The 72,089-nt window shown below is 49.7% G+C and overlaps 1 protein-coding gene across 1 annotated transcript; it reads right to left on the reverse strand.

Annotated features, from left to right (window-relative positions):
* Positions 1-32,438: 32,438 nt before the first annotated feature.
* On the reverse strand, positions 32,439-36,705 carry LOC123070885 (deoxycytidylate deaminase). Its single transcript, XM_044494267.1, has 9 exons — positions 36,372-36,705; positions 36,176-36,251; positions 35,399-35,438; positions 35,176-35,234; positions 34,930-34,967; positions 34,247-34,310; positions 34,117-34,170; positions 32,841-32,942; positions 32,439-32,765 (listed from the first exon to the last, which is right to left on the reverse strand). The coding sequence occupies exons 1-9, from the start codon at positions 36,584-36,586 to the stop codon at positions 32,703-32,705; spliced, it is 711 nt and encodes a 236-aa protein (XP_044350202.1). The 5' UTR covers positions 36,587-36,705; the 3' UTR covers positions 32,439-32,702.
* Positions 36,706-72,089: the final 35,384 nt, after the last annotated feature.

The raw sequence follows: 72,089 nt of genomic DNA on the forward strand, positions 1-72,089 counted from the left end.
GGAGCCCCAAGATGGAGATCAAAGGAGCTATGTGATATTGGCCATATCATGTCACGTTTATTATTTGATTGCATGTGATGTTTATCATGTTTTGCATCTTGTTTACTTAGAACGACGGTAGTAAATAAGGTGATCCCTCATACTAATTTCAAGAAGTGTTCCCCCTAACTGTGCACCGTTGCGACAGTTCGCTGTTTCAAAACACCACGTGATGATCGGGTGTTTTATTCAGACGTTCACATACAACGGGTGTAAGACAGATTTACACATGCAAACACTTAGGTTGACTTGACGAGCCTAGCATGTACAGACATGGCCTCGGAACACGGAAGACCGAAAGGTCGAGCATGAGTCGTATAGAAGATACGATCAACATGAAGATGTTCACCGATGTTGACTAGTCCGTCTCACGTGATGATCGGACACGGTCTAGTTTAACTCGGATCATGTAATACTTAGATGACTAGAGGGATGTCTAATCTAAGTGGGAGTTCATTAATAATTTGATTAGTTGAACTTAATTATCATGAACTTAGTCTAAATATTTTACAATATGTCTTGTAGATTAAATGGCCAACGTAGTCCTCAACTTCAACGCGTTCCTAGAGAAAACCAAGCTGAAAGACGATGGCAGCAACTATACGGACTGGGTCCGGAACCTGAGGATCATCCTCATAGCTGCCAAGAAAGATTATGTCCTACAAGCACCGCTTGGTGACGCACCCGTTCTCCCTGCAGAACAAGATGTTATGAACGCTTGGCAGGCACGTTTCGATGACTACTCCCTCGTTCAGTGCGGCATGCTTTACAGCCTAGAGCCGGGGCTCCAAAAGCGTTTTGAGAGACATGGAGCATATGAGATGTTCGAAGAGCTGAAAATGGTTTTCCAAGCTCATGCCCGGGTCGAGAGATATGAAGTCTCCGACAAATTCTTCAGCTGTAAGATGGAGGAAAACAGTTCTGTCAGTGAGCACATACTCACTATGTCTGGGTTGCATAACCGCTTGACTCAGCTGGGAGTTAATCTCCCGGATGATGCGGTCATTGACAGAATCCTCCAGTCGCTTCCACCAAGCTACAAGAGCTTTGTGATGAACTTCAATATGCAGGGGATGGAAAAGACCATTCCTGAAGTATTTGCTATGCTGAAATCAGCAGAGGTAGAAGTCAGGAAGGAACATCAAGTGTTGATGGTCAATAAAACCACTAAGTTCAAGAAAGGCAAGGGTAAAAAGAACTTCAAGAAGGACGGCAAGGAGGTTGCCGCGCCCGGCAAGCAAGCTGCCGGGAAGAAGCCAAAGAATGGACCCAAGCCCGAGACTGAGTGCTTTTATTGCAAGGGAAGCGGTCACTGGAAGCGGAACTGCCCTAAGTACTTAGCGGATAAGAAGGCCGGCAAAACAAAAGGTATATGTGATATACATGTAATTGATGTGTACCTTACTAGTGCCCGTAGTAGCTCCTGGGTATTTGATACCGGTGCAGTTGCTCACATTTGTAACTCAAAGCAGGGGCTGCGGAATAAGCGGAAACTGGCAAAGGACGAGGTGACGATGCGCGTCGGGAATGGTTCCAAGGTCAATGTGATCGCCGTCGGCACGCTACCTCTGCATCTCCCTTCGGGATTAGTTTTAAACCTTAATAATTGTTATTTAGTGCCAGCTTTGAGCATGAACATTGTATCAGGATCTCGTTTAATTCGAGATGGCTACTCTTTTAAATCTGAGAATAATGGTTGTTCCATTTTTATGAGAGATATGTTTTATGGTCATGCTCCTATGGTGAATGGTTTATTCTTTATGAATCTCGAACGTGATGCTACACATGTTCATAATGTGAGTGCCAAAAGAAGTAAGGTTGATAATGATAGTCCCACATACCTGTGGCACTGCCGCCTTGGTCACATAGGTGTCAAACGCATGAAGAAGCTCCATGCTGATGGACTTTTAGAGTCTCTTGATTATGAATCATTTGACACATGCGAACCATGCCTTATGGGTAAAATGACCAAGACTCCGTTCTCAGGAACAATGGAGCGAGCAACCGACTTATTGGAAATCATACATACTGATGTGTGCGGTCCAATGAGTGTTGAGGCTCGCGGTGGCTATCGTTATGTTCTCACCCTCACTGATGATTTAAGTAGGTATGGGTATATCTACTTAATGAAACACAAGTCTGAAACCTTTGAAAAGTTCAAGGAATTTCAGAGTGAGGTTGAAAATCAACGTGACAGGAAAATCAAGTTTCTACGATCAGATCGTGGAGGAGAATACTTGAGTCACGAGTTTGGGGCACACTTAAGAAAATGTGGAATAGTTTCACAACTCACGCCGCCTGGAACACCTCAGCGTAATGGTGTGTCCGAACGTCGTAATCGCACTCTGTTAGATATGGTGCGATCTATGATGTCTCTTACCGATTTACCGCTTTCTTTTTGGGGCTATGCTTTAGAGACTGCCGCATTCACTTTAAATAGGGCTCCGTCGAAATCCGTTGAGACGACACCGTATGAATTGTGGTTTGGGAAGAAACCTAAGCTGTCGTTTCTAAAAGTTTGGGGATGCGATGCTTATGTCAAGAAACTTCAACCTGAAAAGCTCGAACCCAAGTCGGAAAAATGCGTCTTCATAGGATACCCAAAAGAAACTATTGGGTACACCTTCTACCTCAGATCCGAAGGCAAGATCTTTGTTGCCAAGAATGGGTCCTTTCTGGAGAAAGAGTTTCTCTCGAAAGAAGTAAGTGGGAGGAAAGTAGAGCTTGATGAAGTATTACCTCTTGAACCGGAAAATGGCGCAACTCAAGAAAATGTTCCTGAGGTGCCTGCACCGACTAGAGAGGAAGTTAATGACAATGATCAAGATACTTCTGATCAAGCCCCTACTGAAATTCGAAGGTCCACAAGGACACGTTCCGCACCAGAGTGGTACGGCAACCCTGTCTTGGAAATCATGCTGTTAGACAACGGTGAACCTTCGAACTATGAAGAAGCGATGGCGGGCCCGGATTCCGACAAATGGCTAGAAGCCATGAAATCCGAGATAGGATCCATGTATGAAAACAAAGTATGGACTTTGACTGACTTGCCCGTTGAGCGGCGAGCCATAGAAAATAAATGGATCTTTAAGAAGAAGACAGACGCGGATGGTAATGTGACCATCTATAAAGCTCGGCTTGTCGCTAAGGGTTATCGACAAGTTCAAGGGGTTGACTACGATGAGACTTTCTCACCGGTAGCGAAGCTGAAGTCCGTCCGAATCATGTTAGCAATTGCCGCATTCTATGATTACGAAATATGGCAAATGGACGTCAAAACGGCATTCCTTAATGGTTTCCTTAAGGAAGAATTGTATATGATACAGCCGGAAGGTTTTGTCGATCCTAAGAATGCTGACAAAGTGTGCAAGCTCCAACGCTCGATTTATGGGCTGGTGCAAGCATCTCGGAGTTGGAACATTCGCTTTGATGAGATGATCAAAGCGTTTGGGTTTACACAGACTTATGGAGAAGCCTGCGTTTACAAGAAAGTGAGTGGGAGCTCTGTAGCATTTCTCATATTATATGTAGATGACATACTTTTGATGGGAAATGATATAGAACTCTTGGACAGCATCAAGGCCTACTTGAATAAAAGTTTTTCAATGAAGGACCTTGGAGAAGCTGCTTATATATTAGGCATCAAAATCTATAGAGATAGATCAAGACGCCTCATAGGTCTTTCACAAAGCACATACCTTGATAAGATATTGAAGAAGTTCAATATGGATCAATCCAAGAAGGGGTTCTTGCCTGTGTTACAAGGTGTGAAATTGAGCTCAGCTCAATGTCCGACCACGGCAGAAGATATAGAAGAGATGAGCGTCATCCCCTATGCCTCAGCCATAGGTTCTATTATGTATGCCATGCTGTGTACCAGACCTGATGTTAACCTTGCCGTCAGTTTGGTAGGAAGGTACCAAAGTAATCCCGGCAAGGAACACTGGACAGCGGTCAAGAATATCCTGAAGTACCTGAAAAGGACTAAGGAAATGTTTCTCGTTTATGGAGGTGACGAAGAGCTCGTCGTAAAGGGTTACGTCGACGCTAGCTTCGACACAGATCTGGATGACTCTAAGTCACAAACCGGATACGTGTATATTTTGAATGGTGGGGCAGTAAGCTGGTGCAGTTGCAAGCAAAGCGTCGTGGCGGGATCTACATGTGAAGCGGAGTACATGGCAGCCTCGGAGGCAGCACATGAAGCAATATGGGTGAAGGAGTTCATCACCGACCTAGGAGTCATACCCAATGCGTCGGGGCCGATCAAGCTCTTCTGTGACAACACTGGAGCTATTGCACTTGCCAAGGAGCCCAGGTTTCACAAGAAGACAAGGCACATCAAGCGTCGCTTCAACTCCATTCGTGAAAATGTTCAAGATGGAGACATAGAGATTTGTAAAGTACATACGGACCTGAATATAGCAGATCCGTTGACTAAACCTCTCCCTAGAGCAAAACATGATCAACACCAGAATTCTATGGGTGTTCGATTCATCACAATGTAACTAGATTATTGACTCTAGTGCAAGTGGGAGACTGTTGGAAATATGCCCTAGAGGCAATAATAAAAGCATTATTATTATATTTCCTTGTTCATGATAATTGTCTTTATTCATGCTATAATTGTGTTATCCGGAAATCGTAATACATGTGTGAATAACAGACACCGACATGTCCCTAGTGAGCCTCTAGTTGACTAGCTCGTTGATCAACAGATAGTCATGGTTTCCTGACTATGGACACTGGATGTCATTGATAACGAGATCACATCATTGGGAGAATGATGTGATGGACAAGACCCAATCCTAAACATAGCACAAGATCGTATAGTTCGTTTGCTAGAGTTTTCCAATGTCAAGTATCTTTTCCTTAGACCATGAGATCGTGTAACTCCCGGATACCGTAGGAGTGCTTTGGGTATGCCAAACGTCACAACGTAACTGGGTGACTATAAAGGTAGACTACGGGTATCTCCGAAAGTGTCTGTTGGGTGACATGGATCAAGACTGGGATTTGTCACTCCGTATGACGGAGAGGTATCACTGGGCCCACTCGGTAATGCATCATCATAATGAGCTCAGAGTGACCAAGTGTCTGGTCACGGGATCATGCATTACGGTACGAGTAAAGTGACTTGCCGGTAACGAGATTGAACGAGGTATTGGGATACCGACGATCGAATCTCGGGCAAGTAACATATCGATAGACAAAGGGAATAGCGTACGGGATTGATTAAATCCTCGACATCGTGGTTCATCCGATGAGATCATCGTGGAGCATGTGGGAGCCAACATGGGTATCCAGATCCCGCTGTTGGTTATTGACCGGAGAGTCGTCTCGGTCATGTCTGCTTGTCTCCCGAACCCGTAGGGTCTACACACTTAAGGTTCGGTGACGCTAGGGTTATGAAGATATGTATATGCAGAAACCCGAATGTTGTTCGGAGTCCCGGATGAGATCCCGGACGTCACGAGGAGTTCCGGAATGGTCCGGAGGTAAAGAATTATATATAGGAAGTGCTATTTCGGGCATCGGGACAAGTTTCGGGGTTATCGGTATTGTACCGGGACCACCGGAAGGGTCCCGGGGGTCCACCGGGTGGGGCCACCTGTCCCGGGGGGCCACATGGGCTGTAGGGGGTGCGCCTTGGCCTAGATGGGCCAAGGGCACCAGCCCCTATAGGCCCATGCGCCTAGGGTTTCCACCATGGAAGAGTCCATGTGGTGGAAGGCACCCCTAGGTGCCTTGGGGGGAGGGAAACCTCCCCTTGGCCGCCGCCCCCCCTAGTAGATGCCATCTACTAGGGCCGGCGCCCCCCCTTGGCATCCCTATATATAGTGGGGGGAGAGGAGGGATTTTAGACCAGCCCCTGGCGCCTCCACCTCCCCCCGTTACGTCTCTCCCTCGTAGTCTCGGCGAAGCCCTGCTGCTGTGACGCCCTGCATCCACCACCACGCCGTCGTGCTGCTGGATCTTCATCAACCTCTCCTTCCCCCTTGCTGGATCAAGAAGGAGGAGACGTCTCCCGTCCCGTACGTGTGTTGAACGCGGAGGTGCCGTCCGTTCGGCGCTGGTCATCGGTGATTTGGATCACGTCGAGTACGACTACATCATCACCGTTCTTTTGAACGCTTCCGTGCGCGATCTACAAAGGTATGTAGATGCATCTAATCACTCGTTGCTAGATGAACTCCTAGATGATCTTGGTGAAATGAGTAGGAAAATTTTTGTTTTCTGTAACGTTCCCCAACAATAAAGCCAAAGTTGATGCTATTGAAAAGATGCCATGTCCCAAGGACATAAAAGGTATAAGAAGTTTCCTTGGTCATGCCGGTTTTTATAGGAAGTTCATTAAGGACTTTTCTAAAATCTCTAGGCCTCTGACTAACTTATTGCAAAAAGATATTCCTTTTGTCTTTGATGATGATTGTGTAGAAGCATTTGAAACACTTAAGAAAGCTTTGATCACTGCACCTATTGTTCAGCCACCTGATTGGAATTTACCTTTTGAAATTATGTGCGATGCTAGTGATTATGCTGTAGGGGCTGTTTTAGGGCAAAGAGTCGATAAGAAATTGAATGTTATCCATTATGCTAGCAAGACTCTTGATACTGCCCAGAGAAATTATGCTACCACTGAAAAAGAATTCTTAGCAGTTGTGTTTGCATGTGATAAGTTTAGACCTTATATTGTTGATTCCAAAGTTATTATTCACACTGATCATGCTGCTATTAAATATCTTATGGAAAAGAAAGATGCTAAGCCTAGACTCATTAGATGGGTTCTCTTGCTCCAAGAATTTGACTTGCATATTGTTGATAGAAAAGGAGCTGAGAACCCCATTGCAGACAACTTGTCTAGGCTAGAAAATGTTCTTGATGACCCACTGCCTATTAATGATAGCTTTCCTGATGAACAATTAGCGGTCGTTAATGCTTCTCGTACTGCTCCTTGGTATGCTGACTATGCTAATTACATTGTTGCTAAATATATACCGCCTAGTTTCACATACCAGCAAAAGAAAAGGTTCTTTTATGATTTAATACATTACTTCTGGGATGATCCACATCTTTATAAAGAAGGAGTAGATGGTATTATTAGACGTTGTGTGCCTGAGCATGAACAGGAACAAATCCTATGCAAGTGTCACTCTGAATCCTATGGAGGACACCACGCTGGAGATAGAACTGCACACAAGGTACTCCAATCTGGTTTTTATTAGCCTACTCTTTTCAAAGATGCTCATAAGTTTGTCGTATCTTGTGATGAATGTCAAAGAATAGGTAACATCAGTAGACGTCAAGAAATGCCTATGAATTATTCTCTTGTTATTGAACCGTTTGATGTTTGGGGCTTTGATTATATGGGACCTTTTCCTGCCTCCAATGGTTATACACATATTTTAGTTGATGTTGATTACGTTACTAAGTGGGTAGAAGCTATTCCAACTAGTAGTACTGATCATAACACTTCTATTAAAATGCTTAAAGAAGTTATTTTTCCGAGGTTTGGAGTCCCTAGATATCTTATGACTGATGGTGGTTCACACTTTATTCATGGTGCTTTCCATAAGATGCTTGCTAAGTATGATGTCAATCATAGAATCGCATCTCCTTATCACCCGCAGTCTAGTTGTCAAGTAGAGTTGAGCAATAGAGAGCTCAAATTAATTTTGCAAAAGACTGTGAATAGATCTAGAAAGAATTGGTCCAAAAAACTTGATGATGCATTATGGGCCTATAGAACTGCATACAAAAATCCTATGGGTATGTCTCCATATAAGATGGTTTATGGAAAAGCATGTCATTTACCTCTTGAACTTGAACATAAAGCATATTGGGCTATTAAAGAGCTTAATTATGACTTCAAACTTGCCGGTGAGAAAAGGTTATTTGATATTAGCTCACTTGATGAATGGAGAACCCAAGCATATGAGAATGCTAAGCTTTTCAAAGAAAAAGTCAAACGCTGGCATGATACAAGAATACAAAAGCGTGAGTTTAACGTAGGAGATTGTGTGTTATTATTTAACTCTCATTTAAGATTTTTTGCAGAAAAACTTCTCTCAAAATGGGAAGGTCCCTACGTTATCTGGTGCTATAAAAATCAACAACTTTGAAGGCACAAATCCGAGGGTGGTAAACGGTCAAAGAATTAAACATTATATTTCAGGTAATCCTATCAATGTTGAAACTAATATTATTGAAACCATAACCCCTGAGGAATACATAAGAGACACTTTCCAGAACGTTCCAGACTCCGAAAAGGCATAGGTACGTGGTACGGTAAGTAAACCGACTCCAAAACAACTCTAATGTCAATTTTCATCGGTTTTGGATTATTTAAGGATTTTAGGAAGAAAGAAGTAGTCCGAAAGGGACACAAGGCTCCCACGAGAGAGGAGGGCGCCCCCCCTGTAGGGCGCGCCCCCTGTCTCGTGGGCACCTCGTGTGCCTCCCGGACTCCGTTTTCTTGTATGTTATATATTTTGGTCGGTAAAAATTCATTATATATACTCCCGAAGGTTTTGACCACCGTATCACACAAATATCCTTTGTTTTCGTTTCGAGCTGTTCTTGCTACAGATTTGAACAAGATGTCGTCCCAAGATTCGAAGGGAGAGAGCTACATAGCTGATTATATTGCAAATCCAAAAGTATATGGGGATGTGGAACACTATGGCTGGACCACAGAGGAAGAAGAAGACTATGATCCAAAGAGGAAGGAGGAGACAAGCTCTGATGAAGAGGACAATCCACTGCCTCAACCTGGTGATATGCATGTGGAGTTCAAGAAGTCAAGCCTCCCTAAGGTCCAATCTATCCCACCACGTTTTTTGCAGGACAGCAAGGCAACACTATGCAAAAAGATAATGAAACTTGAGCTCGAGAATGAGGATCTGAGGGAGGAAAATTTTAGCCTCAGGCGTAAGCTAGAGAAGAAAAGTGCAACAACTCCTACTTCACCACCTCCGAAGAAATAATCACATGGGTATGGTCACTCCCCTTGGCAACTACCAAGCTTGGGGGAGGTGCCCTGGTATCGTATCACCATCACACTCCTATCTTTACCGCTTTATTTAGTTCGATCCTTTTAGGCTTTTAGTAGTATCTTGATCTATTAGTTCGAGTTTTGATTTCAAGTAGTTTTGAGTTTTTCGTTGTGATCTCTTTATGTAAGCGTGTCCGTGTGCTATCTATAATAAATATTAGTGTTGAGTTAAGGGCTTTGCTTTGTTGCTATGATCTTGATAAAGTAGAAAGAACAAAAGAGTTCATATTGATCTTATGGATAGTGATAACTTCACACATAGAAAGTATGAGGCATAAAAATTGTTGAGAGTTGATGAACGTAGCCTTGGTCATCTTTGCAATTAATAGGAAGTAATAAGGAAAGCGGGGTTCACATATAAATATATTATCTTGGACATCTTTTATGATTGTGAAGCACTCATTAAGTATGACATGCTAAAAGAGTTGATGTTGGACAAGGAAGACAACGTAATGGTTTATGTTTTCCGACATCTCAGTTAAAGTATATTGTCATTGACCTTCCAAACATGTTGAGCTTGCCTTTCCCCCTCATGCTAGCCAAATTCCTTGCACTAAGTAGAGATACTACTTGTGCTTCCAAATATCCTCAAACCCAGTTTTGCCATGAGAGTCCATCATACCTACCTATGGATTGAGTAAGATCCTTCAAGTAAGTTGTCATCGGTGCAAGCAATAAAAAATGCTCTCTAAATATGCATGACTTATTAGTACAGAGAAAATAAGCTTTGTACGAACTTGTTGTGGAAGTAATAAAAGCGACGGATTGCATAATAAAGGTCCACATACAAGGGGCAATATAAAGTGACGTTCTTTTGCATTAAGATTTTGTGTATCCAACCCTAAAAGCGCATGACAGCCTCTGCTTCCCTCTGCGAAGGGCCTATCTTTTACTTTATGTTTTTACTTTATGTTTGAGTCAAGGTGATCTTCACCTTTCCCTTTTTCATTTTATCCTTTGGCAAACTCTTCTTGTTTGAAAGATCAAGATATATATATCCAATTGGATGTAAGTTGGCATAGGCTATTATTGTTGACATCACCTAAAGGTGAATAAGTTGGGAGGCAATACAAGAAGCCCCTATCTTTCTCAGTGTCCGGCTGAAACTTTATAACCACAAGTATTGCATGAGTGTTAACAATTATAGGGGACTACGAGATGGTTGAGTATGTGAGTTTTCTGAAAAGCTCTATTACTGACTCTTTCTGATGTTACGATAAATTGCAATTGCTTCAATGACTGAGATTATAGTTTGTTAGTTCCCAATGAAGTTTCTGAACCATACTTGACATTGTGAATTGCTTATTACTTGAACATAGGAAATCATATGACAAAATCCATATATGTTGCTGTTATTAGAATGATCATGATGCCCTCATGTCCGTATTTTATTTTTATTGACACCTCTATCTCTAAACATGTGGACATATTTTTCGATTTCGGCTTCCGCTTGAGGACAAGCGAGGTCTAAGCTTGGGGGAGTTGATACGTCCATTTTGCATCATTGATACGGGACGCCTCGGAAACGATCTTTCACGGTGCCAAAGAACTCACAAGGAGCAGCAACAAACTCACTCGAAACTTGTTTCAAGAAACTTTGTTACTCTCAAGTGGCAAGAACAAGAGGAAACACTATCAGATAAATTGCAGCGGATAACTAGCTTGGTTTACAAGGATGCAACCCAAACCATGAAGCTTGTGAACCTATGAAGAATCACAAGAGGGAACCACAAGGATCCTATATGAATTGAGGACAGGCCCTCCAATCCATACACACGAGCTAACACTCAACGATACTAGTGCTCACAGCACAACACAACCTCACCGGCTGTCTACAAACATAAACTCAGAAATCTCATCCCCCCTTCACATGGAACAGCTGGGGAGTATTTATACTAGAAGCACCCACTAGTTAGGTGTGAAAACAACTCAAAAAGAAGGGTAAATTTGTGAGCCCCAAGCTGTAGCAGGAGCAAACTTGTTGAGCCTCGCGCTGTAATAAATTCCTGGATAGCTTGCATGGAAACTTGCACAACTTTTGACTCAAGACCTCAAATGATGCACCATTTTTTGAATGAAAGCTGACTTCTAAGACCATCTTTTCTAGCCTCTATAAGGTGCTAGAGACTTCCAGAATTAATTAGGTTTAGGTGGGAAGTTGCAGCTGGAAATCTGATGTGTCATTTCTCCCAAAATAGGCATCGGAAGCTTCCCAACTAAGATAATGGTCTACTTCTCGCTGAGCTGAACCTCTCCAAGTGCTTGATGCATAGGTTTGGCTGCGATTTTGGCGACGCTTCAGCTGCTGCTCTACACGAATAGCTTGATGCACAAGTTCTTGCAAATCTTGATATGTAACCATCTCTATCCTTTCTTGCACATCTTCATTCAGTCCATGAAAGAATCTTGACATTGTGGCCTCCTCTGGCTCATTCACCACTGTCCTAATCATCAAAATCTCCATCTCTTTATAGTACTCATCAACACTAGAATTACCTTGGCACAACCGTTGGAGTCGATTGTACAAGGTTCTTGTGAAATGTTCAGGAACAAACCGTCTCCGCAATAGATTTTTCATTTGCACCCATGTTTCCGGACGACCTCCAGCACGACACAATTGGTTCCACCAAATCAAAACATATCCAGTAAACTCAATGGATGCATATCATACCTTCTCCTCCGTATAGCGGTGGCTATCAAAAATCTGATCCACACGCATCTCCCACTCTAAATAATCATCGGGCTCGGTTTTTCCATTGAACGATGGTATGGTAAGTTTGAATTTACCAATCCCATCATCTTCATGGTCACGATGAGCACGCCCATGACCTCTTCCTCCCATGGTAAAGCCTTCTTGGCCTTCTCCGCGATGATCATGATGAACACGTCATGGTCGAGGCTCGTAGTAGTTTCGAGCATCATCAGAGTGGTCGCTCCAATGCTCTCCATGGTGGTCCTGCTGTATGGGGAGTTGTCGATGTTGACCCCGTGCCGCAAGCCCATCTCGTGGTGGCGACGGTGGCGCCCAAGTAGCACCTCGCTGGTCGTAGCGAGCACGCCGAGGTGGTGCAGCGTAGTAGATATGAGCATCACCCGAGTAGACGTGGTTGTGCTCTCCATGCTCCACCTCAGGGTGGCGTTGGCCCTGATGTTCGGGGATTTGTCGATGTCGACCCTGTGCAGCAAGCCTATCTCGACGGAGTTCCTCGGTGAGGGAGTCGATTCTCCGGCCAAGGTTGGTCTCCACAGCCGATATGCGCCTCTCCACCTTGTTCAACACATACTCTCGTGTATCCTCCAATGCCAACACATAGGCGGGCTGCAAGCTTGGATCATACACGGGAAGTGGCAGCTCCTCCTCCATGAGGTGCCTACCTCCATGCACACCATCAACACTGCTGGATCTCCTCGAACCCATGGAAGCTTCTCAAGAACAATATCAGCAAGAGAGAAAATAGCACCGTGAACAACCTAAAGCTCTGATGCCAAGATGATACGGGACGCCTCGGAAACGATCTTTCACGGTGCCAAAGAACTCACAAGGAGCAGCAACAAACTCACTCGAAACTTGTTTCAAGAAACTTTGTTACTCTCAAGTGGCAAGAACAAGAGGAAACACTCTCAGATAAATTGCAGCGGATAACTAGCTTGGTTTACAGGATGCAACCCAAACCATGAAGCTTGTGAACCTATGAAGAATCACAAGAGGGAACCACAAGGATCCTATATGAATTGAGGACAGGCCCTCCAATGCACACACACGAGCTAACACTCAACGATACTAGTGCTCACAGCACAACACAACCTCACCGGCTGTCTACAAACATAAACTCAGAAATCTCATCCCCCCTTCACGTGGAACAGCTCGGGAGTATTTATACTAGAAGCACCCACTAGTTAGGTGTGAAAGCAACTCAAAAAGAAGGGTAAATTCGTGAGCCCCAAGCTGTAGCAGGAGCACACTTGTTGAGCCTCGCGCTATAATAAATTCCTGGGCAGCTTGCATGGAAACTTGCACAACTTTTGACTCAAGACCTCAAATGATGCACCATTTTTTTGAATGAAAGCTGACTTCTAAGACCATCTTTTCCAGCCTTTATAAGGTGCTAGAGACTTCCAGAATTAATTAGGTTTGTGTGGGAAGTTGCAGCTGGAAATCTGATGTGTCATTTCTCCCAAAATAGGCACCGGAAGCTTCCCAACTAAGATAATGGTTTTGCCCTTGTCTTTCTTTGGATGCTCTAATGGTTCAGCATTTGTGCTAGCATTAACCTCACTCTTGGATGCCTTGGTCATGATCTGGTCCACATCAATCATGCTTTTATATCAATATTTATTGCATTATGGGCTATTATTACACATTATATCTCAATACTTATGGTTATTCTCTCTTAATTTACAAGGTTTACCATGAAGAGGGGGAATGCCGGCAGCTGGAATTCTGGCTGGAAAAGGAACAAACGTTGGAAACCTATTCTGCACAAATCCAAAAGACCTGAGGCTCCACGAAACAACTTTTTGAATTTATTAAGAAATTATGAGCAAAAGAAATAGGCCAGGGGGCCCACACCCTGTCCAGGAGACAGGGGGCGCCCCCCCTAGGGCGCACCCCCCTATCTCCTGGGCCCCTTGGTGGGCTTCCGGCGGCCATCTTCTGCTATATGAAGGGTTTTGTCCTGGAAAAAATCGTGGGCAAGCTTACGGGACGAAACTCCACCGCCACGAGGCGGAACCTTGGCGGAATCAATCTAGGGCTCTGGCGGAGCTATTCTGCCGGGGACACTTCCCTCCGGGAGGGGGAAATCATCATCAACATCATCACCAACGATCCTCTCATCGGGAGGGGGTCAATCTCCATCAACATCTTCACCAGCACCATCTCATCTCAAAACCCTAGTTCATCTCTTGTATCCAATCTTGTATCAAAACCACAAATTGGTACCTGTGGGTTGCTAGTAGTGTTGATTACTCCTTGTAGTTGATACTAATTGGTTTACTTGGTGGAAAATCATATGTTCAGATCCTTCATGCATATTATTAGACCTCTGATTATGAACATGAATATGCTTTGTGAGTAGTTACGTTTGTTCCTGAGGACATGGGTGAAGTCTTGCTATTAGTAGTCATGTGAATTTGGTATTCGTTCGATATTTTGATGAGATGTATGTTGTCTCTCCTCTAGTGGTGTTATGTGAACGTCGACTACATGACACTTCACCATTATTTGGGCCTAGAGGAAGGCATAGGGAAGTAATAAGTAGATGGTGGGTTGCTAGAGTGACAGAAGCTTAAACCCTAGTTTATGCGTTGCTTCGTTAGGGGTTGATATGGACCCATATGTTTAATGTTGTGGTTAGGTTTACCTTAATACTCCTTTTTATAGTTGCGAATGCTTGCAATAGGGGTTAATCATAAGTGGGATGCTTGTCCATGTTAGGGCAGTACCCAAGTGTCGGTCCACCCACATATCAAATTATCAAAGTACCGAACGAGAATCATATGAACGTGATGAAAACTAGCTTGGCGATAATTCCCAATGTGTCCTCGGGAGCTTCTTCCTCATTATTAGAATTTGTCCAGGCTTATCCTTTGCTACATAAAGGATTGGGCCACCTTGCTTCACTTTATTTAGTTTATTTACTTTTTGCTTGTTACTATTGTTGGGGAACGTAGCAGAAATTCAAAAAATTTCCTACGAGTCACCAAGATCTATCTATGGAGAGACTAGCAACGAGGGTAAGGAGAGTGCATCTACATACCCTTGTAGATCGCTAAGCAGAAGCGTTCAAGAGAACGGGGTTGAAGGAGTCGTACTCGTCGTGATCCAAATCACCAGAGATCCTAGTGCCGAACGGACGGCACCTCCGCGTTCAACACACGTACAGCCCGGTGACGTCTCCCATGCCTTGATCCAGCAAGGAGAGAGGGAGAGGTTGAGGAAGACCCCATCCAGCAGTAGCACAACGGCGTGGTGGTGATGGAGGAGCGTGGCAATCCTGCAGGGCTTCGCCAAGCACCGCGGGAGAGGAGGAGAAAGAGAGGTAGGGCTGCGCCAACAGGAGAAGAACTTCGTGTGTTGGGCTGCCCCTTTGCCTCCACTATATATAGGGGGAGAGGGAGGGCTGCGCCCCCACCTAGGGTTCCCTCCCTAGGGGTGGCGGCAGCCCCAATTCCCATCTGGGTGGTGGCCAAGGGGGGGGAGAGGGGAAACTTGCCCCCCAAGTAAGGTGGGTGCGCCCCCTCCCCAAACCCTAGGCGCCTTGGGCCCTTGTGGGGGGTGCACCAGCCCACCTGGGGCTGGTCCCCTCCCACACTTGGCCCATGCTGCCCTTTGGGGCCAGTGGCCCCACTTGGTGGACCCCCGGGACCCTCCCGGTGGTCCCGGTACATTACCGATAACACCCGAAACTTTTCCGGTGACCAAAACAGGACTTCCCATATACAAATCTTTACCTCCGGACCATTCCAGAACTCCTCGTGACGTCCGGGATCTCATCCGGGACTCCGAACAACATTCGGTAACCACGTATATCTATTCCCTATAACCCTAGCGTCATCAAACCTTAAGTGTGTAGACACTACGGGTTCGGGAACCATGCAGACATGACCGAGACGTTCTCCGGTCAATAACCAACAGCGGGATCTGGATACCCATGTTGGCTCCCACATGTTCCACGATGATCTCATCAGATGAACCACGATGTCAAGGACTCAATCGATCCCGTATACAATTCCCTTTGTCTAGCGGTATTATACTTGCCCGAGATTCGATCGTCGGTATGCCGATACCTTGTTCAATCTCGTTACCGGCAAGTCTCTTTACTCGTTCCGTAACACATCATCCCGTGATCAACCCCTTGGTCACATTGTGCACATAATGATGATGTCCTATCGAGTGGGCCCAGAGATACCTCTCCGTCACACGGAGTGACAAATCCCAGTCTCGATTCATGCCAACCCAACAGACACTTTCAGAGATACCCGTAGTGCACCTTTATAGCCACCCAGTTACATTGTGATGTTTGGTACACCCAAAGCATTCCTATGGTATCCGGGGGTTGCACAATCTCATGGTCTAAGGAAATGATACTTGACATTAAAAAAGCTTTAGCATATGAACTACACGATCTTTGTGCTAGGCTTAGGATTGGGTCTTGTCCATCACATCATTCTCCTAATGATGTGATACCGTTATCAACGACATCCAATGTCCATGGTCAGGGAACTATAACCATCTATTAATTAACGAGCTAGTCAACTAGAGGCTTACTAGGGACATGGTGATGTCTATGTACCCACACATGTATCTGAGTTTCCTATCAATACAATTATAGCATGGATAATAAACGATTTATCATGAACAAGGAAATATAATAATAATAACTAATTTATTATTGCCTCTAGGGCATATTTCCAACAGTCTCCCACTTGCACTAGAGTCAATAATCTAGTCCACATCGCCATGTGATTAACATTGACAGGTCACATCGCCATGTGACCAACATCCAAAGAGTTTACTAGTGTCACTAAACTAGTTCACATCACCATGTGATTAAGACTCAATGAGTTCTGGGGTTTGATCATGTTTTGCTTGTGAGAGAGGTTTTAGTCAACGGATCTGTAACATTCAGATCCGTATGTACTTCGCAAATATCTAGGTCATATTGTAAATGCTGCTTCCACGCTCCACTTGGAGCTATTCCAAATGGTTGCTCCACTATACATATCCGGTTTGCTACTCAGAGTCACTCGGATAGGTGTTAAAGCTTGCATCGACGTAACCCTTTACGCCGAACTCTTTATCACCTCCATAATCGAGAAACATGTCCTTATTTACTCCAAGGACAATTTTGACCGATGTCCAATGATCCATTCCTGGATCATTCTTGTACCCCTTGACTGACTCATGGCAAGGCACACTTCCGGTGCGGTACACAGCATAGCATACTATAGAGCCTATGTCTGAAGCATAGGGGACGACATTCGTCCTTTCTCTCTCTTCTGCCGTGGTCGAGCTTTAACTCTTAACTTCATACCTTACAACTCAGGCAAGAACTCCTTCTTTGACTGATCCATCTTGAACACCTTCAAGATCATGTCAAGGTATGTGCTCATTTGAAAGTACCATTTAGCATTTTTTGATCTATCCTCAATTCCTCATAGATCTTGATGCTCAATGTTCAAGTAGCTTAATCCAGGTTTTCCATTGAAAACACTTTTCAAATAACCCTATATGCTTTCCAGAAATTCTACATCATTTCTGATCAACAATATGTCAACAACATATACTCATCAGAAATTCTATAGTGCTCCCACTCACTTCTTTGGAAATACAAGTTTCTCATAAACTTTGTATAAACCCAAAATCTTTGATCATCTTATCAAAGTGCATATTCCAACTCCGAGATGCTTACTCCAGTCCATGGAAGGATCGCTGGAGCTAGCATACCTTTTAGCATCCTTAGGATCGACAAAACCTTTCTGATTGTATCACATACAACCTTTCCTTACGAAAACTGGTAAGGAAACTCGTTTTGACATCCATCTGCCAGATTTCATAAATGCAGCTAATGCTAACATGATTCCGACGGACTTAAGCATCGCTACGGATGAGAAAATCTCATCGTAGTCAACTCCTTGAACTTGTGAAAAACTCTTCGCCACAAGTCGAGCTTCATAGACGGTGACATTACCGTCCACGTCCGTCTTCTTCTTAAAGATCCATTTATCTCAATGGCTTGCCGATCATCGGGCAAGTCCACCAAAGTCCATGCTTTGTTCTGATACATGGATCCTATCTCGGATTTCATGGCTTCTAACCATTTGTCGAATTTGGGCCCACCATCGCTTCTCCATAGCTCGTAGGTTCATTGTTGTCTAGCAACATGACCTTCAAGACAGGATTACTGTACCACTCTGAAGTAGTACGCATCCTTGTCACCCTACGAGGTACGGTAGTGACTTGATCCAAAACTTCATGATCACTATCATAAGCTTCTACTTCAATTGGTGTAGGCGCCACAGGAACAACTTCCTGTGCCCTGCTACACACTTGTTGAAGTGACGGTTCAATAACCTCATCAAGTCTCCACCATCCTCCCACTCAATTCTCGAGACAAACCTTTCCTCGAGAAAGGACCCGATTCAAGAAACAATCCCTATTGCTTTCGGATCTGAATTAGGAGGTATACCCAACTGTTTTGGGTGTCCTATGAAGATGCATTTTATCCGCTTTGGGTTCGAGCTTATCAACCTGAAACTTTTTCACATAAGCGTCGCAGCCCCAAACTTTTAAGAAACGACAACTTAGGTTTCTCCAAACCATAGTTCAAACGGTGTCGTCTCAACGGAATTACGTGGTGCCCTATAAAGTGAGTGCGGTTGTCTCTAATGCCTAACCCATGAATGATAGTGGTAATTCGATAAGAGACATCATGGTACGCACCATATCCAATAGGGTGCAACTATGATGTTCGGACACACCATCACACTATGGTGTTCCAGGCGGTATTAATTGTGAAACAATTTCCACAATGTCTTAATTGCGTGCCAAAGCTCGTAACTCAGATACTCATCTCTATGATCATATCATAGACATTTTATCCTCTTGTCACGATGATCTTCAACTTCACTCTGAAATTACTTGAACCATTCAATAATTCAGACTTGTGTTTCATCAAGTAAATATACTCAGTATCTACTCAAATCATCCGTGAAGTAAGAACATAACGATATCCACTGCGTGCCTCAGCACTCATTGGACTGCACACATCAAAATGTATTACTTCCAACAAGTTGCTTTCTTGTTCCATTTTACTGAAAACGAGGCTTTCAGTCATCTTGCCCATGTGGTATGGTTGGCATGTCTCAAGTGATTCAAAATCAAGTGAGTCCAAACGGTCCATTTGCATGGAGTTTCTTCATGCATATACACCAATAGACATGGTTCGCATGTCTCAAACTTTTCAAAAATGAGTGAGTCCAAAGATCCATCAACATGGAGCTTCTTCATGCGTTTTATACCAATATGACTTACATGGCAGTGCCACAAGTAGGTGGTACTATCATTACTATCTTATATCTTTTGGCATGAACATGTGTATCACTACGATCGAGATTCAATAAACCATTCATTTTGGGTGCAAGACCATTGAAGGTATTATTCGAATAAACAGAGTAACCATTATTCTCCTTAAATGAATAACCGTATTGCGATAGACATAATCCAATCATGTCTATGCTCAACACAAACACCAAACTCGATGGTAGAGGGAGCGTGCGATGCTTGATCACATCAAGATTGGAAAACACTTCCAACACATATCGTCAGCTCACCTTTAGATAGTCTCCGTTTACTCCGTAGCCTTTTATTTCGAGTTACTAACACTTAGCAACCGAACCGGTATCTAATACCCTGGTGCTACTAGGAGTACTAGTAAAGTACACATTAACATAATATATATCCAATATACTTCTATTGACCTTGTCAGCCTTCTCATCTACCAAGTATCTAGGGTGATTCTGCTCCAGTGGTTGTTCCCCTTATTACAGAAGCACTTAGTCTCGGTTTTGGGTTCAACCTTGGGTTTCTTCACTAGAGCAGCAGCTGATTTGCCGTTTCATGAAGTATCCCTTCTTGCCCTTGCCCTTTTTGAAACTAGTGGTTTTACTAACCATCAACAATTGATGCTCCTACTTGACTTCTACTTTCGCGGTGTCAAACATCGCGAATACTTCAAGGATCATCATATCTATCCCTGATATGTTATAGTTCATCACGAAGCTCTAGCAGCTTGGTGGCAATGACTTTGGAGAAACATCACTACATCTGGAAGATCAACTCCCACTCGATTAAAGTGATTGTTGTACTCAGACAATCTGAGCACAAGCTCAACGATTGAGCTTTTCTCCCTTAGTTTGCAGGCTAAGAAAATCGTCGGAGGTCTCATACCTCTTGACGTGGGCACGAGCCTGAAATCCCAATTTCAGCCCTCGAAACATCTCATATGTTCCGCGACGTTTCGAAAACGTCTTTGGTGCCTCTACTCTAAACCATTTAATTGAACTATCACGTAGTTATCAAAACGTGTATGTCAGATGTTCGCAACATCCACAGACTACGTTCGAGGTCCAGCACACCGAGCGGTGCATTAAGGACATAAGCCTTCTACGAAGCAACGAGGACAATCCTCAGTTCACGGACCCAGTCCGCATAATTGCTACTATCAACTTTCAACTAAATTTTCTCTAGGAACATATCTAAAACAGTAGAACTAAAGCGCGAGCTACGACATAATTTGCAAGAATCTTTTGACTATGTTCAGGATAATTAAGTTCATATTATGAACTCCCACTCAGACAGACATCCCTCTAGTCATCTAAGTGGTTACATGATCCGAGTCAACTAGGCTGTGTCCGATCATCACGTGAGATGGACTAGTCATCATCGGTGAACATCTTCATGTTGATCGTATCTACTATACGACTCATGCTCGACCTTTCGGTCTCTTGTGTTCCGAGGCCATGTCTGTACATGCTAGGCTCGTCAAGTCAACCTAAGTGTTTCGCGTGTGTAAATCTGGCTTACACCCGTTGTATGTGAACGTTAGAATCTATCACACCCGATCATCACGTGGTGCTTCGAAACGACGAACTTTCGCAACGGTGCATAGTTAGGGGGAACACTTTCTTGAAATTTAAATGAGGGATCATCTTATTTACTACCGTCGTTCTAAGCAAATAAGATGTATAAACATGATAAACATCACATGCAATCAAATAGTGACATGATATGGCCAATATCATTTTGCTCCTTTTGATCTCCATCTTCGGGGCTCCATGATCATCATCGTCACCGGCATGACACCATGATCTCCATCATCGTGTCTCCATGAAGTTGTCTCGCCAACTTATTACTTCTACTACTATGTCTACTGGTTAGAAATAAAGTAAAGTAATTACATGGCGTTGTTCAATGACACGCAGGTCATACAATAAATAAAGACAACTCCTATGGCTCCTGCCGGTTGTCATACTCATCGACATGCAAGTCGTGATTCCTATTACAAGAACATGATCAATCTCATACATCACATATCATTCATCACATTCTTCTTGGCCATATCACATCACATAGCATACCCTGCAAAAACAAGTTAGACGTCCTCTAATTGTTGTTTGCATGTTTTACGTGGCTGCTATGGGTTTCTAGCAAGAACGTTTCTTACCTACGCAAAAACCACAACGTGATATGTCAATTGCTATTTACCCTTCATAAGGACCCTTTTCATCGAATCCGATCCGACTAAAGTGGGAGAGTCTGGCACCCGCTAGCCACCTTATGCAACACATGCATGTCAGTCGGTGGAACCTGTCTCACGTAAGAGTACGTGTAAGGTCGGTCCGGGCCGCTTCATCCCACAATACCGTCGAAACAAGATTGGACTAGTAACGGTAAGCATATTGAACAAAATCAACGCCCACAACTACTTTGTGGTCTACTCGTGCATAGAATCTACGCAATAGACCTAGCTCATAATGCCACTGTTGGGGAACGTAGCAGAAATTCAAAAAAATTCCTACGAGTCACCAAGATCTATCTATGGAGAGACTAGCAACGAGGGGAAGGAGAGTGCATCTACATACCCTTGTAGATTGCTAAGCGGAAGCGTTCAAGAGAATGAGGTTGAAGGAGTCGTACTCGTCGTGATCCAAATCACCGGAGATCCTAGTGCCGAACGGACGACACCTCCGCGTTCAACACACGTACAGCCCGGTGACGTCTCTCATGCCTTGATCCAGCAAGGAGAGAGGGAGAGGTTGAGGAAGACCCCATCCAGCAGCAGCACAACAGCGTGGTGGTGATGGAGGAGCGTGGCAATCCTGCAGGGCTTCGCCAAGCACCGCGGGAGAGGAGGAGACAGAGAGGTAGGGCTGCGCCAACAGGAGAAGAACTTCGTGTGTTGGGCTGCCCCTTTGCCTCCACTATATATAGGGGAAGAGGGAGGGCTGCACCCCCACCTAGGGTTCCCTCCCTAGGGTTGGCGGCATCCCCAATTCCCATCTGGGTGGTGGCCAAGGGGGGGATAGGGGAAACTTGCCCCCCAAGTAAGGTGGGTGCGCCCCCTCCCCAAACCCTAGGCGCCTTGGGCCCTTGTGGGGGGGTGCACCAACCCACCTGGGGCTGGTCCCCTCCCACACTTGGCCCATGCTGCCCTTTGGGGCTGGTGGCCCCACTTGGTGGACCCCCGGGACCCTCCCGGTGGTCCCGATATGTTACCGATAACACCCGAAACTTTTATGGTGACCAAAACAGGACTTCCCATATACAAATCTTTACCTCCGGACCATTCCGGAACTCCTCATGACGTCTGGGATCTCATCCGGGACTCCGAACAACATTCGGTAACCACGTCTATCTATTCCCTATAACCCTAGCGTCATCGAACCTTAAGTGTGTAGACCCTACGGGTTTGGGAACCATGCAGACATGACCGAGACGTTCTCCGGTCAATAACCAACAGCGGGATATGGATACCCATGTTGACTCCCACATGTTCCACGATGATCTCATCGGATGAACCACGATGTCAAGGACTCAATCGATCCCGTATACAATTCCCTTTGTCTAGCGGTATTATACTTGCCCGAGATTCGATCGTCGGTATGCCGATACCTTGTTCAATCTCGTTACCGGCAAGTCTCTTTACTCGTTCCGTAACACATCATCCCGTGATCAACCCCTTGGTCACATTGTGCACATAATGATGATGTCCTACCGAGTGGGCCCAGAGATACCTCTCCGTCACACGGAGTGACAAATCCCAGTCTCGATTCGTGCCAACCCAACAGACACTTTCGGAGATACCCGTAGTGCACCTTTATAGCCACCCAGTTACGTTGTGACGTTTGGTACACCCAAAGCATTCCTACGGTATCCGGGAGTTGCACAATCTCATGGTCTAAGGAAATGCTACTTGACATTAAAAAAGCTTTAGCATATGAACTGCACGATCTTTGTGCTAGGCTTAGGATTGGGTCTTGCCCATCACATCATTCTCCTAATGATGTGATCCCGTTATCAACGACATCCAATGTCCATGGTCAGGAAACTGTAACCATCTATTGATTAACGAGCTAGTCAACTAGAGGCTTACTAGGGACATGGTGATGTCTATGTACCCACACATGTATCTTAGTTTTCTATCAATACAATTATAGCATGGATAATAAACGATTTATCATGAACAAGGAAATATAATAATAATAATTAATTTACTATTGCCTCTAGGGCATATTTCCAACAACTATTTATCTTACCACAAAACTATCTATCACCTACTATTTTAGTGCTTGCAGAGAAAACCTTACTGAAAACCGCTTATCATTTCCTTCTGCTCCTCGTTGGGTTTGACAGTCTTACTTTTCGAAAGGACTACGATAGATCCCCTAAACTTGTGGGTCATCAGGGGCTCCCCCCCGGAGTCGTCGCGCCGGCGGCTGGGGTGTCGCTGGCCGAGCCGACCGCGGCCCCGTGCGCTCATCCTGGAAGGCCGCTACTCCGGCATCGTCCTCCTCCGTCCCGGCTAGCCCGTCGCCGGCGTCCTCGTCGAAGCTCTCGGCCGTGCTCTCCAGGCGCTCACCCTTCCGGCCATTCATCTCCTCATTCGGCGCCTCCTCTTCCCTGTCTCCTGGTGCCCAACGTGCCCCGTCCTGGCCTCGCCGCCCCCGCCGTGCCCCGTTGGCGGCCATCACGGCGGCGCTCGGGGAAACCCTTGCCCCCCGCATGGTTGCCCCAGGTCGGTCGTACCGGGCCGCGTTGGTACTGGGCCGCCCCATGGCCGACACCGTTGGGCCCACCCCGGGGTCTTCGGCCGCCGGGGCGCCGAGTGGGGTGCGGGTCGTTGGCCGTGTTGTGGGCCGGTCCCCTGGGCTGGTTTCGCCCCCCGCGGCCCAGCCTCGCCCCTTGATGGGCGTTGCCCCAGTTCGGCGCACCATTTGGCCCCCGGTAGGGTTTCCTCGCCAACCCTCCTCCAGCTCTGCGCCTCCCGCTCCCCTCCCTAACCCGCCCCTCTCCGCCCCTCTCTGCCCTCCTCTCGACGGCGCCCCCGGCCCCCTCGCGCCCCCTCCTCCCCCGCCGACCATTCCCCGGGAATGGGGTGATGATGTGGGCTGCCCGAAACGCCGCGCGGACGACTGCCGCGACCCGCCTCGGTCCTCCCCTAATGGCCTCCAGCGGGAGGCTGGCCTTAGGCAGCAGCTCTCCTCCCGTCCGGCCGGGCACTCCCCAGCCCGTGATTCCCGCCGCTCCTCCCCTGCCAGTCCCAACGGTCTCCGGCCCGCGACGACCGCCGCTCCCGCTCCCCGGCGCGTCGTGCATCCCCTCGGGCAGATTCGCGGGACTGCGGCCGATCGCTGGCTGGAGAGGCCCGGCTGCCCTCCCGGCGGCGCTCCCCCTCCCCACCGCGTGGCAGGATCGGTCTCCCTCCCCTCCCGTCAACAGCCCCTCACCGCCGACTCCAACGCCACGGCTGCCCGTCGCTACCAGCCCCTGCACACCCAAGCTGCGTTCCTGCCGTCCAACGGTGGCAATGGGAACCAAGGGCACCAGGGCGCAAAGAAGAAGAAGAAGGGCCCTCCTCGCCCCCGGTCGCCGCCACCTCCGCCGCCACGGCGCCCTCCCCCCCCTCGGGCTCCACCCCCGCCCCCGACGGTCCGCTGTGCTTCAACTGCGGCTTAACCGGGCACTTCCAGGTGGCTTTCCCCAACCCACCGATGTGCTACCTCTGCAAGGAAGCCGGTCACCCCGTGATTCTCTGTCCGGAACGCCCGGTGACGGAGGAGATCATGATGTACGGCCACGGCATCGAGGACATGGGCTTCTTTCACATCGAGGTGCCAGAGCTCCCACCTCCCTCCCCCTCCCTCCTGGCTCTTGTGACTGTCGTGGGCGAGGGCGTCGCCACCCCGGAGCTGATCGAGGCCGAGCTCAACCACTTGTGCAGGTGCAAGTGGGATTGGCAGGTGACCTCCACCGCTTCCAACGCCTTCACAGTGATCTTCCCCGACGCCTTGAGCATGGCATTCTGCACCCGCAGTGACAAGATCACCTTGGCCCTCAACGGGATTGTGGTGAACATCTCCAAGCCGAGGTGGGATCCCAAGGTCGTGCGGTTCTGGACACTGCCTGGCTCCTCATCGCCGGCCTGCCAAATGTGGCCCGGTCTGAGCGTGTCATTCGCAGTATGTCCAAGATCCTGGGCAAGGTGGTCGTGGTCGACGAGCTTTCTTTGTGCAAGGAGGAGGAGGTCCGGGTCAAGGTGAAATGCCTGGACTCCTCCAAGCTCGGCACCACGCTTCAGGTCTTCTTCAATGACGACGGCTACGACCTCACGATCTGCCCCGAGCCTCCGAACCACATCGGCCGCCCCTGCCTCTCCGTCGACAGCCACCAGGGGGCGGTCCTGCTGATGCCGACGACTCCCACCACAGGCGATCCCGCCACTCCCGCCTCGACGACCATGAGGAGGACGAGGACCTCTCGGAGCGCTCCCGCTCCCCGTCCCGCGAGCCCGTCGACCCACCTTCGGGTCGTGGCGGCTCCGGGGTGGGGCACACCAGGGTGTCTGCCGCTGACCTCGTGGTGGCGCTCCGTCTGGCAGCCCCCCGGTTGCGCCCTCTCCTCCTCCTTCAGAGTTGGCCAGTGACATCTCCAGTGTAGGGCTGCTCATCGTGCCGCCTTCGTTGCCTTGCTCCCCGTCCGCCGACTCCGCCCTTCACCCCTCTTCGTCGGGTCCGGACCCCCCGTCCCCCCTGGTTCGACCTCCCCGGTCTCCATGGGTGGCGACGGTGGTGCCTCCCTCGGCGTGCCTTCTCCGGTCCTTCCACCCGCGGGGGACGCGTCTGGCAACATCCTGGAGCTCGTCGCCCCGCTTCCCCTGCCAGTGGCCCTCGACGCCCACCTCGCTTCTCCTGCTTCTCCGGCCTCTATGGTGGTCGTGGTCGTGACCACCCCGGTCTTCGCGCACCCTCCCAGACGGTGGCGTACGCCAGGTGGCCCCACTCCTCCTCGACGCCGGTGACTGCGTCTCGCCGCAGCGCCCGCCTCGATGCGGCCCGCCCGACGGACTCCTCGGTTCCATCCATCGCCGAGCGTGCGGAGATCCGGGCGGCGGCCCGGAACCTCGAGTCAGGTGTGGATCCCACCCTCCCCAGCTCTTCCAGTTGTTCCTTTTCTGCGCTTGAGGCCATACCTCTCGGCCACCTCGCCAAGGTGGCCACTAACTCGGCCATCATATTCAGGGGGGAAGTTGGTCCCCCCTTAGAACAGATTGCGGCCATTAGGGCTCGCGAGATCCTAGATGGAAAGCTGGCTGAAACTCGGGCTCGCCTGCTTCGACCTCCTGAGGAATCGATCGCCACTCCCGCGGTCCGGGCTCCTCCTGTGGTCGACGGGGTGATCTGTGGGCGCACTCGTTCCCGCACAGCTGTGCTTCGTGCACAAAGCGCATCTCACATCCTGGGGTCAAGCAGCCCCCCGATGGGGGCTTAGATGCGGGCCCTTTTTTGGAACATCCGCGGCTTCGGCCATGATGGCCGGCGCCGCCAACTCATCGAGTACATGCGAGATGAACACATTGACATCATTGCCATCCAGGAAACCATGCGCACTGAATTCTCCCTCCATGAGCTAGACTGCCTTAGTTCCCACCTCTTCGCCTGGCATTGGCTCCCTTCTAGTGGGACCACGGGCCATTCTGACGGCATCCTTTTAGGGGTAAAGGATGCCACCTTTGAGGTGGGTGGCATGGACCGGGGTGAATTCTTCGTTAGTATGGAGATCTTTGAGCGTGCTCTTAACTTCAAATGGGAAGTTGTGATTGTTTATGGACCGGCGGACCACCGCCGCTCCCCGACCTTCCTTGCGGAGCTGCATCAAAAGATCTCCAACTCCCTCCTCCCAGTAGTCATGGGCGGTGACTTCAACCTCATCCGCTCCCTGGATGAGAAGAATAATGATCGAATTAACCTCCCCCGGATGCAGTTGCTTAACGAATGGATCACGGAGCTCGGTCTCCTTGAATTAGAACGGACAGGCGCCCGGTTCACCTGGACAAACCGCCAAGCTGACCCGACGCAATTCGTATTGGATCGCGTCCTAGTTTCCCCGGAATGGGAATTATGCTGCCCCCTGGCGTCGCTTCGGGCGATTACTCGGATTGGATCTAACCACGTCCCTCTCCTCCTCTCCACCGCGGACGAGCGCCCCCCCACCCCACCACGATTTCGATTTGGGCTCTTCTCGCTTAAACAGGCTGGCTTCCGGGACGCGGTTATTGCTCGATGGATATCTGCTCGCGCTTCCCCTCATTGCTCCATGTCCGCTGTTGACTCTTGGCACTTCTGTGCCAAGCTCGACCGCCAATTCATGAAGGGTCGGGGTGCTAACCTTGGCCGGGACCTCCGCGAGCGCAAAAGGGCCCTCCTGCTGGCTATTCAAGCCCTGGACGCCCGTGCCGACACCTCCTGAATCTCCCGGATGAGTGGATGCTGAGATATGATCTTGAGGATCAACTCTCAACCATTTACACGGATGAGGAGGCCTATTGGAGGTTGCGCGGTACCCAAAGATGGGTGCTTCGTGGCGATGCGAACACCGCATATTTCTAGGCGATCGCAAACGGCCGGCGTCGTCGGAACTCCATACACTGCCTGTGGGATGGAGATTCGGCTCTCGTTCGCCCCTCGGCCATTCGTGCCCATGTTGACGGCTTTTACAAAGCCCTATTTACCCCCACCCCTCAGGGTGGGGCTAGTCTCGCCCCCGACATTTGGTCGGGTGTGCAGGTGGTCTCGGCTGAGGCCAATGCGGCATTAGTTGCCCCCTTCGCCGAGGACGAGGTCCTCGCGGCTATTAAGGGGATGAACCCCTCCTCGGCCCCGGGGCCGGATGGCCTGCCCGTAACGTTCTTCAAAATGTTCTGGCAGACCATCAAGCCGGAGGTCATGGCCATGTTTGAGGAATTCTACTCGGGCTCCATGGATCTTGGGCGCCTTAACTATGGGATCGTTACCCTCATCCCCAAGGTTTCGGGCGCCTCCGATATCCGCCAGTTCTGTCCCATCACAGTGATTAATGTGATATTCCGGATCCTGGCCAAAGGGTACGCCAATAGGGTGACCCTGCTCGCTGACACGATTAGCCACCCGAACCAATCTGCCTTCATACAAGGCCGATTTATTCTGGATGGGATGTTGGTATTCCACGTAGTCCTCCACGAAGTCCGGGTGAAACAACATCAAGCAGTTTTCTTGAAGCTAGACTTCCACAAAGCGTACAACACTGTCCACTGGCCCTTCTTGCGGGAAGTGCTGCTCCGAAAGGGCTTTGATGACCGTTGGGTGACTCGCGTCATGCAGCTGGTCTCCTGCGGCCGAACCGCGGTGAACATTAACGGTGACATTGGGCCCTACTTCCCCACCCTCTGTGGGGTCCGTCAGGGTGACCCGTTCTTGCCGTTCCTGTTCAACATGGTGGTGGATGCCCTGGCCTCCATCCTCGACAAGGCCAAGGATGCCGGCCATATCTGGGACATCGTGCCCCATCTAGTCGGAGGGGGAGGGGTCTCCCTCCTTCAGTATGCGGATGATACCATAATAATGGTTGAGAGGTCTGTTCAGGACATAGCTAACCTGAAGTTCCTCCTCCCGTGCTTCCAACAGATTCGGGACTAACCATAAACTTCGATAAGAGTGAAGTGATGGTTCTTGGGTACCCCCCCCCCCCCCCCGGAGGAAGCACAAGCTATCGTGGACCGACTAAATTTTTGGTTGGGCTCTTTCCCCACGACCTCCCTGGGGATCCCCATTAGTGATTCGCGCCTCACCGTGGCGGATCTTCGCCCCACGGTGACCCGTATGCAACACCGCGTTGAGCCCTGGAAAGGGTGCTGGTTGTCGAAGGCTGCGCGCGTGATCCTCATCAACTCCTCGCTCGCCAGCCTTCTATGGTTCCTCATGAGCTTCTATAGCCTCCATGAGACGCTTCATAAGGAAATTGCCAAGTACCAGTCCAGATTCTTCTGGGCTGGCGAGGATGATAAGCAAAAGTACCATATGGTGAGCTGGCCGGATATCGGCAAACCCAAGGACCAAGGCGGTCTTGGGGTTTTGTCCTCCCGGCGCATGAACATTGCCCTCCTGACCCGTTGGCTCTGGCACATTGCTAATGGCGACGGAGGCCTTTGGCTCACCATCATCCGGAACAAGTACCTTCGTGGACAACCACTCGCATTCTGTCAGCGCTCGGGCGGCTCCCAGTTTTGGCAGGCCGTCATCCAGCTGCTACCTGTGCTTCGCATTGGCACATCCATCTCGGTTGGTACTGGGTCGTCGACCCTGTTCTGGTTTGATCGGTGGATTGGCGACATCCCCCTGACCACGCGATTTCCGAAGCTATTCGCCATTGTTGTTGACCCTCAGGTCTCTGTCGAGTCGGCCCTTATTGACTTAGGGCGCCTCGCTTTTCGCCGCCCCTTTGGCCCGCCTGAAGTGGCCGCTTGGGATGCCCTCCTCCAAGACATCGCCCTTCTCCCGATGAACGTCACCGACGCCCCGGACGCCATTTCATGGCATCTGGAATCATCCGGCTGCTTCTCCACCAAATCCCTCTACGCGGCCATCGCCCCCTCGACGGCCCCCGAGCCCTTCAGTCTGATTTGGGACATCCGCTTGCCCCTGAAAACCAGGATCTTCCTATGGCAATGGATCCGCGGCCGCCTCCCGTCCGGCGTGGAGGTCCTCAAGCGTAATGGACCTGGAGATGGGATTTGTCCCCTGTGCGACACGGTGGAGGATGCTAACCACATCTTCTTCTCGTGCTCCACAACCCAGTTTCTTTGGTCCAGTTTCCGCGAGACGGTTGGGGGCCAGTGGTGCAACTCCAACTTCCCTGACCTGCTTGCGGAAATCCATGCCTCCCCCCTCGCCACCGCCATATTAGATGGCTTTGCGTTGGGGTTCTTGCCTGGACGCTTTGGACCGTACGCAATAAGCTTGTTATCCAGAAGGTGCCTCTCCGACGCGCTACTGACGCCATCTTTAAAATGTGTGGGTACTTGCAGCTTTGGCGGCCGCTTAGCCGCCCTCATGAACGGGACGTCATCAACACCCTCCTCGCCGACCTTCGATCGCTGGCCTTCCGCTTGGCGCCCTCGCTCCCACCGCCGCCCCCGGAGCCCGACTAGATGCTCCGTTGCACCCCCGCGTGTGTGTGCTTTTTTTTGTTTTTCAGGGCTTGTTGAGCTGTGCCCTCAGCATTAGCCCTCTTGACTACCATTTGTACTGGACCTTTGTGTGTGTGTGTGTGAACCTGTGTTGGATGTTGGCTTGGGCAGTTGCTTTATAATATAAAGCGGGGCGAAAGCCTTTTTCGGTAAGACCTAGAAAGAACTCGAAGTGTTTTCCTTTTGTTGTAGGAGATTGTGGATATCCTGGACAGATCAAGAGTTTACTCTTGTGACCTACTCTACCTTTTTTTTGTTAGAGACATTAACCTCTTACGTTGTGCAATCTGCTCATGTGCTTGTTTCCGTATTCTTTCAACAGTTCTAAGATTTCTGTGCAAAAGGTTAGCAACAAACACTGTCCTTTTTCTCAATTTCTCTATCTTTGCCTCTTTGGTCAGTGCTTTCAAAGCAATATAAGCAGCAAATATGTCCTCATTTGGCAGATTTCTTCTTGTTTGATGCACAACACCCGCAAAGGAGCAAAAAGAAGCAAAATGAGTACGTTTCTTTACTGTAAACTTTTTACTCCAACAATATTGTTGCAATAATGAAAATAATGCAAAAGTGCAAATGATGCAAATAATTGAAAGTATTGAAAATTGTTGGAGTAAATGCAATTTCCATGTTCTAAATATTGAAAATTTGTTTGTTTCCTGATTTTTACCGAATTTACAGTTTACAGTTTGTTTACACTGTCAAGTTTAAAATTTACATTGTCAAGTTTCAGTTTCAGCTAGCAGTAAACTGTCAAGCTTCAGTTTCAGCATAAGGAGTACAACAATTTTATTCAGTTTCAGTTTGTTTCTGGTCAAGTTTAAGCAGGTTTAAGCATGTGAACTGAAAGTTTGTTTAATCATGTTTAAACACTGACTAAATTTGTCATGATTCGTACACTGACTAAACACTCAGTAAATTTGTCATGATTCATACACTGACTAAATTTGTTTCAGGAAGTTTTGCATGATTCATACTTGCAGGTTTCAGTATACAGCAAGCTTCACAACCTGAATTTCAAGTTCAGCAAGTTTCAAAACTCAGTTTTTTTATTAATAATAAATATTAATTCTGTAATTACGGAACTGACGACGGTCCGGTGGAAATTATAAATATAGGAAGGACGCCATAAAGAGCAGCGTCCAAGCCTAGATGCCGTTGCTAAGTGCGTCCCACCATGGACGATTTTACGCGCGACGTCCAGCTATGTGGTTTGATTTGTTAGGCTCGATCGAGTCGTCTTTTCTTTTCTATGGTATACTTAATTGTTTCTGATCTGCAAACCCTAATACTTAATTTTAAAAACTGGAGTACTCCTTTTGTCTCAATATTGTTTCAGTTTCAAGTACTCCAAGTATACAGCAAGTTTGTCTCAATATTGTTTCAGTTTCAAGTACTCCAAGTACACAGCAATATTGTTGTATACAGCAAGTTTAAAACCTGGAGTAACACATGATCCAAGTATACAGCAAGTTTCAGTTCCAATTTCTAAACTGAGTTTTGTCTCAATATTGTTTCAGTTTCAGTTTGTAATGGAGTAAAGTCGCATTGGACATTCTACCTGCTTCCTCTTGTGGATCATCCTCCTCTACTCGATCATTAACTTCCTCTTGTGGATCATCCTTGTCTACTGGATCTTCAGGTACATCATCCTTCTCTTGTGGAGGACTAAAGTTCAAATCGGGCATCATCATCATCCTCTTGCCGGCAAACTGAATGTGCAACAATCTGACTTGTGGTGGAGGACGCTGGAACTGCAGGTGCCCGCTGATGTGGCGAAGGAGCACGCCTAGGTGGAGGAGCACGGCATGGGCCTGGAGGGCAAGCGCTCAGGCGGTGGATGGGGCACAGGCTCAGGCGCTGGATTGCCAGCACAGCCTCAAGTGCCTGGAGTGCGAGTGTGGGCTGAGAAGATGGAGCGCGCTGGAGGCGGAGCTGCAGGCAAGAAAGACCCGTGCACGTCTAATTTGAATGGTAGGGGGTGTAACTGCAAAATTGACTTTTTTACAAAAGTTTGTGTCCTTGCGTCAATTATTTCGCGGAGGGAGTATCACACAGCTACATATAGGACTTATCACGATTTACTACAGTGAGAATCCACCGTAGTGAGAGTTAAATCATGGTGCAACCACAGTTTACAGAAGAATGGTTCATGATGCTGAGCACATACAAATTTCTCTCCACCTAGTAATTCGACTGATTACAATATTACAACAGCTAGGCCCCTGGGGGAGTATATAACCCAGCATGACAACCTTTGAATGATTGACATAATTGTTAAGGCATTGGTTCACATTTGCATTACCTAAGGGCGCACAGTTCATTCATTAGACCCTTGGCTCCTGAAAGTTGATTGGTATTTGTGCCATTTGCGGCTGATGCTTCCTGACCTGTGAGAGATGATGCATAAGAATGTAACTCATGCCAAAACAGTGCTTATATGAGAAACGATCAAATGTCAGTACCTTCACACCAGCCATTGATAATAAGTTGTGAGAAGCAACATAAACATGATCTGAGTTGTCGATCCTTTTCTCTACAAAATAGATGACTTCAGATACACCTGACTGCAACAAAGAGCAGCACAATGGTTAGAACTGAGTAAATTATTTTCGTTTTACGTGAGCACAGGTAGAAGTTACTTCCACATAAAAATAGTGTGAGTACTTATTTTTGTTGATTTAAGGGGGGATAATTACCAAGTGAAAGGCACAAACAGTAATTTCATATTTCAGAATTTACATGGTAACTGTTTTCTGTATATTTAAGGGAAATAGTGTAACATGAGAACTGCTGACTGAAACGCCAGACCAGTAAATTGTTGTCAAATGTAGAGTCTTTGCACAATAGAGTTATAGATTTTAAATGGCAACGTTTGTAGTGAACCAGGATGGTTTGATTAAAAAGGGCAGCCCGGTGCATGTAGCTCCCGCTCGCGCAGGGTCCAGGGAAGGGTCCGACCAGAATGGTCAGATTAAACGTGAAAATATTATGTAGTACTCCCTCCGATCCATAATAAGGGCGTGTTCGGTAGCCCTCCACGGCCAGAAAATCCTCAACTCCGTCGCCCAACTCCAGCAGCCAGCTTCTCTCGTGAACTCTGGGAGTCAACGATCTGTTCGGCGCGCTAGCTTCCAGCCGCTAGCGATTGGCGAGGTCAAAAGCCCACAGAAAGCATATTCGGCCCGCTTGGGCTGGCCTCATTTGCCTAGTGGCCCGAGGATATATGGGCTCCTGTCGAATATGGAGGGGAACGGAGACGAGGGATGGATGTGACGCGAGTATCGAACCGGTATGAATCACTTCGCGGTGGCATGAGGATGTAATTTCTCTCAACTCTCGCTTCTCAGTTTTCGGGGAGCTGGGGTTTTCCAACTCCACGACTCCTTCAATTTTGCACTACGCTAATAGCCAGCTTCTCTCTCCCATATCCCAGATTTAAAGCGTTCGTCTGGGCTCCCAATCTGGAGTTGAGGAGTTGAGAAGTGGGAGTGCTACCGAACACGCAGTAAGTGTCGCAGTTTTGAACTAAGGTTGAACTAACCTTTATTCAAAACTGCAACACTTATTTTGGATCGGAGGGAGTATAAACTTAGGTGCACATTCATAGAATACGTGTTTAGAAATATAGAGAAACTTGTAACGAAGAAAATGTGAGGTTGGAATGCATTTCATCAATGCTTGGGTGAATTCTAACTCCAAAATGACAAAAATCCATGTTCATTTACTTTAGGTACTAACCTGGATGATAATCTTAGCACACTCATTACAGGGGAACATGGTGACGTATAACTTCTGCAGTAGAAGGGGAACAATAAGGTATTTGTTGATGACTAATCAAAGAATGGAGAAGGAGAACGAAATAACAAACCTGTCCAGCCGCTGAAGCATGGTTTGTATTTAAAATAGCATTAACTTCAGCATGAACAACATAGCTGCCAAGAAGTAAAAGAGGGTTAGATTTGAACATCTAGCTGCTATAAGAAACTATTTTGTGGAGGACAATGCATCATACCATAGCATTTAGCAAATGCATAGAGATCATAATTTCATAACAATGTTAGAATTGCTACAATATCTCGCAGAAATATCAGACAACAGAACTCTTTTCTGTTTATAACAATGTAAATCAGGCAATAAAACTTACATTCTCCACACAAAAAAATGGATGACAACATAGTGAAGTGGTAAGATATGAAGGGTTGACAGTTTTGCAAGTGGCGAGCCAGACAATTGCTAACCAGCAGTGCAGCTATATTGCTTGTAATCAGAGTTTCTTACACAAAACATGTTTGCTTGTAAGATCAACTATTGCTTACACAAAACTAAGGTAATCAGAGTTTCTTTAACAATAGCACAAAACAGAAAGGGTTATCTGGTGGGTTTTCTGAAAAACACCCACTTGATCAGTAAATTCGAATTTTATTAAAGTTCCAATTCTTTTCTGCTAATTAGATGTGCTTACATGAGCTTTTTTGCGACGAATGAGCTTACATGCGTTATTTCCCAAAACAGAAAGCAACAACCATTTTACTGAAGAAATTCATAACTTACGGATATTTTGTCTCCAATGGATCCCCTCTTGCAGATTTCTGTAGTAGAAAAGTAATACAAAGAAATTAATATCTGAAATAATTGAATTCCAGCAAACATGTCAAATATATTTAATTGGATAAAAAAATGAACACCACATGAGAAACTTAAATTTACACTAGCATCAATAGAGCTAATTCACTAGTTCTTATTAGTGAATGGACCTCAACTTACAGCCCTTCTAATTAAAGCTTCAAAGATAATTACCTTTGCCCAAGGAAGCTTATCATCCGAACAGCCTCTTGGGAATCCATTGTAGCCAATACCTGTTGGTAAAAACAATTGAATTATATTATCAAAAGATGACAAACTATGGCACTTGGCCTATCACAGCAATCCTTGTACTTTGCTTATCATTACTGCAGCCATCAATTAAAGTTTTGGATAAATCAAGTTACATATCATAAACCAGCTTAGCCTCCATCCTTACCTAGGATAATGCCCTCTTGGCTAACCAAGCAAGCGCCAACCTGCATAAAATGGATTTTAGGTAGAAAAATCATAATGTTTGACAAATAAAAGTGAAAAAAATGGAAAATCTTACATGAGTTGCTACTTGCTACCTTATGTTAAGATTTATTTTTATGTCACATTTACTGAATAAATGATGTCAAACAAACTTTCAATACAATCAACAGGACTGTCAGTGATCCCTGATATTGCTGCTTTGTGTGAAAAGCTCGAAATCACTATAATAGTTTTAATTTCGAAAGGCTGATCAACTTTTCATTGAGCCCACCTAGAATGCAGTCAGCCAAAGTTGCACAGATATTGATCAAGCCAACCCCCCCCCCCCACACACACACACACACCAACACATGCGCGCTTGCAAGCACACAACCTAAGCAGCAGACCCAGTTCTAACTCCAAAGTCCCGTGGTGGCTCCACCTCACGACCCTAAGCACTCCAGTTATGTCTCCTCTTTCAGCTCCACTACCACATCACCGTCGCTTCCAGCTTGCAGTTCACCGGCATGAGTTTGGCGTCAACTCTGGTTTGGAAGGGAAAACAGAGCCAATTGCCTAATGGCAAATGAATTATTCATTGCAATGGCTAAAGAAGGCTGGCCTGCCACGTTCGGACATGGATTTCCATTATCTCACGCAGTAGCAGACTACCAGTTTCATTGAGGAATTTCTACGAACAGATTAAGCGCAAACACAAATTTAGGATATTTTAACGGGCATAAACAGACATCCACTTCACCTGCCGGTTAGGATCCTTGGAACGCTCGGCTGAAAGGAAAGCAATCGCCATGAAGTAGTCGTCCCATGAGATGAACCTGCAACAAACAAGAACCCAAAAAAAGGGGCACAAATCCTCCCAAGCTTAGCAAGAGCGGCAACCAAGATACACGAGGCGGCGAGGGGTGGTGAAAGAGGGCCCGGCAAATGTGACTAACCCTTCCCTCTTCGTGGTTTTGAAGGGGTCCTGCGCTGGCGGATGCCTGGCGGCGCAGCCGTTGACGGGGAGTGGCTCGGTGAACGGCGGGGGCGGGGCCGGCTTCTGGGGCTTGGCGTTGGTTGCCGTGTAAGAGTATAGAACCGCGGCCGCGGCAGCTACGGCGCCTGCGGCGGCGGAGATGGACGCTATGGCGAGATCCCTCGTCGAGGCCATCGCTCGACGGCTAGATCCGGGGCGGAGCTCGCTACCTACGGAACGCGGGAAATTTTTTGGGGACGCGCTTCCCTTCCTTCCCTCTTCTGTTGACTTTTCCCGCGTCGAGATTTGGAATCGCCTGCCGGTCCATTTTATGGGCTAATATTTTTGGTCTTGTCGGCCTGGAATTTATGGTGATTTTGTTGTATCCAAGATGGTGGGCCCTGAGGGGCATCTCGACAAATTTCCGGGCCGGCCCACTGGTGTTTCAATAGTAGAACTGATTCCTGGTTTCGGGAAGGTTCTTTTTACGGTTTTAGGAAGGTTCTAGAAGGTCTTCTCAAGAAAGGAAGGTTCTAGAAGTTTTTTTTTACTCTTTGGTTTTTCTTTCTTCTCAGATGTTTTTTTATTTTTGGTTTTTATTTTCTAAATTTATTTCCTGTTCGTTTTTTATTTTTTGTTTTTCTTTTATCTTTTCTTTCAAGAATCATGTTTTCAAAACAAATATTCATTTTTATTAAAAAAAATGAAAATTTGTGCAAATTTTTTTGAAAAAAAATCATATTTTAAAAATAATTCATATATTTACAAATGATCATAATATTAAGATTTTTTCTCCTTAAAAAATGATTGGGGTTTTTAAAAATTTGAACTATGTTCTTTTAATATGTTCAAACCACCGCAAACCAAAAGAAACCCACGTAGAAAATCAGTAACACTCCCTGGTGAGCGAGACAACTGAGATGGGTCGCCCCACTACGTGTTGCATGTGCGATTGGTTTGTGTCGTGGTTTTGTCACGGCAGATGTCCTAGTGTGAGGACTTAGTCATGAGGCCATCGCAACTAGGTAGTAGTTTGAACGGGGTTGGTCGGAATCGAGAGACGCGAGTTTTACCCAGGTTCGGCCCCTCACGATGGAGGTAAAAGCCTACATCCTGCTTGATTGATATTGATATTGATGATGATGATGATCTCGATTACAAGGGCGGTGTTTCGCTACCTTTATCTCAAGAGCATCTACTTTGATATTGTCTAAGACTTTTCTCTCTGTCTAAACTTATTCCTTTTGGGGTGCCTTGCCCCTCCTTATATAAGTTGAAGGGTTGGCTTACATGTAGAGTTCTAGTAGAATTAGGACTAGTCTATCTTCTATTACAAGTCGGATACAAGTACAGGTCTTGTTTCCCTTGCCAGGTCTTGCTCCTCTTGGACCTTCTCCATGAGCCGATCATTGAGGGCTCTCCTTGAGTCGGCCCTTTCACGAACCGCCTTCTGGGCCTTGCCGCTTGTTCACCCACTAACTGGATCACCAATGAGCCGCCAAGTCTGGGCGGGTTATCGATGAGGTGTCAAGTCCCGATTGGGTCATACTTCAGACCAGGTTATACCGCGGGGTATATCCCCAACATTAGCCCCCAGTTTTATTTTGATTTATCCATGTTAAACTTATCCTACAAAATAAAAACAAGAAAAAAATTGACAGGTTGTGCGCCGGGTCAAGGGTTCTTCCAAGTCAGCATCTTTTCATCCTTAAGTCCTTGTCATTTCCTTCTGTGAAAACACTTGACCGAGTCAATCTTTGCCGGGTCTTGCAATTCTTGAGTTATTCCATATCGTGTCTCTTCATTATATTCAAGGGAATCCCTCATGTAAAGTCCAGGTCTCTTTGTTATAGCAGTAGGTCAGCTTCAAGATCAATTTGCTGATATTGGTTTCTGATGTTTATCTGGCTTGAGGATGTAGAGCTTGTCGAGTTGTGATTGTCGAAATTGTCGGGTTATAGAGATTGATGGTACCGGGTCCTAATTGTTACAGACGTCGGGTCACATAATTGGTCTTCCTGAGTTCTTCAGGCCAAATCCTTATACCTTGTGACGACTTGGTGCTTGTTTTTGTAAATATAGCTTCCCATCGTCGAGCCGGCTACTGGGCCTTTCTATGAATAGCTTCGAGATAAACTTTGCAAATTTCTCCGCTAAGAATGTGATACCTGATTTGCTCAAAACTGAGAACTTGAAGGTGTACCTCTCTTATATCCATATTACCTGTAGCACCCAAGTCTTAAGAGGGGAACGTAGTGATAGCTTAAGGCCCGCTTCAATATAAATGTTGCAACTTTGGAGAAATTCGGGTTGTTCATCTGAGTCACCAGTTGTAAACTGAATATTTTGTATTTCACATGTGTAGCCCCAAGAGCCGGCTCATCAATATTTGATGGGTCGGGTCTTCAATTTGGACCTTATGATCTGTTGAAACAACTGAACACTGTAGCCCCCAAGTGTCGGGTTGTCTTGCCTGCAGCAACCTGAGACTTTATATTTGTCTTATACTCATAAAATTTTAGACGGTATAGCTGATACGTCTTCGTCGTATTTATAATTTTTGATTGTTTCATGTCAATATTATTCAACTTTTACATATTTTTGGCAACTTTTTATATGATTTATTTGGACTAACTTATCCAGTGTCCAGTGCCAGTTCATGTTTGTTGCCTGTTTTTGTATCGTAGAAAATCCATATCAAACAAAGTCCAGACGTGATACAGCTCCACGGAGAATTATTTTGGAATATTTGTGATTTTTCGGAGTTGGAATCACCGCAAACGGAGGCCCACACAAACCACGATACACCAGGGTGCGTCCCAGGCCCCTGGCGCGTGGTGGTGGGTGCTGCCCTCCTCGAACGTCGGTTGGATCTCTACTTCGGCCGCAAGGAAGCTTATATCAGGAAAAAATCGTGTAAAAGATCAGCGCAATCGGTGTTACGGATCTAGGATGCATGCTCCACATCTTCCCTTTTCATGCAAATTTAATGCTAATGAAACCTTAGCTTCTTATGCTAATGGTATATATGATTAGTATGACGTGGAACGAATAGAAGAATTTGTTGCTTTTAAGGGTGCTTATGAAATTGAATCTGTTTATAAAGTTTAAAGATTTTGATGATTCGGTTTATAGACCTGAAAATTTTGCTATCCTTAAATATTGCTATGATAATTATAAATACAATTCTGATATTGTTCCGTTTATTGAGAAAGTCTCCGCTGTCCAAGAAGAGACTACTATTTTGCAGGAGTCTATGGAAGAAGGAATTGATGAAACTGTGAGCTCATTGGATGAAAAAGATGATGAGGAGAGTGAAGAACAAAAGGAGGAAGAGCGGATTAGCTACCCGTGCCCACCTTCTAATGAGAGTAACTCTTCAACTCATACATTATTTAATGTCCCTTCGTTCTTACCGAAGGGTGAATGCTATGATAATTGCTATGATCCCGTTGATTCGTTTGAAATATCCCTTTTTGATGATGCTTACTATGCTTGTGGCCAAGATGCCAATATGAATTATGCTATTGGAGATGAACTTGCTATTGTTCCTTATGTTAAACATGAAATTGTTGCTATTGCACCCACACATGATAGTCCTATTATTTTTTTTGAATTCTCCAAACTACACTATATCGGAGAAGTTTGCACTTGTTAAGGATTATATTGATGGGTTGCCTTTTACCGTGCACATGATGATTTTGATGAATATAATATGCATGTGCTTGCTGCTCCTACTTGCAATTATTATGAGAGAGGAACTACATCTCCGCCTCTCTATGTTTCCAACACGAAAAAATTGCAAGAAACTACTTATGCTATGTATTGGCCTATACTTGATGTGCATGAATTGTTCTTCTATGGCATGCCGATGCATAGGAAGAGAGTTAGACTTCGTAATTGCTTGATATATGTTGCTTTGTTCTCTCTACTAAATGCCAAATCATTGTTAATTAAAATTGACTTTGATATACCTTGGGATCCGGGTGGATCCATTACTTGAGCACTTTATGCCTAGCTTAATGGCTTTAAAGAAAGCACTGCCAGGGAGACAACCCAGAAGTTTCAGAGAGTCATTTATTTATGTTGAGTGCTTTTATAAAGTTTAAAAACAAAAAAAATATAGAGGGGAACACAAAACTTTTCAAAAGGAAAGTGAAAGTGAGAGAGACAAGCATTGTTGAAGTGGGGGAGCTCCTTGAACTTTGTTCATGCTCACGGAAACTTTGTGAATCTTAATTTGTCGATGGGAAACGACACCTATGGGATCACTGGAATCCCTACTACGGTTGCGGGGCGCGAGATCGTGAGAAGACGGGACTAGTAGACAGCACAAAGGGGATTTACCCAGGTTCGGGCCGCAAAGATGCGTAAAACCCTACGATCCTGCTTTGGTGGATGTATTTAGTGTTCTTGAGCCTAGCTCTGGGTGCTGCCAGGTTCGAAAGAGCCGAATCCTTCTCCAGTGCGCCATGGGCCTCCTTTTATAGGCGAAAGGGGCTGCCACAGTGGCACACAGGGGGTGGAAAGTGCTACAGTGTTGTGAGCTTATCGCTGGTATTACAGGACAAAGCACATTTAATGCGAGGCTTAGGTGTCCCTTAACTTTATCGGGGATGGGAGCGAGGCCCGTCCCGTCCGTCGCTGCTCCTCCTTGCTTTGACACGCGCCCTGGCCAGCGATGCATGTGGTGCCATGTAGGCAGGCAGGCAGCTGAGGTGGCGCGGTGGTGGAGCCTCCACAAAGGGCTGCATGTTGCCATGCAAGTGCCTTCCCGGCTGGTTGGGTCGGTAGCCGCATGCGAACAACGGCGGAGACTTGGCTGGCGTGGGCCTGGTAGTGGCCCTGCTGGCGCGCTTGGCGAGGGCCTTGCTGGGTGGCCCGACAAGGGTCTTGTCGCGGCACGCCGTCATCCCCGGCAAGGACCTTGCCGGGGGTCTCGTGGGCTTCCTTGGAAAGAACCCTGTCGAGGATTATTGCCTACCTATCCTCATTTGATCTTGACTATTCTTTGTCTTCACAAAGATCTGCATGCCACCACGGAGGTGCCTCCCGAGCCCTGTCCCAATGCGTTTGTCTAGCGTTGGTGGGCTCAAAGGTGGCTCGCTCAGCTGGTGTGGGCGAGCTGCCCCGGCACGAGTCTTGTCGGGGCTGCTGAGGCTGCCCCGACAAGGGTTCTTGCCAGGAAAACCTGCTTCGTCCATCAGATCTTTGTGGCCTTGGTCCTTGTCGTTGCTTTGTTTTTCTTGTGCCTTCGGCTTCTCTCCGGCTTCCCTTTCCTGCCCTGTTATGCGTGGCCGCGACGGGTGGCTCTGACTGCCCGTGCACAAGTAAAGGGGTCAAAAGCAGAGCCCCTACTTTTGTACACCGACAGGAGCCCCCGGGCATGGGACATACATAAGTGCAACACGTTGTTGGGCCAGGCCCAGAACGGTGCACGGGCAGTTGGGGCGGATTTCACCGTGGTAACTGCTCCGTCTGCTGCGCTTCCCCATGACCTGTGTTGAACGCCCGACGTAAGGGTCGTGCGCGCGCATGACAGAAGCATGCTGGCGTCATCCAGTGGTGGACAGTAAAGAGGCGGCTTGCGTGTCTCTTTGAGACTGCAGGGCCGCTACTCATTTACTGTCCTCGCTTGGGAACCGTCGCTCCACGCGTCCCTCTGCGCCTATCCCTTGTGCCACGTTCGCTGCATGCACAATGCAGGGTGAATGACAGGCGCGCGGGATGTGGGAAGTCGTGCACGTGCGTGGGTCGATTCCCACGCGCCTTCAATGGAGCGGGAGGTCGGTCGACGGCCCCGCTTACTGTCACTTCATCGGGCCGGATTGGCCGAGAGGGGGCGGCCGAGCCTCGCCCCCGCCCCTTTATAAGGAGGGGAGCGGGAGGAACGGTGCCTCTCAACCCTTCGCCATCTGCCTCTCCCATTCCTGCTTCCTCCTTTCTTCTGCCATGGCGAGGGGGCGTGGCGACGCTTCATCAGTGGCGGCGAGGGTCTCGAATCGACAACGCATCGCTCCTCCCCAAGAGCTCGTGGCAGCAGAGCCGCCTGTTAGAGGGAGGGGGAGGGGGCGAGATCGAGGCTGCCATGGCGCTTGAGGGAGAGGAGGACAGGGCGGCAGATCGGTTCGCCTCCGGCAGCGGCCCCTCCTCCAGTGGAGGGCCACATCGGCGACAACCCTTGCGAGTTCTTCATCAGGCTGCGTCAGCCGCCGCGCCGTCGTCTTCGCCTACCGACTACGTTTGCGCGGGAGATGGAGCTGGATCCACCGCAGGCATTGCGGCTGCATATGAGGGGTTGTGGGAACAACGACATATGGGTCGATGTCGAGTTCCCCGCCCCTCACATCATGTACCTCCGTCGAGGGTGGAAGACCTTCGCCCGCGTCCGTAGCTTGACGGAGGGGCTCACTCTCCATTTCAAATTAATGGAGAGTGGCCTCCTCTCCGTCAAGCTCTTCGGGCACTTCGGGACTCATGTAAGGTGCTGCGTGGAGAGCTCCTCCGACGATGAAGATTCCTCCTCGAGCGAGGGTGACGAGGAGGACAGCGGCAGCAACGACGAGGGTAGCGGGCGGCAGGATGATGGGTCCTACTAGGTGTCGTGCGCCGCTCCGGGCGGCACCGGCGACCCCATCATCCGTGTCGCCGGCTCCTTGAACTTCTCGGGGTCGCCTCCTTGGGCGCCTGGCGTTGGGAGGCTGTGGAAGAGGAAGAGGGCGGGCGGCAAGGCCATCAAGTCGGAGTACGTGGGCACCGACGCCTTCGTAGCGTATTGGCAGTCCTGCCGCCTCGTCTTCCATCTCTTCTACCGTCATCATCATCACCAGCCTCCCTTTGGGGTGTCCACCGGGATGTTCTCCTGGTGCCTTCTGCTGCTCGCACTTCGCCTAGGTGCCCCTTTTGCCCTTTTTCCTTCTTGTTCCATTTCCTGAGGAGAGGGACAAGAAAAGGATTACGGGCACCTTATCTCTTTTTAGTCCTGTAAGCCTTCAGGCCTTTGTTAGATTTAGAACTTGTAATCCCCTTGCTCATGTTTTTCATTCCGTATGAACTGTACCTGTACGGGATGTTTTTAATGAAAAAGGGATGTTTGTTGGGTTGTTCGTTCGGGGAAACCCACACAAGGAATGAACCCTTGTTACTATCTAAGGTAAAAAAATTTCCCCCGGCAACAGGCCCTGCCATCCCCCCATTTTGCTCGACCTTTCTCACGCTCTTGGCGGAGGCAGGGATGAGATGGGTTTAGGCTCCACGTTCTATTCCCTTGCTGCCGCGACTACGACCAACTTCGGACCCAGGAGATAAACCTTGGGTTCGGAAAGAGGGGAGCACGGTAGCTTGGATATAAGACGCGGTTTCACATACCACAATTCATAACAAAATGCATGATAGAGGATAAAAGACTTATCTGGACCTGCAGCCCCCGGCAACCTTGGCTTGCCGCGGACGGATCCTTGTATTTGCAGCCCCCGGCAACCTTGGCTTGCCGGGGTCGGGGCACCGGTCCGTTCCTTTCTTCCAAACAGCTCGGCAGAAATACTTACGTGTCCTGCGAACCAAAAAGGACAGGAAGAAATAGAGAGATGCACACTCGACCTCTAAGCTAGGGGTTAGCCGCTGCCAAGCACTATCAACCCTAACCGAGGAGGAGACTTGACCTAGCATGCATGCTATAACTTAGGGCGCCAGCGCTTCATTTATTTACGCTCAGGGTCTACGCCTGGCTTTGTACAAAGGGTTACATGCCTTGCCGGCAAGGCTTGTACAAAAGGGTGGCTTGCCAGGAGGCCCGGCAGCCGCGCCTTATGGGTAAAACTTGCGGAGATGCTCGATGTTCCAGGAGTTGCTCACTGGAATGGCATCTTCGGTCTCCAGCCGAACTGCGCCAGGCCTGGTGACTCGTGTTACCCGATAAGGGCCCTCCCACTTCGGCGTCAACTTGTTGGAATTCTTGGCCGACTAAATGTATCGAAGAACAAGGTCGCCTTCCTCAAAGCTCCGGGCATGAACCTTGCGGCTACGGTAGCGGCGCAAGGCTTGCTGGTAGCGTGCTGCTCTCACAGCCGCCCGGAGACGATCTTCCTCAAGGAGCGTTGCGTCATCTTGCCGCAATCTCTCTTGCTCAAGCTCATCATAAGCGAGCACTCGAGGTGACCCGTATATGAGTTCCTTGGGGAGAACTGCTTCTACCCGGTAGACCAGGGCAAAGGGTGTCTGGCCCGTGGCTCGATTTGGCGTTGTTCTGAACGACCAAAGAACCGTCGGCAACTCATCAATCCAACATCTTCCACTTCTGCGCAACCTGTCAAAAGTCTTCGTTCTTAAGCCTCACAGGACTTCAACATTTGCTCTCTCCGCTTGGCCGTTGCTTCGTGGATGTGCCACGCAGGCAAAACAGACCCTGCTGCCGAGATCCTCAATGTATTGCATGAAGGCGTGGCTTGTGAACTGTGAGCCATTCTCGGTGATGATCCTGTTGGGTATCCCAAAACGGCACACTAGTCCCTTGAAGAACTTGATGGCTGACTACGCCATCACCTTCCTCACTGCTTCCACCTCTGGCCACTTTGTGAACTTGTCGATTGCGACGTACAAGTACTCAAAGCCCCCGACAGCACGGGGGAAGGGGCCCAATATGTCGAGCCCCTAGACCGAGAAGGGCCAGGAGAGAGGGATAGTTTGAAGGGCTTGAGTGTTGGGGAACGTAGTAGAAATTCAAAATTTTCCTACGTGTCACCAAGATCTATCTATGGAGAAACCAGCAACGAGGGGAAGGAGAGTGCATCTACATACCCTTGTAGATCGCTAAGCGGAAGCGTTCAATAGAACGGGGTTGAAGGAGTCGTACTCGTCATGATCCAAATCACCGGAGATCCTAGTGCCGAACGGACGGCACCTCCGCGTTCAACACACGTGCAGCCCGGTGAAGTTTCCCACGCCTTGATCCAGCAAGGAGAGAGGGAGAGGTTGGGGAAGACTCCGTCCAGTAGCAGCACAACGGCATGGTGGTGGTGGAGGAGCGTGGCACTCCAGCAGGGCTTCACCAAGCACCGCAAGAGACGAGGAGGGAGAGGGGTAGGGCTGCGCCAAGAGGGAGAGGTTCTCATGTGTTGGGAAGCCCCCAGACCTCATGTATTTATAGGGGGAGGAGAGGGGCTGCGTCCCCTCTAGGGTTCCCTCCCCAAAGGGTGGCGGCAGCCCCCAGATCCCATCTGGGTGGCGACCAGAGGGGGAGAGAGGGGAGGCGCACCTGGGGTGGGCCTTAGGGCCCATCTGCCCTAGGGTTTGCCCCCTCCCACTCTTCCTGTGCGTTGGGCCCCTTGTGGGGGCGCACCAGCCCACCTGGGGCTGGTCCCCTCCCACACTTGGCCCATGCAGCCCTCCGGGGTTGGTGGCCCCACTTGGTGGACCCCGGGACCCTCCCGGTGGTCCCAGTACGTTACCGACAAAACCCAAAACTTTTCCGGTGACCAAAACAGGACTTCCCATATATAAATCTTTACCTCCGGACCATTCCGGAACTCCTCATGACGTTCGGGATCTCATCCGGGACTCCGAACAACATTTGGTAATCACATACAAACTTCCTTTATAACCCTAGCATCATCGAACCTTAAGTGTGTAGACCCTACGGGTTCGGGAATCATGCAGACATGACCGAGACGTTCTCCGGTCAATAACCAACAGCGGGATCTGGATACCCATGTTGGCTCCTACATGTTCCACGATGATCTCATCGGATGAGCCATGATGTCAAGGACTCAATCGATCCTGTATACAATTCCCTTTGTCTAGCGGTATTGTACTTGCCCGAGATTCGATCGTCGGTATGCCGATACCTTGTTCAATCTCGTTACCGGCAAGTCTCTTTACTCGTTCCGTAACACATCATCCCGTGATCAACCCCTTGGTCACATTGTGCACATTATGATGATGTTCTATCGAGTGGGCCCAGAGATACCTCTCCGTTAACCGGAGTGACAAATCCTAGTCTCGATTCGTGCCAACCCAACAGACACTTTCGAAGATACCTGTAGTGCACCTTTATAGCCACCCAGTTATGCTGTGACGTTTGGTACACCCAAAGCATTCTTACGGTATCCGGGAGTTGCACAATCTCATGGTCTTAGGAAATGATACTTGACATTAGAAAAGCTTTAGCATACGAACTACGATCTTTGTGCTAGGCTTAGGATTGGGTCTTGTCCATCACATCATTCTCCTAATGATGTGATCCCGTTATCAACGACATCCAATGTCCATGGTCAGGAAACCATGACCATCTGTTGATCAACGAGCTAGTAAATTAGAGGCTTACTAGGGACATGGTGTTGTCTATGTACCCACACATGTATATGAGTTTCCTATCAATACAATTATAGCATGGATAATAAACGATTATCATGAACAAGGAAATATAATAATAATAACCAATTTATTATTGCCTCTAGGGCATATTTCCAACAGTCTCCCACTTGCACTAGAGTCAATAATCTAGTTCACATTGCTATGTGATTAACACTGATAGGTCACATCGCCATGTGACCAACATCCAAAGAGTTTACTAGTGTCACTAAACTAGTTCACATCACCATGTGATTAAGACTCAATGAGTTCTGGGGTTTGATCATGTTTTCCTTGTGAGAGAAGTTTTAGTCAACGGGTCTGCAGTATTCAGATCCGTATGTACTTTGCAATTCTCTATATCATATTGTAAATGATGCTTCCACGCTCCACTTGAAGCTATTCCAAATGGTTGCTCCACCATATGTATCCGGTTTGCTACTCAGAGTCATTCGGATAGGTGTTAAAGCTTGCATCAACGTAACCCTTTACGCCGAACTCTTTATCACCTCCATAATCGAGAAACATTTCCTTATCCCTCTAAGGATAATTTTGACCGCTGTCCAATGATCCGTTCTTGGATCATTCTTGTACCCCTTGACTGACTCATGGCAAGGCACACTTCCGGTGCGGTACACAGCATAGCATACTATAGAGCCTACGTTTGAAGCATAGGGGACGGCCTTCGTCCTTTGTCTCTCTTCTGCCGTGGTCGAGCTTTAACTCTTAACTTCATACCTTACAACTCAGGCAAGAACTCCTTCTTTGACTGATCCATCTTGAACACCTTCAAGATCATGTCAAGGTATGTGCTCATTTGAAAGTATTATTAAGCATTTTGATCTATCTTATAGATCTTGATGCTTATTGTTCAAGTAGCCTAATCCAGGTTTTTCATTGAAAAACACTTTTCAAATAACCCTATATGCTTTACAGAAAATTCTACATCATTTCTGATCATCAATATGTCAACAACATATACTCATCAAAAATTCTATAGTGCTCCCACTCACTTCTTTGGAAATACAAGTTTCTCATGAACTTTGTATAAACCCAAAATCTTTGATCATCTCATCAAAGCGCACATTCCAACTCCGAGATGCTTACTCCAGTCCTTAGAAGGATTGCTGGAGCCAGCATACCTTTTAGCATCCTTAGGATCGACAAAAACTTTCTGATTGTATCACATACAACCTTTCCTTACGAAAACTGGTAAGGAAACTCGTCTTGACATCCATCTGCCAGATTTCATAAATGCAGCTAATGCTAACATGATTCCGACGGACTTAAGCATCGCTACGGATGAGAAAATCTCATCATAGTCAACTCCTTGAACTTGTGAAAAAACTCTTCGCCACAAGTCGAGCTTCATAGACGGTGACATTACCGTCCACGTCCGTCTTCTTCTTAAAGATCCATTTATCTCAATGGCTTGCCGATCATCGGGCAAGTCCACCAAAGTCCATGCTTTGTTCTAATACATGGATCCTATCTCGAATTTCATTTGTTGGGATATGGGCCCACCATTGCTTCTCCATAGCTCGTAGGTTCATTGTTGTCTAGCAACATGACCTTCAAGACAGGATCACCGTACCACTCCGAAGCAGTACGCGTCCTTGTCGTCCTACGAGGTTCGTTAGTGACTTGATCTGAAGCTTCATGATCACTATCATAAGCTTACACTTCAATTGATGTAGGTGCCACAGGAACAACTTCCTGTGCCCTGCTACACACTGGTTGAAGTGATGGTTCAATAACCTCATCAAGTCTCCGCCATCCTCCCACTCAATTTTCGAGACAAACCTTTCCTCGAGAAAGGACCCGATTCAAGAAACAATCCCTATTGCTTTCGGATCTGAATTAGGAGGTATACCCAACTGTTTTGGGTGTCCTATGAAGATGCATTTTATCCGCTTTGGGTTCGAGCTTATCAACCTGAAACTTTTTCACATAAGCGTCGCAACCCCAAACTTTTAAGAAACAACAACTTAGGTTTCTCCAAACCATAGTTCAGTGTCGTCTCAACGGAATTACGTGGTGCCCTATTAAAGTGAGTGTGGTTGTCTCTAATGCCTAACCCATGAACAATAGTGGTAATTCGATAAGAGACATCATGGTACGCACCATATCCAATAGGGTGCAACTATGATGTTCGGACACACCATCACACTATGGTGTTCTAGGCGGTATTAATTGTGAAACAATTTCCACAATGTCTTAATTGTGTGCCAAAGCTCGTAACTCAAATACTCATCTTTATGATCATATCAATGACATTTTATCCTCTTGTCACAATGACCTTCAACTTCACTCTGAAATTACTTGAACCATTCAATAATTCAGACCTGTGTTTCATCAAGTAAATATACAGTATCTACTTAAATCATCTGTGAAGTAAAACATAACGATATTCACTGCATGCCTCAGCACTCATTGGACTGCACACATCAAAGTGTGTTACTTCCAACAAGTTGCTTTCTTGTTCCATCTTACTGAAAACGAGGCTTTTCAGTCGTCTTGCCTATGTGGTACGATTTGCATATCTCAAGTGATTCAAAATCAAGTGAGTCCAAACGATCCATCTGCATGGAGTTTCTTCATGCGTATACACCAATAGACATGGTTTGCATGTCTCAAACTTTTCAAAAATGAGTGAGTCCAAAGATCCATCAACATGGAGCTTCATCACCAATATGACTTACATGGCAGTGCCACAAGTAGGTGGTACTATCATTACTATCTTATATCTTTTGGCATGAAAATGTGTATCACTACGATCGAGATTCAATGAACCATTCATTTTTAGGTGCAAGACCATTGAAGGTATTATTCAAATAAATAGACTAATCATTATTCTCCTTAAATGAATAAGCATATTGCGATAGACATAATCCAATCATGTCTATGCTCAACGCAAACACCAAATAACAATTATTTAGGTTTAACACCAATCTCGATGGTAGAGGGAGCGTGCGATGCTTGATCACATCAAACTTGGAAACACTTCCACCACGTATCATCAGCTCACCTTTAGCTAGTCTCCGTTTATTCCGTAGCTTTTATTTCGAGTTACTACACTTAGCAACCGAACCGGTATCTAATACCCTGGTGCTACCAGGAGTACTAGTAAACTACACATTAACATAATGTATATCCAATATACTTCTATCGACCTTGCCAGCCTTCTTATCTACCAAGTATCTAGGGTAATTCTACTCCAGTGGTTGTTCCCCTTATTACAGAAGCACTTAGTCTCGGGTTTGGGTTCAACCTTGGGTTTCTTCACTGGAGCAGCAACTGATTTGTCGTTTCATGAAGTGTCCCTTCTTGCCCTTGCCCTTCTTGAAACTAGTGGTTTCACCAACCATCAACAATTGATGCTCCTTCTTGATTTCTACTTTCGCGGTGTCAAACATCGCGAATACCTCAAGGATCATCATATCTATCCCTGATATGTTATAGTTCATCACGAAGCTCTAGCAGCTTGGTGGCAATGACTTTGGAGAAACATCACTATCTCTGGAAGATCAACTCCCACTCTATTCAAGTGATTGTCGCATTCAGTCAATCTAAGCACAAGCTAAATGATTGAGCTTTTCTCCCTTAGTTTGTAGGCTAAGAAAATCGTCGGAGGTCTCATACCTCTTGACGTGGGCACGAGCCTGAAATCCCAATTTCAGCCCTCGAAACATCTCATATGTTCCGTGACGTTTCGAAAACGTCTTTGGTGCCTCAACTCTAAACCGTTTAACTGAACTATCACGTAGTTATCAAAACGTGTATGTCCGATGTTCGCAACATCCACAGACGATGTTTGTGGTTCAGCACACTGAGCGGTGCATTAAGGACATAAGCTTTCTATTGTCCGCATAATCGCTACTGTCAACTTTCAACTATATTTTCTCTAGGAACATATCTAAACAGTGGAACTAAAGCGCGAGCTTACGACATAATTTGCAAAGATCTTTTGACTATGTTCAGGATAATTAAGTTCATCTCATGAGCTCCCACTCAGATAGACATCCCTCTAGTCATCTAAGTGATTACATGATCCGAGTCAACTAGGACGTGTCCGATCATCACGTGAGATGGACTAGTCATCATCGGTGAACATCTTCATGTTGATCGTATCTACCATACGACTCATGCTCGACCTTTCGGTCTCTTGTGTTCCGAGGCCATGGCTGTACATGCTAGGCTCGTCAAGTTAACCTAAGTGTTTCGCGTGTGTAAATCTGGCTTACACCCGTTGTATGTGAACGTAAGAATCTATCACACCCGATCATCACGTGGTGCTTCGAAACGACGAACTTTCGCAATGGTGCACAGTTAGGGGGAACACTTTCTTGAAATTTTAGTAAGGGATCATCTTATTTACTACTGTCGTTCTAAGCAAACAAGATGCATAAACATGATAAACATCACATGCAATCAAATAGTGACATGATATGGCCAATATCATTTTGCTCCTTTTGATCTCCATCTTCGGGGCTCCATGATCATCATCGTCACCGGCATGACACCATGATCTCCATCATCATGATCTCCATCATCGTGTCTTCATGAAGTTGTCTCACCAACTATTACTTCTACTACTATGGCTACCGGTTAGCAATAAAGTAAAGTAATTACATGGCGTTGTTCAATGACACGCAGGTCATACAATAAATAAAGACAACTCCTATGGCTCCTGCCGGTTGTCATACTCATCGACATGCAAGTCGTGATTCCTATTACAAGAACATGATCAATCTCATACATCACATATCATTCATCACATTCTTCTTGGCCATATCACATCACATAGCATACCCTGCAAAAACAAGTTAGACGTCCTCTAATTGTTGTTTGCATGATTTACGTGGCTGCTATGGGTTTCTAGCAAGAACATTTCTTACCTACGCAAAACCACAACGTGATATGCCAATTGCTATTTACCCTTCATAAGGACCCTTTTCATCGAATCCGTTTCGACTAAAGTGGGAGAGACTAGCACCCGCTAGCCACCTTATGCACCAAGTGCATGTCAGTCGGTGGAACCTGTCTCACGTAAGTGTACGTGTAAAGTCGGTCCGGGCCGCTTCATCCCACAATACCGTCGAAACAAGATTGGACTAGTAACGGTAAGCATATTGAACAAAATCAACGCCCACAACTACTTTGTGTTCTACTCGTGCAAAGAATCTACGCAATAGACCTAGCTCATGATGCCACTGTTGGGGAACGTAGCAGAAATTCAAAATTTTCCTATGTGTCACCAAGATCTATCTATGGAGAAACCAGCAACGAGGGGAAGGAGAGTGCATCTACATACCCTTGTAGATCTCTAAGCGGAAGCGTTCAATAGAACGGGGTTGAAGGATTTGTACTCGTCGTGATCCAAATCACCGGAGATCCTAGTGCCGAACGGACGGCACCTCCGCGTTCAACCCACGTGCAGCCCGGTGACGTTTCCCACGCCTTGATCCAGCAAGAAGAGAGGGAGAGGTTGGGGAAGACTCCTTCCAGCAGCAGCACAATGGCGTGGTGGTGGTGGAGGAGCGTGGCACTCCAGCAGGGCTTTCCCAAGCACCGCAAGAGACGAGGAGGGAGAGGGGTAGGGTTGCGCCAAGAGGGAGAGGTTCTCATGTGTTGGGCAACCCCCAGACCTCATGTATTTATAGGGGGAGGGGAGGGGCTGCGCCCCCTCTAGGGTTCCCTCCCCAAAGGGTGGCGGCAGCCCCCAGATCCCATCTGGGTGGCGGCCAGAGGGGGAGAGAGGGGAGGCGCACCTGGGGTGGGCCTTAGGGCCCATCTGCCCTAGGGTTTGCCCCCTCCCACAGTCCCACTCTTCCTGTGCCTTGGGCCCCTTGTGGGGGGTGCACCTGCCCACCTGGGGCTGGTCCCCTCCCACACTTGGCCCATGCAGCCCTCCGGGGTTGGTGGCCCCACTTGGTGGACCCCCGGGACCCTCCCGGTGGTCCCGGTACATTACCGATAAAACCCGAAACTTTTCCGGTGACCAAAACAAGACTTCCCATATATAAATCTTTACCTCCGGACCATTCCGGAACTCCTCGTGACATCCAGGATCTCATCTGGGACTCCGAACAACATATGGTAACCACATACAAACTTCCTTTATAACCCTAGCGTCATCGAACCTTAAGTGTGTAGACCCTACGGGTTCGGGAATCATGCAGACATGACCGAGACGTTCTCCGGTCAATAACCAATAGCGGGATCTGGATACCCATGTTGGCTCCTACATGTTCCATGATGATCTCATCGGATGAACCACGATGTCAAGGACTCAATCGATCCCGTATACAATTCCCTTTGTCTAGCGGTATTGTACTTGCCCGAGATTCGATCGTCGGTATGCCGATACCTTGTTCAATCTCGTTACCGGCAAGTCTCTTTAGTCGTTTCGTAACACATCATCCCGTGATCAACCCCTTGGTCACATTGTGCACATTATGATGATGTTCTACCGAGTGGGCCCAGAGATACCTCTCCGCTAAGCGGAGTGACAAATCCCAGTCTCGATTCGTGCCAACCCAACAGACACTTTCGGAGATACCTGTAGTGCACCTTTATAGACACCCAGTTACGTTGTGACGTTTGGTACACCCAAAGCATTCTTACGGTATCTGGGAGTTGCACAATCTCATGGTCTAAGGAAATGATACTTGACATTAGAAAAGCTTTAGCATACGAACTACGATCTTTGTGCTAGGCTTAGGATTGGGTCTTGTCCATCACATCATGCTCCTAATGATGTGATCCCGTTATCAACGACATCCAATGTCCATGGTCAGGAAACCGTGACCATCTGTTGATCAACGAGCTAGTCAATTAGAGGCTTACTAGGGACATGGTGTTGTCTATGTACCCACACATGTATCTGAGTTTCCTATCAATACAATTTTAGCATGGATAATAAACGATTATCATGAACAAGGAAATATAATAATAATAACCAATTTATTATTGCCTCTAGGGCATATTTCCAACATTGAGCTGGTTGATGAAGCTTCTTCGAATGGAACTGGCACGCTTCACACCTGGTTACTAGTACCGTCGCATCCTGGAGGGCGGTGGGCTAGAAGAAACCTTGCCGGAAAGCCTTGCCAGCAAGGGCCATCGACCCTATGTGGGAGCCACATATGCCTCCATGTATCTCTGCCAACAGCTTTAGTCCTTCCTCCCGGGAGATGCACTTCAATTTCACCCCATTCGGTCTTTTTCTGTACAATACGTTATCAACGAATTGGTACAAAGCAGACCGGCGGGCTACTCTTTCTGCCTCTTCCTGCTCCTCAGGAAGCTCTCCTTTTTGGAGGAATCGGACGGTGTGCTGCGCCCATGCCGGAGCCTGTGGCTCGACGACAAGGACCAAAGGCATTTCTTTTGCCACGGGAGCGGCCGTCTCTACGGCCATGACCTGAGGTTCTGCCGGAGTCGGTTGTCCCGCGGCAGGATCGGCATCCACGGCAATATCTTCGCCGGCGGCTCCGAGGAGCTCAGTGGGGAAGTACTTGCCGGAGCCTAGCTTCCTCCGCTTGTTCTGCCCGGTTGATGGCTCAAAGGATGGTTGAGTTAACTGAAGCACAAAAGTACCTGGTTCCACAGGTAGCTTGAGGGCAACGCGCTTTGACAGGTAGTCGGTGATGTTGTTCTCCGTCCGAGGGACATGCTCCGCTTGTATACCGTCAAAGCGCCCCTCCAGTTTCCTCTCCTCATCTACGTAAGCTTCCATCAACGGGCTTTGATAATCTTTGTTGACCTTCCTGATAACGAGTTGCGAGTCGCCCCTGACGATGAGCTTTTTGACTTCGAGGTCCGCCGTGATCCTGAGACTGGCAAGCAAACCCTCGTACTCGGCGGTGTTGCCGATTGACATCTCCCGAGGAAAGTGCATTTGGATGACGTACTTGAGGTGCTCTCCGGTGGGTGCGACAAGCAGCACACCAGCACCGGCGCCTTGCAGCGAAAAGGCCCCATCAAAGTACATGATCCAGTTGCCGCTTGTTTCTTCGCTGGGGGGAGTGGTCTCCTGTACCTCTTCGTCAGGCATCGAGGTCCATTCTGCAACAAACTCCGCCAAGACTCTGCTCTGGATCGTCAAGGTACTTTCAAACTTTAGACCAAAACTCGACAGCTCCAGGGCCCATTCCACGATCCTTCCTGTTGCATCTGGGTTATGCAGTATCCGTTGCAATGGAAGGCAGGTAACCACGGTGATCTCGTGCACTTGGAAGTAGTGGCGCAGCTTCCTCGAGGCCATAAGGAGGCCGAAGAGCATTTTTTGCACACCTGAATACCTCGACCTAGCTCCCTGCAAGAGGGAGCTGACGAAGTAAACCGGGTGCTGCACCATCTTCTTCCTTTGCACCACTTCACCTGGCCGTGCAGGTCCTGTCATACTGGCGCCAGTCTTGTCGGGACCGAGCCCTGCTGGGGACTCAGTCTTGCCGGGACCGAGCCCTGCCGAGGAGGGTTCTGGCCTGCCAACCGTTGACTCTGCCATTGCTGATGTCTCCTCGTCGACCTCTCTCTGCACCACCAATGCGGCACTAACCACTTGGTTTGTTGCCGCTAGATATAGCAGCAACGGTTCTTGTGGTTTGGATGCAACCAGCATCGGGGCAGAGGAGAGGTACTTCTTCAAGTCTTGCAACACTGCCTCGGCCTCTGGGGTCCACTCCACTGGGCCCGTCTTCTTTAAGATCTTGTAAAAGGGGTGGGCACGCTCCGCGGATTTGGAGATGAATCTGCTCATGGCGGCAATGTAACCAGTGAGCCGACACACGTCCTTGATCCGTTTGGGTGCCTCAATCGGCTCGATGGCCCTAATCTTGTTTGGGTTTGCCTCAATCCCGCGCTGCGACACAAAGAACCCGAGAAGCTTGCTGGATGGGGCACCGAAGACACACTTCTCAAGGTTCAATTTGAGGTTGATCTTGCGCAGGTTCCCAAATGTTTCCTCCAGATCCCACACAAGTGTTGCCTTGTCCTTGGTTTTGACCACTATGTCATCCATATAAGCTTCCATATTTCTATGTAGCTGGGGTTCAAAACCAATTTGGACTGCTCTTGCAAAGGTTGAGCCAACACTCTTCAACCCGAAAGGCGTCCGTAAAAAGCAATACGTACCACATGGGGTGATGAATGTTGTCTTTTCCTCGTCTTCTTTTGTCATGAAGATCTGGTGGTATCCTGAGTAGGTGTCAAGGAATGATAACAGGTCACACCTAGCCGTGGAGTCAACAATCTGGTCGATGCGCGGTAACGGGAAGGGAGCCTTTGGACAAGCCTTATTGATGTCTGTGTAATCAATACACAACCTCCACTTCCCTTTTGCCTTGTGCGCCATTACCAGATTGGCCAACCACGTCGGATGGAGTACTCCTCTTACCAAGCCTGCCGCCTCTAGCTTCTTGATTTCCTCTGTGATGAACTCTTGCCTCTCCAGAGCTTGCTTCCTAACCTTCTGCTTGACGGGCCGCGCATGAGGACAGACATCAAGATGGTACTCAATCACTTTCCTAGGAACACCGGGTATGTCGGAGGCTTGCCACGCAAACACATCGACATTCGCCCGCAGGAAAGTGACGAGCTCGCTTTCCTATTTGCTGTCGAGGGTGGAGCTTATGGTAAAAGCCCCACCCGTGCCGTCCTCCTTGATGGGCACCTTCTTAGTCTCTGGTGGTGCGGCTCTGGACTTCTTGCTCTTGCCGGCGGAGCTCTCTGGCACGTCCTCAATGGGAGCGCAACACCCCGAAGAGGTGCGCTTGCCAGAGTGGGTGCGAGGGGTCTCGCCGGTCTTCTTCCCTCTCGGAGCTCCGTCGGCAGGAGCAGGTGCCTTAGCGGTAGCTGCTGCAACTGCTTCCCGGTAGAGTTGGTCGGCGCAAATCAATGCATCTTTCTTGTCAGAGGGGACGATAATGATGTTCATTGGCCCGGGCATCTTCACCATGTTGTAGGCGTAGTGTGAAGCCGTCATGAACTTGGCTAGTGCCGGGCGGCCGAGGATCCCGTTGTAAGGCAAGGGGATCTCGGCTACATCAAAAACGATCCTTTCTGTCCTGTGGTTCAGCTCGCCTCCGAATGTCACGGGCAACGTGACCTTTCCCTTTGGCTGGCTCCTCCCCGGGTTGACCCCTTGGAACGTGCATGTCTCCTCGTGGTGTCCATCAGGGACCTGCAGCCTTTTGACCACAACAGGCGAGATCAAGTTCAGGCCGGCCCCGCCGTCAACCAACATCTTTGTCACCTTGAGGTTGCGGATTGTTGGTGAAACCAACAATGGCAAGCACCCAACCGTAGTAGTGCGGTTAGGGTGGTCCTCGATGTCGAAGATGATAGGCGTGCCAGACCATTTCAGCGGCTTCTGTGCATCGAACGATGGCTCCACTGCCGTGATCTCACGCGCCCACTGCTTGAGTTGGCGGTGGGACATATGCAGCGAGGCACCACCATCGACGCACATGGCCTCTGTGGCTTTCTGAAACTCGTGCTCGCCGGACTCGTCGTCCTCATCATGATCATCATCTTCCTGCTTCTTGTCGCGGCCCCGGGCGGGCCTGTCCTGCTGATTATCCTTGCCACAATGGCCTCCTTGGCCGCCACGTTTCTTGTCGGATCCCTCGGCACCATCTTGGCCTTTCTCCTTGTCCCGCCGCTCATACTCGGCTTTTTGCTTCTCAGCGAGCAGCTCTACCTGCCGGCAGTTTTGGAGGTCATGGCCCTTGGTGCAGTGGATCTTGTAGTACTGCTTGTCGGAGTCTCCTGGCTTGTCGGCAGCCGCCAAGGCCCGGCAAGCGACACAACCGGCAACCTCCTTGCCGGGGTCGCTCGCCTTGGTCTTCTTGGTGGCACCGGTGTCGTCGGATCCCTCGACGGCAAGCACGGCCTTGCCCTTGCGCTTCCTGTTATGGCACCGACCCTTCCTCGCTGGGGTGGCGGTGTCGCCAGTGGAGTCGGTTTCTGCGCCGGCATCTTCGCAGGGGTACTTCCTTCCCTCTTCAGCGCGAGCGCATCGATCGGCCAGGACATAAAGCTCGGCCACATCCTTGACCTTGTTCATCGCCAGCTCTTCGCGCATCTTGCGGTTGCGCACATTCTGGTGGAACGCACTGATCACGGCGGCGGGATGAACATCGAGGATGTTGTACTACACCCGGCTGAATCTTTGGATGTACTTGCGCAAGTTTTCTCCTTCCTTCTGGGGGATGATGTGTAAATCACTCGCCTGGCCATGAGCTTGGTGACCTCCGGTAAAGGCGCCAACAAACTCATGGCATAGATCCGCCCAAGAAGAGATGGAATCCATCGGCAAGTGCATCAACCATGACATAACATTAGGCTTGAGTGCCAATGGGAAGTAGTTGGCAAGCACCTTATCGTCGCGGCCCCCAGCAGCTTGCATCGCGATGGTGTAGATGCTGAGGAACTCTGACGGGTGAGTCTTGCCGTTGTACTTCTCGCCAACGTCGGGCTTGAACATACGGTGGGAGGGCCACTGGAACTGCCGCAACTCATGGGTGAAAGCCAGACAACCCACCTCGTAGGGTAGGCCACCGTAGCCTCCCGGCGGCTCTAACTGAACCCGAGCGAGGCGTTGGGCTCTAACTGAACCTGAGCGATTGCACTACAGGCTACGCGTTACTGAACCCGAGCGATCGATTCCTTCACTACTGCTGCTAACTGAAGCCAATCGATGCTGCCTCTCTGGATGAACAATGAGTGTTGCGGGAGGGGGGGGGGTGGATGAACAGTGAGCGGTGGGAGTGGATGAACAGGACCCGTGGCGTTGCCTCTGGATGAACAGGACCCCGATCGATCGAGCCGGTTGGGGCTGGATGAACAGGACCCAGTGGAGGGCTGGATGAACAGGACGACCCCGTGGAGGGCTGGATGAACAGTAGATGGTGGAGGGGTGGATGAACAGTAGCCCGTGGAGGGGTGGTTGAACAAGAGCCCGTGGAGAGGGGTGGTTGAACAGTAGCCGGTGGAGTAGCGCGCGGTGGAGGCTGGATGAACAGGAGCCCGTGGATGAACAGTCGCGGGTGGAGGCTGGAGGAGGTCGATGGTGGATGAACAGTAGCCCGTGGAGGCTGGAGGAGGTCGACGGTGGAGATGAACAGTATCCCGTGGAGTCCTGTTTTGCGGTACGCCACACCCTCCCGATGAATAGGACCCCCGTTTCGACCGTAGCGCTCCAAGACAAGTCCGTTTTGTCCGTTTTGCGGTACGCCACACCCCTCCCGATCAACAGGACCCCTGTTTCGACCGTAGGAGGTCCGTTTCGTCCGTTTTGTGGTACGCCACACCCCTCCTGATCAACAAGACCCCCGTTTCGACCGTAGGAGGTACGTTTCCTCCGTTTTGCGGTACGCCACACCATCCCGATCAACAGGACCCCCGTTTTGACCGTAGGAGGTCTGTTTCCTCCGTTTTGCAGTACGCCACACCCCTCCCGATCAACAGGACCCCGTTCCGAATGTAGGAGGTTCGTTTCCTCCATTCTGCGGTACGCCAGGCCTCATTTCCATCGCCTGTTCTGTCGAAGCCCTCCCGATGAACACGACCATGCATTCCGTTCCGACCCAGCTGGTTGGCTCCCCATGAACACGACGACGACGCTGTTTCTCCGTTCCGACCCAGCCATGTACATATGCGCGAGTAGGCGTTCGAGACCCTGCCTGTATGTACGTACGTGGCCGTATTTTCTTTCTTGCACCCTGGTCGCTGTACGCACGTGTACATGCTACGTGCCTCTACTACGACACGTGCGCGCCTCTACTACGACACGTGCGCGCCTCTACATCGACCAGTATATATGTATGTACACATTCGCGACCAGAATGACAACACTACGTACGCTTCGACCAGGTGGGTCCCGACTGTCAGGCACTTCCTTGCGTGCGAAGATGTAGCTGGTGGGTCCCAGCATTCAGGGGGGCGAATTGTTTTTTTGCCTGCACGCACTTCCTTGCGTGTGAATATGTAGCTGGTGGGTCCTAGAAGTCAGGGGGAAACGTTTTTTTCGTGAAATACAGTGGCCCGTCCGGTGGGTCCCCGCTGTCAGGTGGAGGAATAATTATTTTCCGCGTAATAAGAAGGCACTTCCTTGCTGCGGCCGTGGACCCAGCTGTCAGCCTCTCCATGTACAGTCCACGTCTGATGGAAGTCGTTCCTTGACCATGTTGACCACGCCACACCGAGAGCACCAGGGCGGTGGACGACGACGAGGCCTAGAAAGGGGATGACGGGGAGCCGGGGAAGACGCGGCAGTGGAAGCCCGCGCGGAGAGGAGTACGAGGGTTCACTGGTTCGGCTGCGGTGTGAGGCTGCCGTCGCCGCAGGGCCTAGCCAGTGGTGGGAATAGTAGGGGGCGATGAGGCCTTCGCGGCAGCACATCCGGCCACGGGAGGCAGGAGCATGCGGCGCGACCGGTGCTCCTTTGGGCGGCTGGAGCAAGAAGACCAGAGGTTGAAGAAGCACTACGGCCGTTGGATGGACATCGTACGGTCACTGGAGCTAGAATCATTTATATTGACTAAGTTGACAAAGCCCTCCGTCCCCGTCAACTTAGTAGGCCCACAAGTCAGCCTCCCACCAAGGTGGGTCCCAGCTAGCAGGGGGGTATTCATTTTTTGTGCGTAATAAGGAGGCTGAGGGAGTCCTGGATTAGGGGGTGTCCGGATGGCCGGACTATGACCTTTGGCCGGACTCCCGGACTATGAAGATACAAGATTGAACACTTCGTCCCGTGTCCGAATGGGATTTTCCTTGGCGTGGAAGGCAAGCTTGGCGGTACGATATGAAGATCTCCTCCCATTGTAACCGACTCTGTGTAACCCTAGCCCTCTCCAGTGTCTATATAAATCAGAGGGTTTTAGTCCATAGGAAAAACAACAATCATACCATAGGCTAGCTTCTAGGGTTTAGCCTCTCCGATCTCGTGGTAGATCAACTCTTGTACTACCCATACTCATCAATATTAATCAAGCAGGAGTAGGGTTTTACCTCCATCGAGAGGGCCCGAACCTGGGTAAAAACATCATGTCCCTTGTCTCATGTTACCATCCGCCTAGACGCACAGTTCGGGACCCCCTACCCGAGATCCGCCGGTTTTGACACCGACATTGGTGCTTTCATTGAGAGTTCCTTTGTGTCATCACCTTTAGGCCCGATGGCTTCTTCGATCATCAACCACGACGTAGTCCAGGGTGAGACTTTCTCCCCGGACAGATCTTTGTGTTCAGCGGCTTCACACTGCGGGCCAATTCGCTTGGCCATCTGTAGCAGATCGAAAGCTACGCCCCTGGCCATCAGGTCAGATTTGGAAGTTTAAACTACACGGCTGACATCCGCGGGGACTTGATCTTCGACGGATTCGAGCCACAGCCGAGCGCGCCGCACTGTCACGATGGGCATGATCTAGCTCTACCACCGGACAACGCTCAGAGCGCCGCTCAGGTGTCTGCTCTGACCCTTAGCTCGGAGCCGACCGAGCCAATCGGGGACGGATGGTTGGACGCCGCCCCGGAAGCTGCAATCTCTACGGCAATCGAGCCGAATACCAGCCTAGTCCTTTGTGAGGCCTGTGACTCCAAGGTGCCGGACTCCTTTCCGGACTCCGAATCTTCCGCACCCCTGCCGATCGAACCCAATTGGGCTCCGATCATGGAGTTCACCGCCGTGGACGTCTTTCAGCACTCGCCCTTTGGCGACATCCTGAATTCACTAAAGTCTCTCTCTTTGTCAGGAGAGCCTTGGCCGGACTATGGTCAGCAAGGTCGGGATGCGGACGACGAAGAAATTCGAAACCCACCCACCACCCACTTCGTAGCCACTGTCGACGGTTTAACCGACATGCTCAACTTCGACTCCGAAGACATCAACGGTATGGACGCCGATGAAGGAGACGACCAAGAACCAGCACCTATAGGGCACTGGAAAGCCACCTCGTCATATGGCATATACATGGTGGACACCCCAAAAGCAGGGAATGGCGATGAAAAAACGGAGGATGACCCCTCCAAGAAACAACCTAAGCGCCGGCGTCAGCGGCGCTGCTCTAAATCCCGCCAAAGCAAAAACGGCGAGTCCGGCGCTGGAGATAACAACACCCTGGACAGTGCCGAAGACAACTCCCTCGAGCAGGATTCAACGCAGGAGGACGGAGAAGCCAGCCCTCATGAGAGAGCGGCAGACAGGGAGGTCGAGGACGACAATTATATGCCTCCCTCCGAATACAAGACAAGCCTCGACGATGACAAATTTGTCGTGCCAGAGGATCCCGTCGAACAAGAGCGTTTCAAACGCACGCTTATGGCCACGGCAAGCAGCCTCAAGAAAAAATAGCAGCAGCTTAGAGCTGACCAAGATTTGCTAGCCGACAGATGGACTGAAGTCCTGGCGGCCGAAGAGTACAAACTCGAATGCCCCTCCAAGAGCTACCCAAAGCGCATGCTGCTACCCCAACTAGAGGAGGAAGCAACTAAACCTACATCACCAGCGTATGATGCGGCCGATCGGCCACCCCGTGGCCGCGATAGAGAGGCCTTTCGGCCCTCAACTCAAGCCGCACCCCGACGCCGCTCAAAAAATACCAGAGCACGGGGAAATGCACCAGACCTGCGAGACATATTGGAGGATAAGGCAAGGCAAACAAGATCAATCTACGGATCGCGTGGGCGCCCCGCGTCACGTGACGATAACCGTCACGCCGGGTATGACAAATACGGCCAGGACGAACACAACAGACAAAGCTCATCTGAGCTACGTCGCGATATAGCCCAGTACAGAGGCGCCGCACACCCACTATGCTTCACAGACGAAGTAATGGATCATCAAATCCCCGAGGGTTTTAAACCCGTAAACATCGGATCATACGATAGCACAACAGATCCCGCGGTATGGATCGAGGATTATCTCCTTCATATCCACATGGCCCGTGGTGATGATCTACACGCCATCAAATACCTCCTGCTCAAGCTTAAAGGACCAGCTCGACATTGGCTTAACAACTTGCCAGTAGAGTCAATTAGTTGTTGGGAGGACCTGGAATCCGCATTCCTTGACAACTTCCAGGGCACTTATGTGCGACCACCAGATGCCGATGACCTAAGCCACATAATTCAGCAGCCAGAGGAATCGGCCAGACAGGTCTGGACACGATTCCTAACCAAGAAAAATCAAATAGTCGACTGTCGGGACGCAGAGGCTCTAGCAGCCTTCAGGCACAACATCCGAGACGAATGGCTTGCCCGGCACCTAGGACAAGAAAAGCCGAAATCTATGGCAGCCCTCACGACACTCATGACCCGCTTTTGCGCGGGAGAAGACAGCTGGCTAGCTCGTAGCAATAACATAACCAAGAGCCCTGGTAACTCAGATACCAAGGACAACAATGGCAGGTCACATCGTAACAAGCACAAGTGCCGCATTAACGACGATAATACTGAGGATACGACAGTTAATGCCGGATTCAGAGGCTCTAAACTCAGTCAGCGGAAGAAGCCATTTAAAAGAAATCCTCCGGGCCCATCCAGTTTAGACCGGATACTCGATCGCTCGTGCCAGATACACGGCACCCCCGAACAACCAGCCAATCACACCAACAGGGATTGTTGGGTGTTCAAGCAGGCAGGCAAGTTAAGTGCCGAAAACAGAGACAAGGGGCTGCATAGCGATGACGAGGAGGAGCCCCGGTCACCGAACAACAGAGGACAGAAGGGCTTCCCCCCGCAAGTGCGAATGGTGAACATGATATACACAACCCATATCCCCAAAAGGGAGCGGAAGCATGCTCTCAAGGACGTCTATGCGTTGGAGCCAGTCACCCCAAAGTTCAACCCATGGTCCTCCTGCCCGATCACTTTTGATCGAAGGGACCACCCCACTAGCATTCGTCATGGCGGATTCGCCGCATTGGTCCTAGACCCAATCATTGACGGATTTCACCTCATAGAGTCCTCATGGACGGCGGCAGCAGCCTGAACCTGCTTTATTAGGATATAGTGCGAAAAATGGGTATATAGATCCCTCAAGGATCAAACCCACAAAGACGACCTTTAAAGGCATCATACCAGGTGTAGAAGCCAGCTGTACAGGCTCAGTTACACTCGAAGTGGTCTTCGGATCCCCGGATAATTTCCGAAGCGAAGAGTTAATCTTCGACATAGTCCCGTTCCGCAGTGGCTATCACGCCCTGCTCGGGCGAACCGCATTCGCAAAATTTAATGCGGTGCCGCACTACACATATCTCAAGCTCAAGATGCTAGGCCCTCGCGGAGTCATTACGGTCAATGGAAACACCGAACGCTCTCTCCGAATAGAGGAGCACACGGCGGCCCTGGCGTCGGAAGTACAAAGTAGCCTCTTAAGGCCATTCTCCAATTCGGCTGTTAAACATCCGGACAACGTCAAGCGCGCCCGAAGTAACCTACAACAAAACCGGCTGGCACGTTCAGAGCAAGCATAGCAGTGCGGCCCCAACCCCAGCCCTCGCGAGATTGCGATAGCAGTACCACGCATACATAACTACGCTCTGGAAATACCATGGGCATAAGGGGAGGGGCACAACCACGACATGCCCAGAATGCGGCTCAACCGCACTAGGGGCTCCCGATTTTGCCATTTCTTTTTTTATATACTTTCAGGACTCCACTATTCGGAAGGCCTGTCCAGCAATACACTCGCCAAACACATGATGCAACAGCCAGGGAGACAACAAGCCACGTCAAATATCTAGGTGGTCTCTATAACGAGCTAAATTCCTGTCTTACTTAAAGTCTCGCAGCTTGCCCCTGGAGGGGGACATGTCAAATAATCCCATCTCTTGCTTATCGCACTATTTGTATCGTTCTGCTTTCATAGCAGCCCTTTAATAAACAATACATAGCTTTTGTCTATTATTGTATTCATTTATTTTTATATAAATATGTTCAGTCATGACATTATGCAACCATACACTTTGGTACGGCCAATACACCAGGGGCTTAAGTACCCCATAATACAGTGTAAGAAGACCGAACACTGAGTGTGGCACCCCGAACTTATAGCACTATATGCATCGGCTCCGAATCATGTCTTGGGTCAATAGTTGGGTTTGCCCGGCTCCCATGTTTTGGTACCTTACGTTCCGCAATGTCGGCTAAGGTAGCGCTGGGAGAACTACTGCGATTGTGCCCCAGTTGAGCTGGGTTAACACCTCAATAGAGAAAGCTAAAACTGACCGTCATGATAGGGCGACAGAACGGTCGCTGTTCGAGAGTTTTTTCGAGTCCCTAAAGACTTATGCCGCTTAGAGCGAGGAGCTGGATTTATCCGGCCTAGGCATGGATAGCGCCCCGAACTCGGTCTTCCGAATACTAGGGGCTTCGCCGAAATTTAAAATTATAGAATTCTATGGCTAAGTGAGAGTGATAAAGCATTATAAGTCCGATGGCCTTGTTCGTTGTGCTGAGCGCCTCCCTAGATGGACCCAAGAATGGGAACAAGAGTGCTCAGGTTTATCCCGAACACCCCAGCACTCGTGGCATGGGGGTAGAAGCCGACGACTTGCATCTCTCAGATTTCATAAACGGCCGCACAGAAGGTAATATTTTAAATTCAAAAAGCGTTGCTTAGCGCATATGAACAAGTTTTCAGCGCACAGGATAAACACGAGCGAGTTTACTCAAAAATTACATCCCCGGTACATTCATTTGCTACAAGACGGGCACCCTTCAGGACGCCCTCATAATACATCTCGGGCCTGCGATGCTCCTTCCCCTCCGGTGGCCCATCCTTCACCAGCTTCTCAGCATCCAGCTTGCCCCAGTGCACTTTTGCACGGGCAAAAGCCCTACGGGCGCCCTCGATGCACACGGAGCGCTTGATGACTTCAAGCCGTGGACAGGCATCCACCAGCCGCCGCACCAGCCCAAAGTAGATCAAAGGCATGACCTCCCCAGGCCACAGCCGGCCTATCAGGCCCTTCATGGCCTGTTCGGCTACCTTATGAAGCTCGACCAGCTGCTTCAGCTGGTCGCTCAAGGGCACCGGGAATTCGGCCTCAGCATACTGGGACCAGAACACCTTCTCGGTCGAGCTCCCTTCCTCCGCCTGGTTGTCGGTGTACAAAAAGAGGGGTACACTTTTTGTACCCCTATAACTATGCACGGGCAGTCCGAGCCACGGACGCCACCGCGCCAAGCAAGGCAAGGGAGGTAAGCCAAGGTAAGGCCGAAGCTCGAAAAGAGCAGAACGACGCCAAGACCAAGACCACAAAGAGCAAAGGGGACGAAGCGGACTCCCCCGGCAAGATCCTTGCCGGGGGGCGGTTTTAGCAAACCCGACAAGGCCCTTGCCGTGGCAGCTCGCCCCACACCTACGGAGCGAATCACCCTTGAGTCCACTGCCCCCATGGGGCAAGGATTCGGGAGACATCCCCGTGGTGGCATGCAGATCTTTGTGAAGACATTCAAGATCAAATACACACTATAGAAGATGACGACCCCTGGCGGGATCCCAGCCAAGGAGGACCACAAGGCCCCCGGCAGGAGCCTTGCCGGGGATGATAGCAGGCGCCACGGCAAGACCCTTGTCGGGGCCCCGGCAAGACCCTTGCCGGGGCTACGGTGAGGCCCTTGCTAAAGACACCCGTAGGGCCATCATCAGGCCCACACCAATTTCAAACCTCCACCGCCATTCGCATGCGGCTGCTGACCCAACCATTTGGGCAAGCACCTGCGTGGCGGCAAGCAGATCTTCATGGAGGCCCACCGCTGCGCCACCTTAGCTACCTGCCTGCCTACATGGCACCACAGACACCGCTGGCCAGGGCGCGTGTCGACGCGAAAGGGATCGGCGACGGACAAGACTGGGCTCTCCCCCGTCCCCGATAAAGTAGGGACACCTAAGCACGACGCATTAAATGCACCTTGTCATGTAATGCGAGGGATAAACTCGTATCACTGTGCCCTTTCCACCTCCTGTGTGCCACTGTGGCGACCCCTTTCCCTATAAAAGGAGGCCCAGGGCGACCAGGAGGGGGATTCGGCTTTTTGGAGCTCCTCACGCCCCATTGCTAGGTCAAGAACACAGATAAACAAATCATCAAGGCATGAGTAGGGTTTTATGTATCCTCGCGGCCCGAACCTGGATAAAGAACCCGTGTGCTACTTGTTTGATCCGCCCTTCTCACAACCCCACGCCTCGCAACCGTAGTAGGGATTCTCGTGATCCCATAGGTGTCGTCCTCGCACCGACATCTTTGGTGCGCCAGCTAGGGGGCGCAGTTGTGAGAATCGGCTTTAGCAGTTAGCCCGGCACTCCTTCGCCTTCGTGACCCTTGGAGGAGGAAGGAGGCCAGGAGATCGACGCTCGAGCAACCGCAAACGGAAGATAAGTTGCACTGAACCCTTATTCATACAACCCTTCTTATTTGATGTTATCCTCCTCCCCGGAGATGTCGTGTCTTTGTATGAGAAACCTGCACGCCAGGGGGCTCTCCCCATGATCGGCAACGCCCTTGCCCTGTTTCGAGTCCGCTCAACAGCTCAAGTGGCTTCGTCGAGAGTGGCAGAGTAACCTTCCACGACCAACAACGCCCTCGATTCTGACTCGAGTCAAGCTCGACAGTTCGAGCGGCCGCGTTTGGAACGGAAAGGTGGCTCGTCCGGCAGCACGTGCACCCGGCAGGCCTTGGGGATCCATCCCCAAAACACAGCTAAGGGCTTCCGTGCCGGCAAGCCTACCCGATCGACGAGGGGCGCACATACAAAGAGGAATTGAACGGGGAAATAACATGCATGAAATTTAAGAGTACTTTAAAGTTATATTACATCACATCATAGCTGCGGTTCTAACTAAAGATAAAATCTGTCTTGATCGGGAACCCGCAGCGGCGAAGAGGAACGGGATGCTTAATCCCGGCGCTGGCCTTCCACCCTCTTGATTTCGTCGATGCCGTTGGTGATGGGCTTGATGCGCTCTTTGAGCACCGTGAGGTCGACACCATCTGACAAGCTCTTCATCGAGGCCGCGAAGTCAAGGTCGGGATTCCAGTGCGCCACCTTGGTGAGGACCTGGTCACGACCCTCCGGCAAAGTCGTCGGGCCTCCTCGGCCAGCGTGGCCGTTCTGTTGGAGGGAAGATAGCCCAAGGCTCCAAGGACGCCCTCGAAGAACTGGGTCAGCTTGGCGTTGATGGTCCCGCTGCGCTCAGGGGCGTACCTCACATTTGGCATCCCCATGGTGGCCAATTGCAAGGTGACCCTGCCGGCGACGACCTCCAGATGGCTGATCCACCTGTTCTCGCCCACCACATATTCCTGGTGGGAGGCGGCCTCGTTTTCCCACAGCTGCTTCTCCTCCTCGAGGCTCCTGGTCAAGGTCTCCTCCCGAGCCCTACTCTCCGACAGCATCTTCTCGAGGCCCTCTAGCTTCAGCTTGAGGTCTCTAACGGAGTTCCGCGCGTCGGATAGCTCCCCAGTCCTACTGATGACTGCACCTTGCGCCTCGACCAAGGCGCGGTTGAGCGTGTCCTTCTCGCCGAACAGCCTGAGGGCCTGCTCCTTCAGTCCATCCTGCGCTGCTTCCAGCTCCTTCACCTTGCCGGCGTGGGCCAGAGCTTGGGCACCGAGTGCCTCCTTGTGCCTCTGCTCCAATTCGCGGGTCCGACGCACGACAAGGGCCTCGAGCTCCTCATCCTTTCCGCGAAGGGTTGCGGTAAGCTTCGCCTCACACGCGGAGAGGTCCTCTTCCTGGGAATCCAGGGTGGCTTGATGCTGGTTTTGGGCGGCTTCGGCCACGGCAGCCAGGTTCGCCGCCTCTTCCTGGGCCTTCTCAATGTCAGCCATTTTCATGGTAAGCTCCACATCGCGCTTGGCCAATTCCTCCTGAAAGGCCCTCTACTCCTCGCGGGTCCGGTGGAACCAGGTCTGCGTCTCAGCAACGCGCGCCTTGAAGTCCACCTCAGTGTTGTCCACTGCTGCCATCCTGGACTTAACCTTGTCCAAGCAGGCGCGGTAGAGCACTTGGAGCTTCTGGAAGTCGACCCCCATGGCGCGGAAAAGCGGCTCTTCTGCGGAACCATCACCGCCAACGCCCGGCTCGTCAAGCACCTCAAGCCCGATGGCGGCGAGCACCTCGCCGTCAAAAGCCTCTCCTTCGGCAGGCGCTCGGCTTGACGCCCCCGAAAGATGGACGAACAGACCGTCGCCCACCTTCAGATATCTGCCGAGGCGCGGGGTTGAGGAGGAAGGAGGCTGGTCACCCGCCACCGCCTCCTCAGCGGAGGCCTTGCCGGCCTCGCCGGCAGGCCCACTGCTGGTACCCTCGGCAGGGGCCTCGCCGGACACCTTGGCGGCTCCCGCAGCGGCATCTTCGGCGGCACCCTTGGTAGCTCCATCAGCGGCGGCCTCGTCGGCATCTTTGGCGGCCTCCTCAGCGGCAATCCTGCTGGCCTCCGCCGCGACTTCCTCAGCAGTCCCTCCAACAACAGTATCTGCGTCCTCCAAGTCTGTTGAAGGAGGGCCTGAGCAGCAATGGGGGCGATGAAGCCAAGAAAAGGATAAAGGGAAAATAGAGACGAGGTACAGATGACTCACCAGCACCCAAGTTCCCCTCCTCCTCCATGGGTGTGGGCTCCGCGTCCGGTGCCCTTGCCGGGGACGCCTCCCGCGATGGCGTAGTCGACGGAGGTGGTGTGTTGGGAGTAGCCCTCTGCGGCTCCTCCTGCTGCCGCTCCCCTCCTACAAACCCGGCGAGATCAGCGGCATGGCATCGAGCACCTACCGCATGTCGAGTAAGAAGAGTGTGACAAACTTACGCTGGGGGCTGCACCGGGGGCTGCTGTCTGGGCTGCTCAGCACCACCAGCGGTGTCCCTGACGCCCCAGCCGGGGACTGACTGCTCGCCAGGGTCCTCGCCCTCTTCACCCTCTGGGCCAACGTCTCTATCTCCCTGCAAAAGCAGAAATGGATCAAGACAAGCGACTCATTACGGGGAGGTGGAAATGACAGTAAGGAACAGAGTACTTACTCATCATCCGTCTCCTCCTCGTCCGCCAGTTTCCTTTTCCTCTCCGGACTAAGAGGCCCGAGGTCAAAAGGGAGCTCCACGTCATCATCCGAGTCGACGCCTGCCGGAGGAGGCGAAGAAGGCGGCGGGGTTCGTGCGCACCCGGATGAGGAAGGGGCCGTCGCCTTTTTCTTCTCAGCGGCCTTCGTCAGCCCCTTCGCTGCCGTGGCCCTCGTGTGGCGCCCGGACCCCTCCAGGGTCAATTGAGGCCGCATAGTCCTGCCGGGCCGAACCGGCTCGCCAGAGCCAGCTCGCCGCAGGACTCGCCCTCTTCCCCTGGTCGGCGTCGAGCCCGCCGCCACGTCCTCCTCCTCCGATGACTCGTCGGCCGCATCCTCGACAAGCGGAGCTCCAGCATCGATGCTGCTGACCTCCCTGGTGGCCACCGCCCACAGGGTGAGCTGCTCCTCCTCCGCAACCGTCGCGGCCTTGTCTTCTACGCCCCCGGCGCTGCCCGCCTCTGTGGCAAGCTGTGCCTCCCTCGCCCTGGTGGCAATGTAGTCCAGCTCTGCCTGGGTGGTGTCCATGACAAGCCGCTGCTCAGCGTCAGCATCGACGTATACCTCGGACAAGGAGTCGAAGAATTGCTGCACGTCCGCGTCTGTCGGCTCCTTCCAGCTCGGGACAGGGCCGTGTGCGTTGCAGTCCGACATCATAGCAATGATTTTGGACCGATGTGAGTTATTGCACAACGGGATCACCCCCGCCGACAACTGGAAGAACGACCCCCCGACGGCCTTGCCAACCTTCACGGCAGCTCTTGCAGCCTTGCCGGTCCGTTCGACCTCACCGTCGCAACCCACGCCAAGCTAGAAAAGCCGCTGATAGAAGTGGGCATGCGCCATCACCGTGAAGTTGTGATCAAGGCCAGGGCGGAGCCACATAATATCGGCCGGGTTTGTAAAAAGCCAGGCCGGCCTCCCCTTATTGTGCAACGGGGCGATCCGGTGGCGAATGAAGTCCGCCCCGATCATCTCCAGGGTGAGCCTAGCCCGGGTCAGCCGAAGGATCCTGGTGGTAGCAACAGTCAGCCTCTCGTCGGCGGCATCAACATTGCCCCAATCGCTGCCGCGAACCGGTGGCACTCGGCGTACCTTGCAGAATTTTGGCGGGTCTTCGTCTTCAATCCAGCACCACCGGCTACGCCATTCATCCCACCTCTCCTTCATGGCTCCCTCCTGGTATGCCCCCTTGGATCTTGGGATCCAGGCGACGCATCCGGAGACGACGCCTCCGGGCTGGATTCGAGGGGAGAAATAATGGCGGAAGAGTGCCGTATTGGGCTGCACTCCAGCAAAGCCCTCGCAAAGATGCGCAAAGAGAGCCAGGCAGGCCACCACATTCGGAGTAAAGTACAAGAGACGAAAGCCGAAGGTGTGCATAATGTCGCGGAGAAATCGGAAAAAGGGGGGCATAGCCCGCAGGAAAAGTAATCAACAAAAAAGGGATACCGATTTGGAGCAGGATCAGCGCAAGCAGCAGGAATGACGCGCGTTGCCGGATGCCCCGAACTATCTCCCCCCATCTTCACTCCCCACAAGTGTTTGAAGGAGGCCCGGAGCTCATGAACCCCAATTGCTGAGGGGAGAAAGAAGGCGGACTTCGTCCGGTCCCCCGACAGCGCACTCTCCGGCGGCTCCACGGTCCCAGAGCTCTTAGCTACCCCCTTGCCCTTGGCGGATTTGGGCGCCATGGCAGCCAAGAAGTCTAGAGGATTGAGGAAGAGGGGTGGTGAAACAGCAACGGCGGGCAGCGACGAAAGCTTAGGAGGGAAGGAAGGGAGGGAACAGCGGCTCTGAGATTGGAAAAGGTACGAGGGAAGAGGAGAAAGTGAGCAGCGCGCCCATGGTTATTCCTTCTTATGGGGGAAGACGCGTGCCGCCTCCTTTCACATTAACTGCGACGTGACGCATGCGTGCAGAGCCCAGCCCCATGCATGCCGCCCACGTCACACACGCCTCCCCATGCCGAGCCACGCGTGGGAGGCATGGGAAGCGCGGCACGCGAAGGAACTTACCGCGGTAAAAACTACCCCGCCTGCCTGCGCACCATTTTTGGGCCTAGCCCAACGACGCGATTACTCTCACGTGTGGACCAGGCCCGGGGGCTCCTGTCGGTGTACAAAAAGAGGGGTACACTTTTTGTACCCCTATAACTGTGCACGGGCAGTCCGAGCCACGGACGCCACTGCGCCAAGCAAGGCAAGGGAGGTAAGCCAAGGTAAGGCCGAAGCTCGAACAGAGCAGAACGACGCCAAGACCAAGACCACAAAGAGCAAAGGGGACAAA

Source organism: Triticum aestivum, chromosome 3B, assembly GCF_018294505.1.
Source record: "Triticum aestivum cultivar Chinese Spring chromosome 3B, IWGSC CS RefSeq v2.1, whole genome shotgun sequence".
In the NCBI taxonomy this organism is placed as follows: Eukaryota; Viridiplantae; Streptophyta; class Magnoliopsida; order Poales; family Poaceae; genus Triticum; species Triticum aestivum.

Bases quoted from the DNA above. Each gene is read 5' to 3' on its own strand.
- LOC123070885 (XM_044494267.1), bottom strand. From the start codon at position 36,586: ATGGCCTCGACGAGGGATCTCGCCATAGCGTCCATCTCCGCCGCCGCA. The intron at 34,311-34,929 runs GTAAGTTATGAA...ACTTCTTGGCAG, and splicing joins CCATTGGAGACAAAATATCC to CTATGTTGTTCATGCTGAAG. The intron at 32,943-34,116 runs GTTAGTACCTAA...TCTTTGTTGCAG, and splicing joins GTGCTAAGATTATCATCCAG to TCAGGTGTATCTGAAGTCAT.